This window comes from Schistocerca nitens, chromosome 4 (genome assembly GCF_023898315.1).
Source record: "Schistocerca nitens isolate TAMUIC-IGC-003100 chromosome 4, iqSchNite1.1, whole genome shotgun sequence".
Taxonomy (NCBI): Eukaryota; Metazoa; Arthropoda; class Insecta; order Orthoptera; family Acrididae; genus Schistocerca; species Schistocerca nitens.
Genome location: NC_064617.1, coordinates 864,471,003 through 864,543,091, shown reverse-complemented (window position 1 = coordinate 864,543,091; position 72,089 = coordinate 864,471,003). Strand labels below are relative to the sequence as shown.

Genomic DNA, 72,089 nt, shown 5'->3' with positions numbered 1-72,089 from the left:
GGGTAAGGATTCCAGGCGTTCGAGAAAGTGGTTGGTGTCTTTGATGAAGGATGGGAGACTGCATGTAATGGGTTGAAGGTGTTGATCTACATAGGCAGAGATACGTTCTGTGGGGGCTTGGTAACCAGCTGCAATGGGGCAGCCGGGATGATTGGGTTTGTGAATTTTAGGAAGAAGGTAGAAGGTAGGGGTGCGGGGTGTCGGTGGGGTCAGGAGGATGATGGAGTCAGGTGAAAGGTTTTGTAGGGGGCCTAAGGTTCTGAGGATTCCTTGAAGCTCCGCCTGGACATCAGGAATGGGATTACCTTGGCAAACTTTGTATGTGGTGTTGTATGAAAGCTGACGCAGTCCCTCAGCCACATACTCCCGACGATCAAGTACCACGGTCGTGGAACCCTTGTCCGCCGGAAGAATGACGATGGACCGGTCAGCCTTCGGATCACGGATAGCCTGGGTTTCAGCAGTGGTGATGTTGGGAGTAGGATTAAGGTTTTTTAAGAAGGATTGAGAGGCAAGGCTGGAAGTCAGAAATTCATGGAAGGTTTGGAGAGGGTGATTTTGAGGAAGAGGAGGTGGGTCCCACTGTGACGGAGGACGGAACTGTTCCAGGCAGGGTTCAATTTGGATAGTGTCTTGGGGAGTTGGATCATTACGGGTAGGATTAGGATCATTTTTCTTCATGGCAAAGTGATACTTCCAGCAGAGAGTACGAGTGTAGGACAGTAAATCTTTGACGAGGTCTGTTTGGTTGAATCTGTGACTGGGGCTGAAGGTGAGGCCTTTGGATAGGACAGAGGTTTCAGATTGGGAGAGGGGTTTGGAGGAAAGGTTAACTACTGAATTAGGGTGTTGTGGTACCAGATTGTGTTGATTGGAATTTTGAGGTTTTGGAGGGAGTGGAGCTGGAAGTGGGAGATTGAGTAGATGGGAGAGACTGGTGTGCAATGAGAGGTGGTTGAGGTTTGCTGGAAAGGTTGTGAAGGGTGAGTGAGTTGCCTTTCCGGAGGTGGGAAACCAGGAGATTGGATAGTTTTTTGAGGTGAAGAGTGGCATGCTGTTCTAATTTGCGGTTGGCCTGTAGGAGGATGCTCTGAATAGCCAGTGTGGATGTGGGAGAGGAAAGATTGAGGACTTTTATTAAGGATAGGAGTTGACGGGTGTGTTCATTGGCTGAGTTGATGTGTAGGTGAAGGATTAGGTGGGTGAGGGCAATGGATTTATCCTCCCCACTCCACCAAGAGTGTCTTTCTGCCGTCCACCTAACCTTCGTAACCTCTTAGTTCATCCCTATGAAACCCCAAACCACCTTCCCTACCCTCTGGCTCCTACCCTTGTAACCGCCCCCGGTGTAAAACCTGTCCCATGCACCCTCCCACCACCACCTACTCCAGTCCTGTAACCCGGAAGGTGTACACGATCAAAGGCAGAGCCACGTGTGAAAGCACCCACGTGATCTACCAACTGACCTGCCTACACTGTGACGCATTCTATGTGGGAATGACCAGCAACAAACTGTCCATTCGCATGAATGGACACAGGCAGACAGTGTTTGTTGGTAATGAGGATCACCCTGTGGCTAAACATGCCTTGTTGCATGGCCAGCACATCTTGGCACAGTGTTACACCGTCCAGGTTATCTGGATACTTCCCACTAACACCAACCTATCCGAACTCCGGAGATGGGAACTTGCTCTTCAATATATCCTCTCTTCCCGTTATCCACCAGGCCTCAATCTCCGCTAATTTCAAGTTGCCGCCACTCATACGTCACCTGTCATTCAACATCTTTGCCTCTGCACTTCTGCCTCGACTGACATCTCTGCCCAAACTCTTTGTCTTTAAATATGTCTGCTTGTGTCTGTATATGTGTGGATGGATATGTGTGTGCGAGTGTATACCCGTCCTTTTTTCCCCCTAAGGTAAGTCTTTCCGCTCCCGGGATTGGAATGACTCCTTACCCTCTCCCTTAAAACCCACATCCTTTCGTCTTTCCCTCTCCTTCCCTCTTTCCTGATGAAGCAACAGTTTGTTGCGAAAGCTTGAATTCTGTGTGTATGTTTGTGTTTGTTTGTGTGTCTGTCGACCTGCCAGCACTTTCATTTGGTAAGTCACATCATCTTTGTGTGTGTATATATATATATATATATATATATATATATATATATATATATATATATATATATATATATATATATATATATATACACACATTCCTGGAAACTGAAATAAGAACACCGTGAATTCATTGTCCCAGGAAGGGGAAACTTTATTGACGCATTCCTGGGGTCAGATACATCACATGATCACACTGACAGAACCACAGGCACATAGACACAGGCAACAGAGCATGCACAATGTCGGCACTAGTACAGTGTATATCCACCTTTCGCAGCAATGCAGGCTGTTATTCTCCCATGGAGACGATGTAGTCCTGTGGAACGGCTTGCCATGCCATTTCCACCTGGCGCCTCAGTTGGACCAGCGTTCATGCTGGACGTGCAGACCGCGTGAGACGACGCTTCATCCAGTCCCAAACATGCTCAATGGGGGACAGATCCGGAGATCTTGCTGGCCAGGGTAGTTGACTTACACCTTCTAGAGCACGTTGGGTGGCACGGGATACATGCGGACGTGCATTGTCCTGTTGGAACAGCAAGTTCCCTTGCCGGTCTAGGAATGGTAGAACGATGGGTTCGATGATGGTTTGGATGTACCGTGCACTATTCAGTGTCCCCTCGACGATCACCAGTGGTGTACGGCCAGTGTAGGAGATCGCTCGCCACACCATGATGCCGGGTGTTGGCCCTGTGAGCCTCGGTCGTATGCAGTCCTGATTGTGGCGCTCACCTGCATGGCGCCAAACATGCATACGACCATCATTGGCACCAAGGCAGAAGCGACTCTCATCGCTGAAGACGACACGTCTCCATTCATCTCTCCATTCATGTCTGTCGCGACACCACTGGAGGCGGGCTGCACGATGTTGGGGCGTGAGCGGAAGACGGCCTAACGGTGTGCGGGACCGTAGCCCAGCTTCATGGAGATGGTTGCGAATGGTCCTCGCCGATACCCCAGGAGCAACAGTGTCCCTAATTTGCTGGGAAGTGGTGGTGCGGTCCCCTGCGGCACTGCGTAGGATCCTACGGTCTATGGGTGCATCCGTGCGTCGCTGCGGTCCGGTCCCAGGTCGACGGGCACGTGCACCTTCCGCCGACCACTGGCGACAACATCGATGTACTGTGGAGACCTCACGCCCCACGTGTTGAGCAATTCGGCGGTACGTCCACCCGGCCTCCCGCATGCCCACTATACACCCTCGCTCAAAGTCCGTCAACTGCACATACGGTTCACGTCCACGCTGTCGCGGCATGCTACTAGTGTTAAAGACTGTGATGGAGCTCCGTATGCCATGGCAAACTGGCTGACACTGACGGCGGCGGTGCACAAATGCTGCGCAGCTAGCGCCATTCGACGGCCAACACCGTGGTTCCTGGTGTGTCCGCTGTGCCGTGCGTGTGATCATTGCTTGTACAGCCCTCTCGCAGTGTCCGGAGCAAGTATGGTGGGTCTGACACACCGGTGTCAATGTGTTCTTTTTTCCATTTCCAGGAGTATATATATAAAGATGATGTGAGTTACCAAATGAAAGTGCTGGCAGGTCGACAGACACACAAACAAACACAAACATACACACAGAATTCAAGTTTTCGCAACAAACTGTTGCCTCATCAGGAAAGAGGGAAGGAGAGGGAAAGACGAAAGGATGTGGGTTTTAAGGGAGAGGGTAAGGAGTCATTCCAATCCCGGGAGCGGAAAGACTTACCTTAGGGGGAAAAAAGGACGGGTATATATATATATATATATATATATATATATATATATATATATATATATATATATATATAGAGGGAAACATTCCACGTGGGAAAAAATATATCTAAAAACAAAGATGATGTGACTTACCAAACGAAAGCGCTGGCACGTCGATAGACACACAAACAAACACAAACATACACACAAAATTCTAGCTTTCGCAACCAATGGTTGCCTCGTCAGGAAAGAGGGAAGGAGAGGGAAAGACGAAAGGATTTGGGTTTTAAGGGAGAGGGTAAGGAGTCATTCCAATCCCGGGAGAGGAAAGACTTACCTTAGGGGGAAGAAGTACGGGTATACACTCGCGCACACACACACATATCCATCCACACATATACAGACACAAGCAGACATATACAGAATAAGAATAAGAATCTTTATTAGCCGTTCAGTATTTTCTTATACAATGGGCTTCGTCAGTAAGTTCAATTACAGTATAAAGATGGTTATATTCTCTTAACAATGTATATATAAATCATGTGAAATTTAGTGTAGTACAATAGCACACATTTGGAATTTTATATATTATTAATTTTACAATAAAAAGGAAAACATTATACAGATTTATATTAAGCAGGGGGAATTCATGTTGATGACATTATGTCATTATCATATACATGTTGATAACACTATGTCATTATCCTAAGCTATTGATACAAATTTAGGTCCTACTACAGGCAGAGGTACCTTTCTCTATGTTAAAACAGCAAATCTGCCATATTACAATCTTTGAATTCATCAACTGAGTAAAATGCTTTACCTTTGGGCCATTGACCCAATGTTGTCTTAAATTTACTTTTAGATACTGTTTGTACAATTTTAGGCAGCATATTAAGCAGTTCGAGGCCTACATATTTATAACTATTATGTATATATCTAAAAAGAAAGATGATGAGACTTACCAAACAAAAGCGCTGGCAGGTCGATAGACACACAAACAAATGTCTATCGACCTGCCAGCGCTTTTGTTTGGTAAGTCTCATCATCTTTCTTTTTAGATATATTTTTTCCACGTGGAATGTTTCCCTCTGTTATATTCATAACTATTATGTATCTTAGACAGTCTAGAGTATGGCAGATCAATTGTGTGGTTTCGTCTTGTATTGTGGGTGTGGACAGATGACCTAAGGGGATATTGAGCTATGTTTTCTTTTACGTGTAGTAAGCAATAATAGATGTACAAACAAGGAACTGTCATGATGTTAAGTTTTTTGAAATGTTCCCTGCATGTATCCCTAGGAGATAAACCCACTACACGTCGAAGAGCTTTTTTTTGCCATCTGAAAATTGATATTGAACTGGGAGAATTTCCCCAGAGCAGAATACCGTAAGAAAGATGGGGGTGGATATAAGCAAAATATGAATGCAGCAGTAAGTTTTGGCTGACATTACTCCTAAGCTTATAAAGTAGGAACATAGCATGTGCAAGTTTAGAACAGACGTATGTGATATGTTTATCCCAGCTAAGTTTCTGGTCAATCATCATTCCTAGCAGTTAAACGGACTTATTTTCTTTGTTTGATACCTTCAAATTAAAGAATATTTCCTCAGTTTTTGTTTCATTTATGAATAGGGAGTTTGCACTAAACCAATGGACTGATTTTTCAAATACTATATTATTTTTTCCTCGTACAGATTCAAGAGTCTGTCCTGAATTGATAAAAGTTGTATCGTCTGCATAGAGGACTGTTTTACAGGGTAAATACTGTGGCACATTATTAACATACACTACAAACAGGAAGGGCCCAAGTATGGAGCCTTGTGGCACACCTCTTTTTATTGTTTGTGGGTTTGACAGCTGCCCATTTACACTAACAAATTGTACTCTGTTGCTTAAGTAGGATTCTAATAATTTCAGGGTGTCCTCTTCCATGCCGTAGTGTCTTAATTTCATGATCAAAGTACTATGAGATACAGTGTCAAATGCTTTACTCAGGTCTAGGAGAGTAGCACATGAGATTAATTTATTTTAAAAGTATCCAGATAACCTGGATGCACCAAGGCATGTTTAGCCACAGGGTGGTCCTCATTACCAACAAACACTGTCTGCCTGTGTCCATTCATGCGAATGGACAGTTTGTTGCTGGTCATTCCCACATAGAATGCGTCACAGTGTAGGCAGGTTAGTTGGTAGATCACGTGGGTGCTTTCACACGTGGCTCTGCCTTTGATCGTGTACACCTTCCGGGTTACAGGACTGGAGTAGGTGGTGGTGGGAGGGTGCATGGGACAGGTTTTACACCGGGGGCGGTTACAAGGGTAGGAGCCAGAGGGTAGGGAAGGTGGTTTGGGGATTTCATAGGGATGAACTAACAGGTTACGAAGGTTAGGAGGACGGCGGAAAGACCTGCCAGCGCTTTCGTATGGTAAGTCACATCATCTTTGTTTTTAGATATTTTTTTCCCACGTGGAATGTTTCCCTATATATATAATAGAGGGAAACATTTCATGTGGGAAAAATATATCTAAAAACAAAGATGATGTGACTTACCATACGAAAGCGCTGGCAGCGATAGATATCTATCGACCTGCCAGCGCTTTCGAATGGTAAGTCACATTGTCTGTATATGTGTGGATGGATACATGTGTGTGTGTGTGTGTGTGTGTGTGTGTGTGTGTGTGTGTGTGTGTGTGTGTGCAAGTGTATACCTGTCCTTTTTTCCCCCTAAGGTAAGTCTTTCCACTCCTGGGATTCGAATAACTCCTTACCCTCTCCCTTAAAACCCACATCCTTTCATCTTTCCCTCTCCTTCCCTCTTTACTGATGAAGCAACCTTGGGTTGCCAAAGCTTGAAATTTGTGTGTCAGTTTGTGTGTTTATTGTCTCTATCAACATACCAACGCTTTTGTTTGGTAAGTTACAGCATCTTTGTTATGTGACTTACCAAACGAGAAAGCCCTGGTAGATAGACACAATAAAAAACACACAAACACACACACAAATGTCAAGCTTTCGCAACCCAAGGTTGCTTCATCAGGAAAGAGGGAAGGAGAGGGAAAGACGAAAGGATGTGGGTTTTAAGGGAGAGGGTAAGGAGTCATTTCAATCCCGGGAGCAGAAAGACTTACCTTAAGGGTGAAAAAAAAGGCAGGTATACACTCGCGCACACACTCACATATCCATCCGCACATATACAGACACAGGCAGACATATGTAAATTCAAAGAGGTTGGGCAGAGATGTCAGTCGAGGTGGAAGTACACATGTAAAGATGTTGTTCAATGACAGGTGGTGTACAAGGGGCAGCAACTTGAAATTAGCAGAAGTTGAGGCCTGGTACTTCCCCCATGAACCATGGACCTTGCTGTTGGTGGGGAGGCTTGCGTGCCTCAGCGATACAGATGGCCGTACCATAGGTGCAACCACAACGGAGGGGTATCTGTTGAGAGGCCAGACAAACATGTGGTTCCTGAAGAGGGGCAGCAGCCTTTTCAGTAGTTGCAGGGGGCAACAGTCTGGATGATTGACTGATCTGGCCTTGTAACATTAACCAAAACGGCCTTGCTGTGCTGGTACTGCGAACGGCTGAAAGCAAGGGGAAACTACAGCTGTAACTTTTCCTGAGGACATGCAGCTTTACTGTATGATTAAATGATGATGGTGTCCTCTTGGGTAAAATATTCCAGAGGTAAAATAGTCCCCCATTCGGATCTCCGGGCGGGGACTACTCAAGAGGACGTCGTTATCAGGAGAAAGAAAACTGGCATTCTATGGATCGGAGCGTGGAATGTCAGATCCCTTAATCGGGCAGGTAGGTTAGAAAATTTAAAAAGGGAAATGGATAGGTTAAAGTTAAATATAGTGGGAATTAGTGAAGTTCGGTGGCAGGAGGAACAAGACTTTTGGTCTGGTGATTACAGTGTTATAAATACAAAATCAAATAGGGGTAATGCAGGAGTAGGTTTAATAATGAATAAAAAAATAGGAGTGCAGGTTAGCTACTACAAACAGCATAGTGAACGCATTATTGTGGCCAAGATAGACACAAAGCCCATGCCTACTACAGTAGTACAAGTTTATATGCCAACTAGCTCTGCAGATGATGAAGAAATTTATGAAATGTATGACGAGATAAAAGAAATTATTCAGGTAGTGAAGGGAGATGAAAATTTAATAGTCATGGGTGACTGGAATTCATCAGTAGGAAAAGGGAGAGAAGGAAACATAGTAGGTGAATATGGATTGGGGGGAAGAAATGAAAGAGGAAGCCGCCTTGTAGAATTTTGCATAGAGCATAACTTAATCATAGCTAACACTTGGTTCAAGAATCATAAAAGAAGGTTGTATACCTAGAAGAATCCTGGAGATACTAATAGGTATCAGATAGATTATATAATGGTAAGACAGAGATTTAGGAACCAGGTTTTAAATTGTAAGACATTTCCAGGGGCAGATGTGGATTCTGACCACAATCTATTGGTTATGAACTGCAGATTGAAACTGAAGAAACTGCAAAAAGGTGGGAATTTAAGGAAATGGGACGTGGATAAACTGAAAGAACCAGAGGTTGTACAGAGTTTCAGGGAGAGCATAAGGGAACAATTGACAGGAATTGGGGAAAGAAATACAGTAGAAGAAGATTGGGTAGCTCTGAGGGATGAAGTAGTGAAGGCAGCAGAGGATCAAGTAGGTAAAAAGACGAGGGCTGATAGAAATCCTTGGGTAACAGAAGAAATATTGAATTTAATTGATGAAAGGAGAAAATATAAAAATGCAGTAAATGAAGCAGGCCAAAGGGAATACAAACGTCTCAAAAATGAGATCGACAGAAAGTGCAAAATGGCTAAGCAGGGATGGCTAGAGGACAAATGTAAGGATGCAGAGGCTTGTCTCACTAGGGGTAAGATAGATACTGCCTACAGGAAAATTAAAGAGACCTTTGGAGAGAAGAGAACCACTTGTATGAATATCAAGAGCTCAGATGGCAACCCAGTTCTAAGCAAAGAAGGGAAGGCAGAAAGGTGGAAGGAGTATATAGAGGGTTTATACAAGGGCGATGTACTTGAGGACAATATTATGGAAATGGAAGAGGATGTAGATGAAGATGAAATGGGAGATAAGATACTGCGTGAAGAGTTTGACGGAGCACTGAAAGACCTGAGTCGAAACAAGGCCCCAGGAGTAGACAACATTCCATTAGAACTATTGATGGCCTTGGGAGGGCCAGTCATGACAAAACTCTACCATCTGGTGAGCAAGATGTATGAGACAGGCGAAATACTCTCAGACTTCAAGAAGAATATAATAATTCCAATACCAAAGAAAGCAGGTGTTGACAGATGTGAAACTTACCGAACTATCAGTTTAATAAGTCACAGCTGCAAAATACTAACGCGAATTCTTTACAGATGAATGGAAAAACTGGTAGAAGCGGACCTCAGGGAAGATCAGTTTGGATTCCGTAGAAATGTTGGAACACGTGAGGCAATACTAACCTTACAACTTATCTTAGAAGAAAGATTAAGAAAAGGCAAACCTACGTTTCTAGCATTTGTAGACTTAGAGAAAGCTTTTGACAACGTTAACTGGAATACTCTCTTTCAAATTCTGAAGGTGGCAGGGGTAAAATACAGGGAGCGAAAGGCTATTTACAATTTGTACAGAAACCAGATGGCAGTTATAAGAGTAGAGGGGCATGAAAGGGAAGCAGTGGTTGGGAAAGGAGTGAGACAGGGTTTTAGCCTCTCCCCGATGTTATTCAATCTGTATATTGAGTAAGCAGTAAAGGAAACAAAAGAAAAATTCGGAGTAGGTATTAAAATTCATGGAGAAGAAGTAAAAACTTTGAGGTTCGCCGATGACATTGTAATTCTGTCAGAGACAGCAAAGGACTTGGAAGAGCAGTTGAACGGAATGGACAGTGTCTTGAAAGGAGGATATAAGATGAACATCAACAAAAGCAAAACGAGGATCATGGAATGTAGTCGAATTAAGTCGGGTGATGCTGAGGGGATTAGATTAGGAAATGAGACACTTAAAGTAGTAAAAGAGTTTTGCTATTTGGGGAGTAAAATAACTGATGATGGTTGAAGTAGAGAGGATATAAAATGTAGACTGGCAATGGCAAGGAAATCGTTTCTGAAGAAGAGAAATTTGTTAACATCGAGTATAGATTTAAGTGTCAGGAAGTTGTTTCTGAAAGTATTTGTATGGAGTGTAGCCATGTATGGAAGTGAAACATGGACGATAACCAGTTTGGACAAGAAGAGAATAGAAGCTTTCGAAATGTGGTGCTACAGAAGAATGCTGAAGATAAGGTGGGTAGATCACGTAACTAATGAGGAGGTATTGAATAGGATTGGGGAGAAGAGAAGTTTGTGGCACAACTTGACTAGAAGAAGGGATCGGTTGGTAGGACATGTTTTGAGGCATCAAGGGATCACAAATTTAGCATTGGAGGGCAGCGTGGAGGGTAAAAATCGTAGAGGGAGACCAAGAGATGAATACACTAAGCAGATTCAGAAGGATGTAGGTTGCTGTAGGTACTGGGAGATGAAGAAGCTTGCACAGGATAGAGTTGCATGGAGAGCTGCATCAAACCAGTCTCAGGACTGAAGACCACAACAACAACAACGAGGCCTGGTAGGTAACGGGAGGAGATAATATATTGAGGGGCAAGTTCCCATCTCCGGAGTTCTGATAGGTTGGTGTGAGTGGGAAGTATCCAGATAACCCAGACGGTGTAACACTGTGCCAAGATGTGCCGGCTGTGCACCAAGGCATGTTTGGCCACAGGGTGATCCTCATTACCAACAAACACTGTCTGCCTGTGCCCGTTCATGTGAATGGACAGTTTGTTGCTGGTCATTCCCACATAGAAGACTTCACAGTGTAGGTATGTCAGTTGGTAAATCACATGAGTAACCGGGGGCGGTTACAAGGGTAGGAGCCAGAGGGTAGGTTTCCCTCTATTATATACAGATATACTTTTCCCCCCGTGGAGTGTGTATGTGTGTTTCTTTTCCTGATGAAGGCTGCGGCTGAAAGGTAATGTGTAAGTTTCTTTTAAATGTGTATGTCTGCTACTTAATGTGTCATCTGCATGATAAGTAGCAATCTATCTTTTCCTTACATTGCTGAGTTTCTAAATTTATTCCTTCTGGGTACAATTAATTAGATTTAATAATCCTGTTAATGTTATCTATAAGTGAAAAATTTTGAGCACATGAATTATATAGTTTCTTATTTTGCATAAAACTTTGGTTAAGTAAGTTTCTATCAGAAGAATTGATTTAGTTCAGCTTACTTTAGCAAAATGGTTTGGTTGGTTAAAATTAGTCAGTCTAACATTAAATCTACATGCTTCATCAGAAACAGAAAACACACACACATTCACAAAGTACATCTCTCACACACAAGGTCACAGTTGTCTATTGGTCCCAAAGCCCAACTGTGAGTGAATTGAAGGTGAGCATCAATCTGGCTAGGGTAGGTAGTGGTGGTTTGGAAGAGGTGTGGAGCAGGGCGGATAGCTAGTAAGTTTTCATTCACTTTTGTTTGTGCCTGTCAATGAGTCAACATTCTTCTGTTCAGTAAGTGGTCCCCTTTACTCCTAAATTGTTTTTATCCTGCCAAAATTTTCTGTACTATGTTTAGAGATTGAAAGTAATCATACAGTAGTTACCGTAAATGGTTTGAAATGTACCTCTATTTGTTATTACTTTTTAAAACTAATTTAAAATGCACTCTTTGTATCTCTTCTTTATTTGGAACTAGCCACCATTCAATTTATTTTTCAACTGCATTTCATCAGCTGGGGACATTAATTCTCCCATTCTTGGGAGAAGTCTTCTCTGTATAAAATAACATTTTCACTCATGCTTTTATGCAGGGATAGGCCTATCATTTACCACTGGGTGCTTATTGTAAATCAAGTACCATACACTTCAACAAACTCTTTATTGTTGCTGTCAGGCTCTTCAGTCAGAAGACAAGTTTGATGCAGGTCTCCATGCCACTCTGTTGAGGAAAACGACTCCTGTTCTGTTTAGTAACCCAGAACAATGCTTTTCCAAATGTAAAACGTGCATATGTTAACCATTTAAAATACCCAAAGCACCTGGGTTAGGATGAAGTGAGGTGGACAGTCTTCTCCAAGCACTGACAGCATTTCTGTAAGACACTTATCCAGTGCTAGTCCTGTACAAAAATTGTAACATAAAATAGTTTGTCTATCTTTTCTCTTCAACTCATGATGTTAAACAATCAACAGCTGCATCAAAATTCACAGGAGTGCTATGTCCAAACACAGGTAGAAGTATGCTATGATCTGTCCCTTTATGGCTCCACAATGCATGAAATTGTCTAACACCCTTTATATTTATCAATACAACATTAATGTAATAGATTTTCTAGATTGTTGCATACTCTAGCAAAATATAAATGGAGAGAGATTTTCAACGTCAAATTGAAATTGTCGCCTACTAATTGATATCTGTTCCACGGCTATTAGGCTCTGGTGTAAGGCATATTTCAGTGCCCAGTACTTTGTCTTCTAGTGCTGGAGAGATCATCAGAAGCTATAAAGAAGGGGTTAATTGATTTTCATTCTTAGCTGTAATTATGTCTTTCTAGCATTATGAGACAAAAGATCACACATCAAAGCATGCTTTAGACCAATGCCGCTAAAAGACAAATTATCAAGAATGTAAATACCAGTCATGAAAGCCTTTGTTAGAAAAATGTGCACAAGACATCACATTACTGTTTGTGAAAGCTGGCCAAGAAGTAACATTACTTCATCATGGATTATCAAGAATGTGTCAATGTAGGGCTAAAGGTATCCTTAGTAAAGTACACAACTCCGTTTGCTATGTATTTTCGGATGCTATTTTTTTCCCCAACCATGTCCTCTGTTTGTGGTATTTTTCGATGTGTGTGCTGAACAGTGATAAGCATTTCATACTGGGGTCCAGTGCAAGTGATGCTGCAGCAGTTCATTTTTTTGGAAACCTTAAGTACATATACAATGTGGTGACAGTGATGAACACAGTGCGTAAAAGAATTAGCACACCTCTGCTACGGCCAAGTAGGCTATGCCTCTGTTGTGCGCTTTTCTCAACAAAATTAAGGAAAGAGTTATGGTCATGGTGCTCCCACTCTGGTGTAAACTGTACGTGGTTATCTAAGAAAATAGGCTAAGTATGTAGGTGATTTTATCTGGGCTACCTTGCTCTGCGCGTACATGATTATGGATACAAACCACGAAAGTGGTCAACAATACTGTGACTAAACTGGTGGACAGTTATATATGTCGTGACTAGTACACGCCACAATAAAATTATGTGATTCAGACTAGGCATCTTTTTAGAATCATCACGGATGTTGGATTAACTCCGATTCAGTGTTGTCAAACTATGATTCTGTTATGTTTCGCTTCAACTTTTATTTACGAATTTTGGTTCGGTACGAAGATTATTTCAAAACCGTTTTGATACAGACTGCACGCCACGATATGAGTTACGAATATGAGCGTTTTATTGCGGATTCTTAAAGGTGATATTCAACTCTTCATCGAACGAAAACAAAGATTAGCAACATATAGAAATCTTATTATATCTTCTACACGGAAAAACTCCGTAGCAACCTCGACATATGTCCTTGACCAAAGATAAATTAGAAAATTGGGGCATACGGGAAATTACTGCGAGCGCTGCCCCGCGCCATTTCATCTATGGTCGTCCATATTGACCTGAGAAGAAATAGTAGTCAATTGAAAGACATAAATAAAACGCACTAGCAATATGTGATAAGTTAGAATCAGAATTTGTATTGAATGAAAAAAGTGTTTTCTAGTTGTTACTTACGGTTAATTTATCCGCAAGTATTATGTCATTTAAATATAAAATATATTTCCATTCCACATGGGTACAGCGCTTCAGTGTCGTAGTAAACGTGATAGTCGGATAGAGCGGCATGTGTCACGTTCCGGTTTACATTTATGTTTCTTGTTGAATGTAAGCAGTTTAAACATTTATAATATTCTGTGTGAATAACAGTGATTATATTAGGAAGACGTAACATATGGGTTAGTTTGAATTTGTACTGACTGCTGTTTTTCGCTGTAATACCGTTTGGCGCGGTTGAGTGTGTGTGTGTATAGTTCATAATAACTGAACTTCAAATGGTGTCTGTAAATATAGCGAGTTATTTGTAAACAACTAGTGGAAGTTTTATAAGATCTATACATCGTTTTATGTACGATTCTTGTTTTATGTGTTTACATTAGATTTGTGGTATTGACAAACACTGTGAATTTGTGAAGTTTGTAGTCTTCGGTACATTTCTAAGCCATATCTTCAATGTAATGAATAGTAATGTAAGCCATTCATTATTTCAGTTATGTATTCAAAAATAGTATGCCTGCTTCTGGGGGAGATCCAGTGAGTACAGCACTTCGCTTGTCCTTAACAAGTGAACGCACTGGAGATCTTGAAAAGCGGTTAGTGGCGTCCTCAGCGAATGTCCTCCTGTCTCATATAGAATATGAGTCGTCTGGCACCTTTAAGTCTTCTATGTTGGATACTTTGAAGGGAAAATATACTGTGCTACGCACTGGTGGGCCCATTTCGAATGGCAGTACTTGTCTGAAATCCTGTAACAAAAAATGTGAGTAATGGAAGTGCAAACTAACCTTAGTGTAGTATTTAAATCATTTGTAGTTACTTACTGTTGTTTTGTTCTTACAGTAAGCGACGAAATGAGGCCTGAGCCAGATGCTGTGCTTCCTACTCCAGAGAGAACTCTGTTCCCAGCGGAAAAAGTGCAGCTGGGATGGCGGGGGACTTTTCCAGTTGGAGCAGGGATGATAAATATGGGGAATACCTGCTACCTGAATTCCACATTGCAGGTAAGCTAGTGTAGATTTCCATATGTCTTTCACCGTAGACGATCAGCTCGTTTTCTGAACTATTTTGTAAGGCATGTTGTCAGTATTTAATTTGTGTTTAGTATATTTCCAAAAGGACATGTCACAGATCACTTGACCCCGTAATGTTAAAGATGAACTCAAATCTACTTGCACATTTTAAAAATTTACATTATAATAACACTCCAATGGAAGTGGAGTTTGTGTGTCATGCATTTTGCTGCCAGTGCTAGGAAAGGTGTCAACACAAATTTTATAGGAAAGTAGTAATGATGTTGTTTTTTATTATTACTACTACTATTATTTTCTCTTTTATTAACTGACATTTTGCCTGTATTGAGGGGTTTCGTGTGACTGTACATGATCTTAGAGTAGTAAAGTTACATTGAGAAAACATGCATGATAAGTAAGCTTATTATGTAGGTTATGATGCAGACAGAAGCATTATTCCTACAGAGCTTTCTTTCCCCCCTCTGTCATAAACTACATATTAGTGAAGAGATCATTAGCTTATGCTGTATGATATGGCATTACTGCTTTATTCACTGTCACAAGTTCTCACCCTATGCCAACCTTGCCATACATAGATATAGAGGAATATTTGGTGTGTCAGCTTCGACGAGTGACATAGGAAACGTGTCAAACACAGTAAACAATACAGTGATTATAACATGATATTGGCAGCTTTTTTTCAGATGGGCAAGGCTACAGATCAGTCTCTCACCCCAAAGAGATTTTTTTAAATATCCCATTCATTGGCTTCACAAACTCACAACCAAACTATCACATTCCAACCCGTACCTTAAACTAACCTACAGATCAGACTGCTTTCATATTCGTTGGCTTTCTCAACTAACAGTAGTACTATGAATGCGTGCACCAAAATGTGATATGAAAGGAGCCATTAACACTATGTCATTGGCCAAAGCCAGCAACTCATATTGAACATTCCTCTTGACATGCCTTTTATTATGCTTTCAATCACTGTCAACATGGCTCAGTACTACTTTCAGAAGATGAACTAATGTACATAGGCTAGTTCATTTTTTTAAGTTTCTTATTGGGCTTGTAAATCACTGTAGATTTGCTCAGCTATAACTGTGCCAGTAAGTTGGGAAATTGTCATTTGAAATTACTGTTCCTTTGGTAGGTGGCTTTCTCAATCTCAACATCAGTGATCAATTGTGTAAACACTTTTCCGGATAAGCACTGTTACTGATATAGAATCCAGATTTGTGAAATCCTGATCATTGGCACTTGTTAGGAATACGTTTGGTTTTGTTAGAGCACGAAATAGATCTTTCTCTCCCATCCACCCTCCCTATCTGCATAGTTTTACAACTGACAGTAAAGAGAAGAGACAGGTGTCACTTCAATGACAACAAATGAACTAGTGAGAAATGAGTGGAACACCATGAATAGGGGCAGTGCGTGTTTAGTTTTCAGATTCACCAATTTCTTTTTTCAGAAACTGACATCATTGGAACACGAACATATGATCTTCCTCAGCCACGGAAGAGAGTGTGTGCCTGTTCTATGTCAGCTTTTGAAAGCAAGTTGGTGAGTTTGAAACTGTTCAGTTTGTATTGCTAATAAAGTGAGTGGTGATTTCTCTGTTTTAGATTTCTCTGTTAAACATAGTAACAACTGCGTTAACTCTACATAAAGTTTTCATTATTTTTTTTTGTTATTGTAATAATGAAGTAGTATACTTTTGGCCAAAACTTCTGTATGTGTTGGGTATTATACTAAAATACTTGTCATTTCAGGCACTATTCCATGTTCCCGCTCTAGTCAACTGGTTGCAAAGTGATTCTGGTCATCTTGAAAAATGTTCCATAAGTAAGTTGTTTAAAGTTAATATTTACATAACCAGTTGGTCTATGTTTAGTAATTTTCTTAATTTCATTCTCATTGTAATAGCTAAGATTGTCTCTAATTTTCTACATTTCTTATTTGTATTAATAAAAATGGCAGTGTATAGTGGAATGTGTGTCATTTATAACCTGTCGGTGTTGCTGCTGTAAGCATGTAGTGAAATGTGCTTAGTGAAATAAGTTTGTATCATAATTTTCTTTTCCTGGTACATGTGATATGTTATATTTCTGACTGTGTAGCTAAGTACATAGTTCATTCTTCTGCATGTTTCATAAAGTTCTATTGCTTGCAGCTAATTAACAAGCTGACTAAGTTAATTTTTGAAGCACTGTGCATAAAATATGACATCATCCTGGCTGGATACACAGAAATATGTGAATATGTTGGATACATATTGCATGAAAACTTTGAGACATCACAGTCATGTTAGGCACTTACCACGAAACCCTTATCTTGACCTATCTATCTCCAGTTAAGAAGGGTTTTTATATATAACATTTAATATCATAATTAGAAACGCAATATGATTCGCAATACCAGTAAAGCTTATGTACTGCACATGACTTGAATGATAACGGGACCTGAAGATGAACATAGGGCATTTCATACCATAAGAGTACATTACCCTTGATCTATCACTTGGGAAGTTGTAGTTTCACACCAACAGTGAATGGCAGACTTCCCTCAATGTGTATAGGAATTTATTATACTCCACATCCAATGATTTTGGAGTATTTCTGAGGAAATAACAAATATTTGTTTCATCTCATTATTGTTTTATTACCACCAGCAATAACATGTCATATACCCACATCAGCATATTTCTAGGAAGTACTGGTCATAATACAAGGATGCCATCATACTCTTAAATCAGGAGAAATTTTGTGGGTATAACTGAAACCACTGTGAAAACATAGGTGTCCTGTTATGGTCTTGAGTCCGGAGACTGGTTTGACACAACTCTCCATGCTACTCTGTACAGTGCAAGCTTTCTCATCTCAAAGTACTTACTGCAACCTACATCCTTCTGAATCTGCATAGTGTATTCATGCCTTGGTATCCCTCAATGATTTTTACTCTCCACACTGCTTTCCTATACTGAATTGGGGAAATACAGAAGCGTCCAATCTTACCCGTCGGCTTTGACCCATGACGTCACAAATATGGCGGAAATGACCATAAATGACAATTCCAATATGGCGGATATAAAAACATCGCATACGTATCATAAACACTGAAATACACAGGTTTCACAAAAATCCTAATGACTCTAACGGGACAAGCGTGGGAAATTGGGGGTTTTTGGGTGGGGAGAAACTAAATATACACAAATGTAGCCACCGACCGCCATACAAAACCACGCAAAACGACGAAAAAAATCAACATCACGAAACTGACCAAATACCAAAAAACACATTCTTATCCAGAATCAGACACTTCCCTTGACCAACATAGATCTACAGTAACTCCCGATCCCATAAATTAGGATCGAACACTTCCCTTGACCTACATAGCTCAACAGAACCTCCCGATCACATCCCCCGATACAAAACTCAAAAAACACTTCCCTTAAACCTACATATATCTACAGCAGCTCACGATCCCATAAATTGAGATCGAACACTTCCCTTGACCTATATAGCTCAACAGAATCTCTCGATCCCATCCCCCAATACAAAACTCAAAAAACACCACTAACCAAAGCAAACAAACACTTCCGTTAACCTACATACAACTACAGCAGCTCCCGATCCCATAAATTGTGATCGAACACTTCCCTTGACCTATATAGCTCAACAGAATCTCCCGATCCCAACACCCAATACAAAAATGAAAAACCACCACAAACCATAACAAACAAACACTTCCCTGAACCTACATACATCTACAGCAGCTCCCGATCCCATAAATTGAGATCGAACACTTCCCTTGACCTATATAGCTCAACAGCAACTCCCGATCCCATCTCCAATTACAAAAATCGACATACTCCACCAAACATTGAGATTAACACTTCCCTCCAGCTATATAGCTCAACACCAGTTACCAATCCCATATCGACCACTACCCATGACCTATGATCTCAAACACATCTTCCAATACGAAAACCAATGCCCACCTTCACAGCCACAAATCTCAATGAAACACTTCCCTATACCCAATACACAACACATACACCAAAAACAAAAAAAAAATGGAACTTACCACAAAAAAGTTCAAGCCCCACAACCTAGATTGGCCACCAGAATCACACACACACACACACACACACACACACACACACACACACACACACACGGCAAAGAGAGCACTTTACAACTTCGGCAATTAATCCGAATAGCTGTAGAAACTTGATCAGGTCTAACGGTATCTCGCCCATCATCGCCCTCAACCGAACACTATTCATGCGATCTTTCATATCCATTCCTGAACAAAAAACCACAACCGAATACACTCAATAACAAACTCACACAACGTACAGCAATTACCATTACATTAACCATCACACAAAACCGTTAACTCACTAATACAAATTCCGCTTGAAAACCACGAACACAGCACTCACCACTGAGCAACAGCAAACTGGCCCCAACAAACCAAACAAACGTAAACCATGAACACACCACCAGAGGGCACGACAAACATCCCCACGACATCTACAAGCACGCCACAATCACAAACAAAACTCCGCGCCGTAATGACGTCACACACCACAACACGCTTACGTCACGGGTCAAAGCCGACGAGTAAGATCGGAGGTTTGTGTTAACCCTGAATTGGCGATCCCTTGATGTCTCAGAACATGTCCTACCAACTGATTTCTTCTAGTCAAGTTGTGCCACAAATTCCTCTTCTCCCCAATTCTGTTCAGTACCTTCTCATTAGTTACGTGATCTGCCCCTCTAATCTTCAGCATTGTTTTGTAGCACCACATTACGAAAGCTTCTATTCTCTTCTTGTCTAAAATATTTATCGTCCATGTTTCATTTTCATACACGGCTACATTCCATACAAATACTTTCAGAAAAGACTTCCTGACTCTTATATCTATACTCAATATACTTATATCTATACTCAATATTAACAAATTTCTCTTCTTCAGAAATGCTTTCCTTGCCATAGCCAGTCTATATTTTATATCCTTTCTACTTCGACCATCATCAGTTATTTCGCTCCCCAAATAGTAAAAATCATCTACTACGTTAATTGTCACATTTCCTAATCTAATTCCCTCAGCATCACCTGATTTAATTCGACTACATTCCAGTATCCTCGTTTTGCTTTTGTTGATGATCATCTCATATCCTCCTTTCAAGACATTGTCCATTTCATTCAACTGCTCTTCGAGGTCTTTTGTTGTCGCCAACAGAATTACAATATCATCGGCGAACCTCAAAGTTTTTATTTCTTTTCTATGGATTTTAATTCCTTCTCAAATTTTTTCTTTTGTTTCCTTTACTGCTTGCTAAATATATAGATTGAATAAAATAGGGGATAGGCTACAACGCTGTCCCATTCCCTTCCCAACCACTGCTTCCCTTTCATGCCCCTCGACTCATATAACTGCCATCTGGTTTTTGTACAAACAGTAAATAGCCTTTCGCTCTCTGTATTTGACCCTGCCACCTTCAGAATTTGAAAGAGAGTATTCCAATGAACATTATCAAAAGCTTTCTGTAAGTCTACAAATGCCAGAAATGTAGGTTTGCCTTCCCTTAATCTATCTTCTATGATAAGTAATAGGGTCAATATTGCCTCACTTGTTACAACATTTCTATGGAATCCAAACTGATCTTCCCCGAGGTCGGCTTCTACCTGTTTTACCATTCGTCTGTAAAGGACTTTGGAGTCATGACTTATTAAACTGATAGTTCAGTAATTTTCACACCTGTCAATGTCTGCTTTCCTTGGGATTGGAATTATTACAGTCCTCTTGAAGTTTGAGGGTATTTCACACGTCTCATAGATCTTGCTCACCAGGTGGTAGAGTTTTGTCAGGACTGGCTCTCCCAAGGCTATCAGTAGTTCTAATGGAATGTTGGCTAGTCTTGTGGCCTCACGCAGTATCATATCTCCCAGTTCATCTTCGTCTACGTCCTCTTCCATCTCCTTAATGTTTCCCTTAAGTACATCGCCCTTGTGTTGACCCTCTATATACTTTTTCCACCTTTGTGCTTCTTTGATTAGCACTGGTTTTCAGTCTGTGCTCTTGATATTCAAACAAGTGGTTCTCTTTTGTCCAAAGGTTTCTTTAATTTTCATGTAGGCAGTATCTATCTTACCTCTAGTGATATATGCCTCTACATCCTTACATTTATCCTCTAGCCATCCCTGCTTAGCCATTTTGCAATTCCTGTCAACCACATTTTTGAGACTTTTGTTTTCCTTTTTGTCTGCTTCAATTGCTTCATTTGTATATTTTCTCCTTTCATCAATTAAATTCAATATCTCTTCTGTTACCCAAGGATTTCTGCTAGTCCTCGTCTTTTTACCCACTTGATCCTCTGCTGCCTTCACTATTTCATCTGTCAAAGCTACCCATCCTTCATCTACTGAATTTCTTTCCCCGTTCTTGTCAAATGTTCCCTGATGCTCTGTCTGAAACTCTCTACAATTTTTTTTTTTTCAAATCCAGGTCCCACCTTCTTAAATTGCTGCCTTTTTTGCAGTTTCTTCAGTTTTGATCAACAGTTCATAACCAGTTGCTTGTGGTCAGAATCCACATCTGCCCCTGGAAATGTCTTACAATTTAAAATGTAGTTCCTAAATCTCTGTCTTACCATTACATAATCTATCTGAAACCTTCCAGTGTCTCCAGGCCTCTCCCATGTATACAACCTTCTTTCATGATTCTTAAACCCAGTGTTAGCTGTGATTAAGTTATGCTCTGTTCAAAATTCTACCAGGTGTCTTTAAGTATCGAAAATGTATTTTCTGGAACATGAGAAACAAAAGTCAACTGTAACTTTCCACACCATATGGCTCATTCAGTATGTTATTGATGACTAGCTGATTCCTTTACCTCTGCATTTTTCTCATCAGTCTCTTTCTCGCTGTCAAGTCCTTCGCAGTGGCTTCAGCAGGTCTTCCTGCTCCAACCATTTGTGAACAATCATGATCAAAGCTATTATCATATTTGTTCCTGGCTGAATGTCTAAATTATTAATTATTCTTACTCCTACTTTCACACCATCATGAGAATATATTATTTCATCCAGTATTTTCAGAAGTTTCCAACTAACAAAGACAAGTTCTTGGTATTCAGTTCCATAGACACCTGTTGAAGCTTTTGTTAGAGTTGTGCATGCAGCCATGTAGACACTTACCAAGTAATTTGAAACATGCAAAATGGTTGTATAGTGGCTTCATTGCTTCCATGATGATGGAAGGGAAGAAATGTGGGTATATTCTGTGCGTGTGACAGCACCATTTGCTTGCTTCATAAAGCGTTCCCTTTTCGGCACATTGTATGCTGCATGTTTTGGTTTGTAGGTATTTTAGGGTCTTACACTGACTGTTTTGCTCTGTTCTACACACACTCCAGCATTTATTATTGTTGCTAACACATAATAGTAGTTAAATTGTTTATTCCACACTACATAAGACAGCCAGGTCATCTTACGCGTTTATCACACATAGCTTTCTTCTTACGAAAGTCTTTACTTAGCTTACTTAACCCGGCTGCCATTTGCTTCTGTTTGTGTCCTAAACACTCCAGCACTTGTTTTTGTAACATTGCCATATGATCAGTTATTAACTACATTTGTGTGGCCCATACAGTCTGCTAACATAGAAAGCTTGCAGTACCAGATAAATCTTCATGGTATCCTTGGTAATTGCTGCAGCTGTCAATTTATTGCTATATTACTCTGATTTGTTATTACATTTCTTCACTGTTGCTATTGTGAACATCACAAGCAGAGAAATAAAAACTGAAGTCACACTCTGCAGATGTACACAATTATATCTTTATTCATGACAATAGAGATTAAAATTGCATACAGATAAGCTCTGTTACTGGTGATCCCCTTCTTGAAAACCTACGGAAACATTTTGGCTATTTGACTATCCAAACTTGAGAAAAATACATTTTTTCTCTTGTCATACATTGTCGTTAAAGTAAAATAGATGTGGCCTGTTTTTAATCTTTTATTCGATATGCTTTCAATAAGAAACAGTGCAAATGTTATCAAGTGCAATATATTTTTAAAACTGAAAAAATTTCTTATTCTCATATAATGGAGAAGAAAAGTTAATTTTTTTGCCCTGTTGATACCCAGATCCCTCTAAAGATAAAAACAAGAAGAGGGAGTGATATTGTAACTGTGAAATTAAATATTTTGTTTTACTGTTAGTCATGTGCTAAATTATATTATTTTGTTTAATTTTAGATGGAGGCATTCAAAGCGAATGCATTATTTGTGCCCTCAACAAAACAATGAAAGCATCTCATAATAAAGGTGCCGGTATCATCAAACCACTTTTGATATACAGTAAACTGAAAAGTAAGTAAAACAGATGTTCAGCACTTGCTTCATTTTGTATTAGTGTGTGCAAAAATGTTGATGAGTTGATCACGTCTTTCAAAACAAGACTCTGTGTGTGTGTGTGTGTGTGTGTGTGTGTGTGTGTGTGTGTGTGTGTTTACTCTGTGGCTAATAAAATTATTGTGTTCTGCAGCAATATGCAAGCATATGAATCAAGGTCAGCAAGAAGATGCTCATGAGTTTATGCGTTACCTCATTGAAAGTATGGAGAAGGCATACTTGCTTCGATATAAGGTTTACAAGTAAGTATCTACATCCATTTAGCATCTGTGTTAGTTTAATGATGAGTTAAGAGCAGTATACAATATCATATACATGAGAGTATGGAAGATGCGCACCTCAATTTTCAGCAGATGTATAAACAAGAATCTGCACAAAAATGAAAAAGAAAAGAATATAAATTTGAGATTAATGCAGATCTCTGGAGAAAAACGAGTTATGTGTTGCATTAATGGAATGATTCAGTTTTACAAGTCTAGCACATCTTTCCAGCAAAAAATAGGCAATTTGATGACCATTTATAGTTACTCCCCCTCACCCCAGCAGAATCTCTGCTGTCTGTCTCACACTCCCTGCCCTTTCTCATATTATCCCCACTGCACTTCCATCATGTTTTCCCCTGGCTGCATTGGTTTCACAGCATTCCTCCACTATGAGCTGACAGCCAGGCAGACGCGCGTGTACGAAGCTCTCACTAAGTTAAGCGATTAATATTTAAATAAGAGCTAATTTAGTTAATATTACATTTTAGACTAGTGCATTTACTTCTTATCTAATCTATCTATTGAAGGTTTCGCTTTTCTAAACGTAATTACATTGAAAAGGAAGTATTTCGTAAAGGCCGGCAGTCAAGGGTTTGTTTACATACTTAGGCGTAAATTTTGTATGAGCGTAGATATTTGTTGTTGACTTGACTTAGTGCTTCAGAGTTATAATTTGTGTCTCTCATCATGAATTTGTGTGGTTGATAAAATGTTTCTGAAGCAAGTTTATAAGTTTGTTTACATCAGTGTTTAGTTACGTATTAGTACAGGTTACGAAACTTGTGTTATTGAAGTTATTTTCTGGTTTTAGGTTACGTTTTACTATCAAACCATGTGTGACAAGTGTGGTGGTTGCCGTAGAAATTTGAAAGATGGAGTGTTCTGTATAGACTGTAGGTTGTGGTTTCATTGGGGCGAGTGCAACGGAGATGAAACGAGGGTAGATAATGAGGTTCTTCCATGGCAGTGTAGGTTATGTAGAAAGGACAGAAAAATGAGGAACAGGAGGCAAAGATTTGTGCCCTTAAGGCTGAATTAGAAATCACAAATTTGCAATTATGTAAGCTAAGGGAAGAAAAGGACTCTGGATGCTGGGAAAAGGTAGCAAGCAAAGGGTGAAAAAGGGAAACAATTGATAAAACTTCTGAAATTCACTTAGCAAATCAGTTTGGGTTGCTATCTGAAGTAGTGGAGGAAGGGCCTCATTAAGATGTAGTTGAATGTAGGTTGAAGCAGAATACTAGCTTAAAGAAAAAAGACGGGTCAGGATCAGACCAGAACAGGAAAAGAAAAATGCTACTTACAGGTAGCAGTCATTGGAGGGGTGCGGGCCAACAGCTTCAGGAGAAATTAGGGACAGAGTATCAGGTCACAAGTTTTGTGAAACCAAGTGCTAGCCTTAGCCAGGTGACAGAAAACTTAGGTCAGCTATGCAAGGACTTTCAGAAGGAAGATCAGGTAATTACAGTGGGGGAACAGGAAACAGCCTGGCTATGAATCCAAGATACAGTATTAGGAGTGATCTGGACAAAATAGGAGCAGAAACTGGGCACATGAATGTGGGGTTTGTGGAGGTCTTTCAGTGCCATGATCAGCCCTGGGTAAACACTGCTGTAAGGTGTGTTAACACTGAGCTGAACAGGATGCTCCAGACACCGGCAAAGTCTCACATGAGTGTTGTTCCAGTTGATATGCTGTTGGTAGGTGGGGTTACACTACACATGGCCTGCACCTTAATAGGAAGGGGAAAGATAAGTTAGCTTCTCTATTGGCAGATACTGTAAGGGGGGCCACAGTCACACAAGTTATTTTCTGCTTTTAGGTCATGTTTTACTATCAAACCATGTGTGACAAGTGTGGTGGTTGCCGTAGAAATTTGGAACCAGGCAGACAGGTTTTGTTAGGTTAAAGCCAAATTCCAGACAGACAACAACCAAGGAAAGTAGAAGAAAAGAAATTGCATGCACAGCAAATAGGGATAAAGCTAAGAGTGGTATCAACTTACTTCACCAAAATATCAAGGGAATGAAAAATAAAGTAGAGCTGATAATGTATTTAGATGATCTCAAAAATAAGAATGAGATTGATATACTTTGTCTATCTGAGCACCATGAAACAGTGGGGATGGAAAATACCAGTATAAATGGGTATAATTTAGCATCTTACACTTGTAGATCTAGTATGGATAAAGGAGTTGCCATTTTCATAAAATATGGGTATAAATACAGAACTGTTGAAGTAAGCAAATTTTGTGTTGATCAACACTTTGAGGTTTGTGCATGTGAACTTCAGCTAGATAATGTAGCGTTGATATTAGCAACAGTTATTAATCTGTGGTGATTTCAGTGTTAACTTTCTAAGCAGTTCTGATAGGAAAAGTGAACTAAAAGTGTTGTTAACAACATATAACTTAGAATCAGTGATCAATTTCCCTACACGTACAGCTCAGGACAGTAGTACTCTAATAGATAATGTATTTGTACAGCAGGAGGATGTAGAACAAACACACACTTTCCCTGTGGTAAATGGATTATCTGACCATGATGCACAACTGATTAACTTACAAAACCTAACAGGGTGTACATTTCAGAAACCATCAAGTAAAGTGTGAGGGTGCTCAATCCGGTATCTATAGATAGTTTAGGAAATGTAAACTGGGAAGATGTATATAATGAGCCTAATGCTAATGATAAAGGCAGCATATTTCTTGATAAATTTATATCCCTTTTTGTACATTGTTATCCGAAGAAAATTGCTAAATGTAACACCACAAACTTTTCAAAGAAAGCTTGGATTACTACAGGTATTAAAGTGTCTTTAGAAAGAAAAAGAAAACTATATGAGACAGCAAGAACTAGTAAAGATCCAGAAGTAGTTTTACACTATAAAAATTATTGTAAAATACTGTGAAAAGTTGTAAGGAAATCAAGAAATGTGTATGTTAGAGAAGAAATTAACAACTCAGCAATAAAATAAAATCAATATGGAATGTTGTTAGAAGGGAGACAGGAAAAGTAACCACTGGGGTAGGTAGTATTACTGTTAAAGAGAATGAGACCATCTTAACCAACAGTACACAGGTAGCCAATGTATTTAACAATCACTTCTTAAGTGTAGGAGAAAAAATTGGTGAGAATAGTTCAAGAAAAAGCCAGGCAGTACATGGAAGAGTCAGTTTTGAAAAATTTTAGTCAGATTAAGTTTCATCTAACAACCTCTTGTGAAATAAGGAAAATTATTAAATCTTTGAAAAATAAATGTTCTGTTGGAGTAGATGACATCTCTAACAAGTTATTGAAACAATGTGGAGCAATTACAGCTGATGTTTTGAGTCACATATTTAATGCATCACTGGCTCAGGGTATTTTTCCAGACAGGTTAAGATATGCCATTGTCTGGCCTCTCTACAAAAAGGGGGAAACCACAGATGTCAGTAATTACTGGCCAATATCCTTGCTTACAGCATTTTCAAAAATCTTTGAGAAAGTAATGTACTCAAGAGTAGTTAGCCATCTCAACAGTAATGGGATACTTAGTAAACCACAGTTTGGATTTCAGAAATGCTGTTCCACTGAGACAGCAATATACATTTTCACTGTCCACATAATAGAGTGTTTAAATAGTAAAATGTCACCAGTAGGAATATTCTGTGACTTATCCAAAGCATTTGATTGTGTGAACCATGACATTATGTTAGAGAAGTTACAGTTCTATGGTATAAATGGAACAGCATATGAGTGGTTTAAGTCATATCTACTGAACAGGAAGCAAAAAGTCTCTTTATATGCTTCAAGTGATTCAAAGGAGCTTTCCACTTCATCTAACTGGGGTGAAATTACATTAGGTGTTCCACAAGGTTCGATCATGGGTCCCCTCCTGTTCTTCATATATGTGAATGATCTCCCTTCTTATGTGATACAATATGCTGAACTGACACTGTTTGCTGATGATACAAGCATAATTATTAATCCGGTAAAAGAAAGTCTGATAGAAAATTATACAAATAAGGTCTTTGGAAAAAATTATTAATTGGTTTTCTGCGAATGGGCTCGCTCTGAACTTTGAAAAAACACAGTACATCCAATTTTCTGCTGCAAAAAGTATAATTCCTTCAATAAACATAACACATCAAAAGAAGTCGGTAGCCAGGGTAGAGCATACTAAGTTTTTAGGTGAACATATTTTGGATCTCCTAAAGCGGCTAGGTTCAGCAACTTTTGCAGTCAGAATAATTGCCAATTTTGAGGATTTAGAAATTAGTAAGCTTAACATACTTTGCATACTTCCACTCTTTGATGTCATACGGAATAATATTCTGGGGCAACTCACACTTAGGCAAAAGGTATTCACTGCTCAAATGAAAGTAGTTAGAATAATGTGTGGGGTTCATGGTCGCACATCTTGTAGGCATCTGTTTAAAAGGTTAGGAATTCTTACAACTGCTTCACAGTACATTTACTCAGTAATGAAATTTTTTCTCAACAACTTGGACCAGTTTAAAATCAACAGCGACATTCATGATTACAATACCAGAAAAACGAAAGACCTACACTATCCTTTACTTAACCTATCTTTGGCACAGAAAGGGGTAAAATATGCTGCTATAGAACTTTTTGATAAATTACCAGATGAAATAAAATGTCTGACAGACAGCAGTAATAGTCTCAAAAACAAATTGAAATCATACCTCCATGACAACTCCTTCTATCCCATAGATACAATATATGCATTTTGTGCCATTTAAGGGAATGGGATAGATAATACAAATATTTAGGTATAACACTATATTGTAAACAAGAAAAGAAAAAACTTGTTTCCTGTGTGCATTTCTTGTGCATTTGACACGTTCCACATCATAATGGTTTTTCCGTGCTGTTGATCAATGGAACATGTAACTAACTATGAACCATTACCACTTCCATAGCCTGTGAGACGTGATCTTACCTCCATATGTGCATCAAGATTGAGATTTTGTAGCTCATACTTCATTCTAGATAAATTGCAGAGTAAATTTACTAATAATGATGCACATTCTTTACCAAGAGTAATGTGTTGTATGTACAAAATTTATTAGTATAATAAAATAATTTAATAATGCCTTGTCATTACGTTTGAGACAATCTTAAATATCTCGAGTAATTTTTTCTGCAATCTACTTTGTGCGCATTGCTGATAATACATCCTGTGTGTATAATAATTGCTCCAGTAAGATTGAAGAACTTGCAGTTTATGATATGGTGATTCATATTACCTTTCCTTTCTAAGGAATGTGTGTTGTTTTAGGTTGGACAACTACAGCAAAGAAACAACTCCATTGAATCAAATATTTGGTGGCTACATTCGATCAGAAGGTAAAACTTCTTTATATTATATATCCTGTATTTACATTATTTGTACAAAAATGAAAACATAGGAAACTGATATTATTAGAATGATTGAGTGAGAAGTTATTCTGAGGCAAAGACCAAAGCAGACAGAAAGTAAACTCCTAATCTGTTTAGTTCCAGTTACGTAGTTGAATTTCCATTTTGGGCTAAACACGACAGGAACATTTGAAAACCTTGTGCTTTATTAGTGCTCGTATAAACTTTGTTCTCTGCTGTTTACGTACAGGAAAATAATGCAAGGAAAATTTAAAATAAAATAATAATAATAATAATAATAATTGTGAGTAAGAAAGTAATAACCTTTATGATGCTTTAATTTTGTATGTATGTAAATGTATCATTAAAATGAACCTCAAATGAAACGTAGATAATTTTATGATACTTTACCATTTGCTGTAGAGACAACGTACATTGTCAGATTCTCAGAGACAGTAGCTTTTGGGATGCTGTGGAAATGAGGTTATGACGAGGCGAAGTACTTAGCACCTAACTGATTATAATTCCTTCTCATTCTGAGGATAAACTTCTTATTAAGGTAGCTGTCATATGGATGTTACTACCTCTTTCTCGGTTTACATGATTTTCACCTTTCAAGGATATCAAGAAGGCGTATATTACCAACATAGATATGCTGTAGATCTATTTAAACATCATATGTTCGCATATTAATGAATTTTTTGTAGTTCATAAATCTCCACTGTAGGAATTAAGTTATTCTGCAAAGAGCGATCTGGCGAAAGTAGATAACTGTTTGTCCAGGAGGTATAGGAGAAAGTAGGTAACGGCACATGGGTTGTAGTTGTATTCCTCGACTTAAGTTTATCTGTATATTTCAACAGAAAGCATTCATTACTTCCACACTGTCTTTAAGTGAACGAAGTATGAACTTAAGAAATATCAGACCAGCTTTGTGATTGGATTGAAGACTTACAAGCAAGTAGAGGTTAGCACATCGTTTTTAACTGGATGAAATTATGAGATGGAAATGTTGGTTTTGTTTTAACCCAAGAAACTGTTGTAGGACAGTATTGTTAACAACAGATATTAATGACCTTGCAGGTAACGATGCATTTCTTTGATGCTGTTGTGTATTGGGAATTTGCAGCGCCATATAATTAGTGAAATGCCGGAAGATCTGCGGAGCATCAACACTTGTGAATGAAATTTAATTGCAAAGTCTCTGTAAATCTGTGTAATACATTCCTCATTACTAGCCAGAAAGAGTTCCCAAACCACACACACGAGTTATAAGTATCCAATGCCAGTCAGTAACTGTAAACAGTAACAGTCTCAATCACTAAATAACCAGTGTTTCTTTTTAAATTTTTTTTATTTTAAATATCCACAGCCAAAATTTTGTTGAAGGATATAATCATCTTCCATGTTAACTGTATTTTTTTGTTGTTACATACTTAGGTTTTCACTGTTGGTTGGCTTTAACCCAGACTGAAGTGGACATAAGAAATATGCTAAGCACCATAGTGATGTGCGTTTTTTCCTTGGGCCATGTCAGTGTAAAAATAAAACCCAGTATCATCACAAAATGAGAGCAGAATTTCGTGCTCACCAGTAACTAAACAGAAAAAATATTACTGGTAACACATGGTGGATTATATAAACCAGCTGAATCACTGAATAGCTATTTCATTTCTTGGGATCGCTTGTTTTATGATTAATATTAAATTGCAATAGAAGTTCTATTCGACGTGGACAGCTTAACTGTTGTTTTAATACTATACGGTATTTGTGTTTAGTAGTTCTTATGCATATTACTAGTTTTTGTTGTATTATAAATAAATGACAAACTGAACCTTTTTAATATATATCTGTGTCTTTACAGTGACATGCTTGCAGTGCCGTGCAGTTTCCACAACATTCCAGCACTTTCAGGACCTCCTCCTGGATATACGGAGGGCCAGCACATTGGAGGATGCTCTCTCTGCATATTTTACACACGAGAGGCTGGAGGGTGATGATGCGTATAGATGTGAAAGATGTCATCGGAAGGTACCTGCAAACAAGAAATTTTCTCTTGAGAAACCTCCAATGGTCCTCTGCATACAACTTAAAAGGTAAATACATCTATTATCTGCTGTTTTGTTGTTACTTCAACAAAACTGCAATGAAATGATTGTGTGATATGCATGTGGTCATGGTAAGTTTTACAAATCAGTGACCTCTACTTTTCTGATAATGTTGGAAGTTTTGTTACCCAAAGGTAAACACTAATTTGGGCCTTAAAAGAAAATGTTCAGTATTAAAACTGTTCCGATGTGTTCTTAGATTTTGCCGTTTAGTGGGACTACTTTTTTTGCCTTTTTTCTGAAGTATCGGCATTAGTAATTAGTTAAATATTATAATAAACTATTTGGGGATATAGAAGTGCTTAAATTGTATCACATTGTATCTCATTGTAAGAGAATCTCCGATGTAGGAAAAGATAGATTGCTACTTAACATAAAGATGACATGTTAAGTTGCAGACAGTTTTAGTTAAGACACTTACACACAAGCTTTTGGCTGCAGCCTTTGCTAGAAAAGGAAAGAGAAATGTATACCATTCATTCATAAAAGCATGCATGCCTCACGTACATGTAACTACCATATACGGCAGCTCAGACCAGAATGTTTCTGTCACATGGAATGGGAGCAGCAGTCTGGGTGGGGGAGTACTCTCCGGCGGACAGACAGAGACTAAACTGCCAGCAGGTACTGCTTCGGGAGATTGAGGGGCAGGGTGGTGGTGGTGGTGGTGGGGGGGGGGGGGGGGGACATGGGCGGTTACTTTGACAGAGGGCGAAACACAACGAGGGTGGGAGACAAGACTGAAGGAGGTGATAGGGCAGAAGGAGTAGAAACTGTTGGTTGGAAGGTGTGGGGACAGTATGTTACCTTAGGTTGAGGCTGGGATAATTATGGGAGCAGAGAATGTGTTGTAAGGATAGCTCCCATTTGGGTAGTTCAGAAAAGGTGGTGGCTAAGGAGAGGATGCAAATTACTCATGTAGTGAAGCAGCCATTGAAATAAAATATGATATGTGTAGCTGGATGTTGTGCCGCTAGGTGGTCTGTTTTGGTTTTGGCCAAAGTTTAGCGGTTGCTGTTCTTCCTAGTGGACAGCTGGTTAGTAGATATACCAATATAAAAAATCTGTTCAATGATTGCAGCAGAGCTGATATGTGACCTGACTGATTTCACAGGTGGCCCGGCCTCTGATACGGTAGGTTAAGCATGTGACAAGTGTGGAGTGGATGGATTGGGCAGGTCTTGCACTTTGATCTTCCACAGGGCTCTGATCCTTGTGGCAAGGGGTTGGGACTGGGAGTGGCATGGGGATGGGCTAAAATGTTGTGGAGGTTGGGTAGGCAACAGAACATCACTTTGGGAGGGTTGGGAAGGATCTTGGGTAGGATGTCCATAATTTCAGGGCATGATGATAGATAATCAAAGCCCTGCTGAAGGATGTGGCTCTCCTTTGTGGTTGGCTCTTGGGGGTATTGGTAGGATTGTTTGTGTGATGGGAAGTGGCACGAGAGATCTGTTTGCAGGTTTGTCTGGGGTAGTGCTTGTCTGTGAATGCCTTGGTGAGACCCTCAGCATACTAGGCAAGGCAGTTCTTGTCACAGCAGATATGCTGTTCAGTGTGGCAAAGAACAAAGTAGACCACCCTGTGGCACAACATGTAGCTGAACATTACATGCTTGATTTTAATGGCTGCCTCACTACCCGAGCCATCTTGATGGTCATCTCCACTGCCATTTTTTCCAAACTGTCCAGATGGGAGTTATCCTTAAAACACATTCTCCACCCTTGTAACTATCCTAGCCTCAACCTACAGTAGTGTACTCCCTACACTCTCCACCCAAAACTTTCCACCCCTCTGTCCTATCACTCTCCTCCCCTTTCTTGTCTCCCACCATCTTTGTGTGCCGCCTTCTGCCAATATGGCCTCCCATCTTTCCCTCTTCCTCTCCTTTTTTCCCCATCTTCCTGCCCCACAACTTCCTGATGCTGTGCTTGTTGGCAGTCTAGTCACTGCACACTCCACTAGACAGCATTCCTCTCCCCCTTCCTGTACACTACTGTCCCTTCCTCTTCCCCACACCCTCCATATTGCTGCTCCTATTCCACGTGACAGTCTGGTCCAAGCTGCTTGAGCTGGTGGTCATGTGTGCTTGCTTGTGTGAATGAATGGTGTGTGTTTCTCTTTTTCTGAGGAATCTTATGTGTAAGTGCCTTTTAATTGTGCCTGTCATCTTTATGGTAAGTACAATCTATCTTTTTCCTACATTGCTGATATTCCAACCTGGAATTTCCATAGTAAGATCTCAGTATTAACTAAACATTTTACATATGATTTCTCTCTTGGTAACAGATTTACTATTGTGTTTACATGTAAAATAAAGCAGGCTGTATTCCTTAAAATTAAGCTCACTTTTTATGTATGTAATGTGAATTTTATAATATCGAACATGTGTGTACGAAGTTGAATTATTGTTGCTCTCTTGTAGGTTCAGCATGTTGGGTGCTAAATTGAATAAGCATGTTGAATTTCCTCAGCGGTTGGATCTCACCAGGTACCTCTGTCCACAGTCACAGTACCGTGGAGGACAGCCTTTGACTTACAGATTGACATCACTTGTTCTCCACATGGGCTCATCTGTAAACTGTGGTCACTACACAGCTGTTGCCCAGACATCCACTGGTCACTGGTATCAATTTGATGACAGCTCAGTAAGTGAAACAGTTGCACTGACATTTGTAATGAATAGAATAATCCCCTATCAGTCAGTAACCAACTACATGTAGAACAGACTTAAGTTTACAAGTGGGTAATAGGTAAACACATGTAGACACTAATAAATTGTCCCTGTCTGGTCATCTTTGTCCCTTTACTTTACTAATTCCTTTTATTGTATTTTTCAACCTCAGCTCGCACAAATAGTAGCTGGTAACTGATTCTGATTTCCTGGAAAATTGTCATATCTGTTTAAAGAGAGAGGAAAATACAGTAAAATACTAGGTAACTAAATTAGAAAACCAAACTAACTGCCATACACTACTACTGAACTTTAATGTTACCCATTGTTCCCAAGAAGATGCAGCTGATTGTGATATTATTTGTATTACCTGAGGGTGAAAAATACAATTGAATTTCTTATTGTGGATGGTTACTGTATTCCCCAAAGGCAACATGCGTAGTCTGTGTAAATATTTCTGAGCCGTTTCTCTGAAAATATTTTAGGAGTAAAGGGGACCACTCACCAAATAGCAGAAGTATTGGCAGTTATTTTTCATTGTGCCTGAACTTTCCTACAGATATAGTATGAGTCTGCAAAACTGTGGCCTAGTATTTTAGATATGTACGATGATCCTAAGCTGATTTTGTGTGTATTTTGTGATGATGCACTATGGCAATATTGGGACAGGTTATAAAACATGTATGCCTTGTCATATTTTAAGTGCATGTTTTCACATCCATGAAACTAGTAATTTTTCATTATGACATATTTTATTGTTTTAAGATGTATTCTGTTCTCTCGTTTTATTTAATTTCTTCTGTTTTGCTGCTTATCGGAATATGGTCTTGCTGACCAAAACCGGTAGTCGAAGGACCAAAAGTTTTGCCATCATTGGCGGAAATAAAAGAAATTTGTTCTCCACTTCCTGGATCACTGTTTTAATCTGCAGCCATATATATGAGTGGCTATAATTAAACTTTCCCTATTTAACACATTATAACACGAACCTAATTACCGTATGAGTACCAAACTTGGTAGCATTAATGTCCAGAGTATGGGGTGCATGATTTCCATGCATCACAGCACCACTGTCCAGCTCCCATCGTGGCCACCAGGTGCTGTGATCAGTCATTGTGAGCCATAGGCTCTCACACATGACAGTTGCAGTGGACTTCTTGACGTGTCAACATGAGCTTGGACTAAAGGAGCAGGGCATTATTGGTGAAGCTCTATTATCAAAAACAGTAATGCTGCAGCTGCACTTAGAGAATATTGCCGGCTGAAAGTATTACGGAAGTGTCGTCTTTCTCCACCTGTTGTGCGGATCATGATGAAGAAGAAGAAGAAGTTTGAATCAACTGGAGAACTGGTTGTTGCTCAGGGAAGAGTCTGACAACCAGTTGCACCACAGGCGCACTATTCCTAATCGTCAGGCAGTGCTCATGCTGTGTCACGACAGATATGAACTTGAAATCAAGTGTTATAGTTTACTTAGCAAATAAGTTATAAATTAATGTACGGCATATTCAAAGATTGACAAAAACATTTCTTGTGTGTTCCCGAGACGAGATACGGACGGAAATGATATTATTTATTATGCTATGGGCATATTATTCGATAATTTTAACTTGAAAGTAACGCATCTCAACCTATATTAAATATAGGTTATGATCAGTAGTTCTGTATTTAGGCTGACTGCGTCGGAACTGTAAAAGTCAAAACATCAGGCAAGGAATGACTTTGTGGCTCTTATATGCGTTTCAGAATATATCCAGCATCAGATATCTACAAAAAATATCTGATACAAAAGTAATTAAAAAATCTTAGTGATGGATGGCTATAGCATTCCACTTTGATTGAAACAATGTGGCACAGACTACAACAGACATACCTATTAGCGATTGCTGCAAGTAGGTATGGCGCTTCAGGCTGTATGTGAAACCAAACATTCGCAGATTAGAGACACAGTTCTGGAGAGTGCAGACCAAGAAGACATTTATGCCACCAGATGGCATTACGAAAAATGTAGTGGCGCCAGGGCGCATCACGCGTCTACTGCCATGCATTTATTATCCGTGTGTATGATGACCGTGGACAAGCTTATTATAAAAGAATATTTCCTGTATACAAATGGCAATGATTTTACACTGACAGAAGGTTACACATAATATTTGTTAAATTCGGGATCATTACATGGCGTGACACACCGTTACCGCTACAATCATAATAATTGTGCGATCTGACAAGCGATATAAAGAACATCCCATGGTCCACTGTACAGAAAATGCTTCGTGCCATTCTCAAATGGTATCTGTACAAGATCCGTATCGTACAGCAGCTTGCACCACAGGATGCACAGCGATGTGCTGACTTCACTCGCGAGGATTAAAGTTGATGAGGGCTGGCCCTGGACCATTCAATGGACAGACTGACCTCATTTTTCTCTGACGGGTGAGGTGAACACACAAAATTGCCGAGTTGGGGTATCTTCACTTCCGGTCACTGTGCATGAAGTTCCTCTGTGTGGTGAATGTGTCACTGTATGGTGTGGCTTAGAGGCTACATTCATCATTGATCCATTCTGTTTTGAACAGGCTGGCACTGGAGGACCAAAGACATGCAGTGTGACTGGCCAGCGTTACTGATATATGCTTTGCCAGCAGGTGATGCACATCGCTCATAAAGTTGACTTGCTTCTCCAAAACACATTTGGGAACGATCGAATCATCAGCCGATAGTTTCCAAATGATTGGCTGACACGGTAACCCGATCTCAGGCTTTATGATTTCTGGTTGTGGGGCAACCTGAAGGGCAGAGTTTACCAGGGGAACATTCACACATGCTGATCTGAAGCGTAGCATATCAAGAGAGGTAGCCAAGCATACCTATGGACATGCATCGTTCTGCTGTGCTGCGTTTCAGACTCTTCTGAACATTGATGGGCATCATATGAGCCCCATTTGTAGCAATAACGGTACTGTAGCAGCACATTAAAAGTGTTTCAATTGAATTGATTCCACAGTATTTCTTGACATTAATGCTACCAGTTTTAGGACTCGTACGGTAGTTAGTTTTCATGTTATAACGTGTTAAAAGGGAAAGCTTAATTACAACCACCCTGTATATCAACTGTCATTCATATGAAATTACAAAATGAATCTTGGTCTTAAAATCAGTTTGATGAAGTACGTTACTTCAGAGTGATGGCAGTCAGTGCAACATCGAGAATATGGATACTATGCATACCCAAACTGACATTAGGCCCTATAACTGCATTCCATTTAAAACTGAAAAAGGTATGAACATTCAGTTGAGTTAACAAATAACTTTTACTAGTACGTGCGTCAGATAATTGTACAGCATTATTCGACAATTGCAGAATCTAATTCGTGATTGCCTCTACTTTTGTTTGACAAGCATTAACAGATTCAACACAGCTATTTTATGCACATCCATTTTTGTAAAGAAACTGTGCAATTTATGCACCATGTGCCCCAGACTGCTACTGGAGAGTGCTGAGGAGCATGTTCTGTGCGATGAAGCAGGTTGATGCAGAGCGTGCAGCAACCATGATGCATTTGCTTCATGATGAGAAACATATACCTTGTGAGAATGACTTCAATCTCTAAAGTTAAATGCCAGGGTGATGGTCCCTTTAAAAAGGATCCTAGCAATTTCCCTCCCCATACTTGCCTACCACAGTACATGCTGTGTATTTAACTTGGTGTTGGTTGGATGTTGCACCACAATATTCCTTTCTTAACCCTTTCCCTAATTCTTTCCAAATATTTTTTTGCTTTTATGATATCAATTGAAGCTTTTTGATTCAGTTTGTGTATGTGAGTAAGGTGTGACGATAAACTTGTGTAAGAAATGCCAAAGTCCGCTTTTGGAAGATAGAAGGAAGAGAACCATCTTGATGAATAAAATTCTTCTGGGTTTTGTACTGCGTCATTGTGTAAAGTTCAATAATTATAAACTGTAAAACCAACGTTCCATCCGAATTACAGTGGTCTTGTTCTGTAATTGTATTAAACAGATAATTTTAGCAGTAATGCAGCTTCTGAACTATTTAGATTGGAGCTGGAAAACTGAAATTATTACATATGTTTAACTGCTCCACTTCATATAACAGAAATGGTGCTTAGAAAAGTTATTTTCTTGGTCGGTACATTTAATTGCTGTAGTGTTAAGAATATGTGTAGAGTCCTTAATCTGGCCCTGTCAAAGAAATCAAAAAATGGCTATAAAATACTTAGAAGTTGATTACTAGATGTACACCATTTTTATTATGATTATGATGTTGATTATTAATGACATTATTTTTATTTATTTCAGGTAAGACCTATATCACTAAATTCAGTTCTTGATATGAATGCATACATAATCATCTATGAAATGGATAAATCTGAAGCAAATATACCTCAGACACAGCCTGCAGTGTCTACAAAACCTGCAACAGTTACTTCTGTGACATCACAAAACACTCTTACAAATGGAAGTACAGGTCAGTAGATAAGCTCTGTATTTGTACACTGTGCAATCAATTGCTTTGAGAAGTCACATAATCCGTTCTCATTGCTGCATTAAATTACTAAAACTGTAAAAATGTAAACACAGTTTATAAATTGATAAGTTTGACCTTGAAAGTGCAATGAACAAAATACTACATTTTCATGTAGTAGCAACTTAAACTATTACATGAATCTGGTTTCAATAAGGACAAGTTCTATGTAGCCATTTCTGAGTTTGTCACTGATCACATTGAATGTAAGGGATTTCACAGTCAGCTGAACTGTTCTTATAAATACGAGGGCCGTTCAGAAAGTAACCTCCGGTTGATTTAAAAAAATACACCCAACTTAAATAAAAATATTTTAATATATACATCTTACAGCTACATCTTTGCACTATTTTTCTACATAGTCTCCATAGCGATTGAGGCACTTATCGTAGTATCTCTTCACAAGCTTTGAAATTCCTTCTGCATAAAAATCACCTGCTTGTGCCTGGAGCCAGCCTGTGACCGCATCTTTGAGCTCTTCGTCGTCATCAAACCGCTGTGACCCGAGCCATTTCTTCAAATGCATGAAGAGGTGATAATCACTTGGCGCCAGGTCTGGGCTGTAAGGTGGATGGCTGATAACGTCCCACTTGAAGGACTCAAGAAGGGCCGTTGTTCTGCGAGCAGAGTGAGGACGGGCGTTATCGTGCAAAAAAACGATACCGGAAGTCAGCATACCACGGCGTTTGTTCTGTATAGCCCGTCGTAACTTTTTTATTGTTTCACAGTACACGTCTTGATTAATGGTCGTACCACGTTCCATGAATTCAACCAACAACACCCCTTTGGCATCCCAAAACACCGTTGCCATCAGTTTTCTGGCAGAAAAATCTTGCGAGGCTTTTCTTGGTTTGGTAGGCGAATTTGAATGTGCCCACATCTTTGATTGTTCTTTTGTCTCAGGGTTCACGTACTTAATCCAGGTTTCGTCACCGGTCACGATTCTGTTTAACAATGGTTCTCCTTCGTCCTCATAACGTGACAGAAAGTCTAATGCAGAGGCCATTCTTTGAGTTTTGTGGTGGTCGGTAAGAATTTTAGGCACCCATCGTGCACAGAACTTACGGTAACCCAATCTTGCTGTCACTATCTCGTACAAGAGAGCCTTAGAAATCTGTGGAAAACCAGTAGACAACTCCGACATTGAGAAACGTCGATTTTCACGAACTTTTGCATCAACTGTCTGAACGAGTTCGTCAGTCACCAATGATGGTCTACCACTCCTCTCTTCATCATGAACGTTTTCTCGTCCACTTTTAAATAAACGTACCCATTCACGGACAACTCCTTCACTCATAACTCTTGGTCCGTACACGGCACAAAGCTCACGATGAATAGCTGCTGCAGAATATCCTTTGGCTGTAAAAAACCTTATGACAGCATGCACTTCACATTTGGCGGGGTTTTCTATTGCAGCACACATTTCAAACTGCCACAAAAACTAAACTAGCGCAGGTACGACGTTCACTCGACCACGGCTTGATGCCAACTGACCTGTTGAGTGCGTGAACGCACAGATGGCGTCGCTACTCCCCCCACAACCCGCACTGTGACCAATCGGAGGTTACTTTCTGAACCGCCCTCGTATTACACACATTTTTTAACTAAGAAGCTTATATTTCTTTTACAGTTTGAGAAATTATAAATTTTAAGCATTTGGCTGTCCATACAGTTTGTCAGCAATCTAAGTGGTCAGATAACATTGCACATATTAATTCAATTTTTTAAAAAGTGGCTGCTTTATAAATGTGGCAATAAAACTTCTCCCCTTGAGGAATGTTAATGTGTGACACCATCGAAAATTAATCTATAGTAACTTCCACCAGGGATAAGTGCAGATTTTTTGACTCTGCACCTTTTCTTGCTTAACAGATTATTGGCTGTGTATTTTTCATTATACTATGTCATAAATTATGAAACCTGATCAAATTACACTTTGCCAGTGTGAAACAACAAAAGCTAAAATGGCATAAGAAAATAGTATACATTTCATTATACGGGGTGTTCAAAAAGTTTCTCCGCACTGCCGTATGATTGTTTGCCGCATGTGCCATATGCCGCAGTGAATATACCGAAATGAAACACTCTGCAGTATCATTGTGCGTTTATTGTTTCATTGAAAAATATGGGACCCACAATCCAACATCTAGAAATTGCAATCCAAACTCCTATTTTCACAGAATGAAGTTGTTCCTCATGAATACAAAATGGATGTGCAGTACTCCACATACGTGAATTTTGCGAGTTCATGTACCCAGATAAATGAAACCATGCCTCATCAGTGAAAAACGTTTCATTAAGAATATCCCTTCCATTTTGTTGAACGAAATTTTTGAACGATTGACAATAATGCAGTTTCTTGCCATGATCAGTATTTTTCAGTTCGTGCACAACTGTCACTTTGTATGGGAAAAGTTCTAATTTTTTCCTTACAGCTGTGTGACACTAACATCTATTTCCTGGGCAAGTTTTCTTACTGACTTGGTTGGACTCGTGGGCATTTTATCAGAAATATCGCATAGTTTATCCTCAGACAAAACTCTAGGATGACCACTGCTCGGTGCATATGTCACTGAACCTGTACTTCGAAATTTGTTAATCAAATCTTGCACTGTATCACAATGTGGGAATGTTGTCTTCAGCAAAACTGAATTAAATGTTTGACGAACTGAAACTGTGTATTTACTGCCAGCTTTGAACACTTGTTCGACTAAAAACTCATGTTCTTCAATGGTTAGCATTTTAACACAGACAAAAACAAAACAAACAAATAAAAGAACTGAACTTAAACATTCATGTCAACACGTAACGACACCCACCAATGATACTACTGATGCTGGCTGAGATAAATGAAACAATGGAATGTTGGGAGAGCCCACTTGAAGGAAAGTAACCCAGGCAGGTGAACAGTCATATGGCACACACGGCTAACAATCATACGGCACTGTGGAGAGACTTTTTGAACACCCCGTATATCTTACTTTTGTTGTTTGTACTGATTAGGCAAAACATATACCAAGTACTCTTTCCATTTTTTAGGCTACAAGACAAACTTACAACGGCTCGTTAGCCCTGCAATGATTCCTACAAGTGTAAAGGCAGCATCTCAGACTAATGGCCTGTTAAATAACCACAAGCCAGCGGCCCCTGTTACAAGCAAACTGTCCCCTGTTAAAAGCCCTGTGAAAGTCACAAAAACGGAAGCCCCCATTGCCATAAATAATGTATCTAGTCCAGCTCCATCATCCTTGAAAGAAAGGTATGTATCCAGAAATAATCACTCAATTGGCAATACATTTTGTTTCATTTGTAAACAAGTATTCATTACTTGTGTGTCGTTTTTAGTAAATGTGGAAATTAACTGCGTAAATAGATGTAGTTTTCATTTCACAACAGAGTTTTGTCAAGAGAACAAAACTTATATAGTGTATGCTTACAACATCAACTACTTTTAGCTTTCCTTTCTATTGTGTATTGTTCATGCTGGAGTCTATTTGATTTTTTCTTTTTAATAGTTATTTAATGTTCATCATAGTTATATTTAGGTAGAGTGGTTTGCATATGCCGCTTATCATCATGGAAGTCTTTGAAACAAGATCACTAAATCTTTTTTCCTTAATGTCATTGTCTGTATTCTGCATTTGAATCAAGCGTTACAATTTATGTTCCTTTTTCGTTTTTTGTAATGCATAAAAGAAATAATTAGTAGGCAACACACAGCTTTGTGAAATACAATGGCCCCTCTTTTTGGAGTATATACATACTCTGACTCAAACCTCACCAAGCACTTCAGTCCCTCTGTAACCGAACACTGCCACATCTGGGGAAAATAGTTAATGAGGCTGTAGCAGCCATCTGATAAGTCAGTGCAGAAGTCTTTGCCTGTACTGAAAATCAATTTGGAGGAGACAAGACAAGTGCAATTGAGAGGACTGCTGTTTCTCAGCAATTATAGTGAAAACTTTTGGGAAGGCATTCACCATGTCTTTTAGAACATACTGTTCCATTAATTTGGGCACTTTCTGACACTAGATTGATAGCCACATCTGTTTAGTGTGTTCGTAGACATGTACCACACTTAACAACTGCTTAGTCAATGACAGGTGGTGATAATTTATTAAAAATAAACATTCACGGTATCCTTTTTGTACAGGGTACACTCGTCACCACTGCCACAGAGCTTGGTTCCATACGATCCCGGTGACTCCACCGGTACAGATTCCGAGCCGGAGGGAGATGGAGCAGCCAGAGACTCCAGCTCCGGTGGTCCTGGTGATGACAGTTCGGTCCCCAGCCCCCCCTCCAACAGCCCGACACCACCCCCGCCCCCTGTCACAATCGCGACTTCCACCCCTACACCCGCTCCCAGCCCCAGACGTACGTTACAAATCCCCCGCGCAGGTTGGCAAGTGACGGAGCAGGGCATCTGCACGAAGCCCCCTCCACCCCCTGCCACATCTGCTCCCATAGCAGCTGCAACCACAACGTGGTGCGTGTCATCTCTTTCCTCTGCCAAGGACTCGACTCCGGGGCCACCGCAGCAGCCCCAGCGGCCTGTATCTGTGCCTACTCAGTAAGTACTTCAAATATTCTATCTTCAATGATTTTCCATTGATAGTATTGAATTATGGAAGTTATTGGAGTGCAGTTCTATTGTTGGATTGGTATTGTATCAAAAGAAAAAATAACTGAGGAAACTGTAAATTGTTAGGAGACAGAATGACTGGTCAGTGCTTACTTAAGGAGGTGAAAGAGTACCTATACCTAGCCTTTAGAACATCTAGCTCCTATCTGTGGAAGGAAAGGATCCTAGGTTGAGGAAGGTTGGAAAGGGGGAACAAGTAATTCAGACCTCAGATTGACAGGAAGTCACCTGTTGTGAGGATGTGGGGAGATAAAGAAGAAGGAGAAAGTGTCAGGAGTATATTATTGGATGTCTGTCATGCAATACAAAACATGTCAGTAGTCAGACCCCATTTTCGAAAAGCTTTTGTCTTGAACTTCTACCTATGGTCCTTGTTACTCTGAGGCAAGAGAGGTATGGCCATGCATTGTAGTTCACCTACCCCATACAATACACAGCATATGTACGAAGCCGAGAAGTCGGTCCATAAGAGACTCTTCACTCACCAAAAGCAAGGTTTAAATGGACCCGATTCTGCTTTGCACTGGATCCACAGCAACAGGATATCTGATGCAGCCCTCAATCACCATATGTTTGTGAAAAATGTGCTGTGATTCATTGTATCAACACCTCAAGTTAGTGTTACTGCTCTGGAGAACAGTAGTAAAGAAAAGTTGCTGGATGCGTGAAAGACTGAGCTTTGGTAGATGAAACAGACAATTTGATTGATTGTACCCCCTTCTCTCCTCTGAGACAAATTAACCTAATTTTAGTTCACCTCTTGTTTTGAGGGCTGTGTATTCAGCTGTGCCTTGCACTAAGAAAGGGCAGCTAGTGTCTACAGGATTTTCACGGTGATAAAAAATGCAACACATTTTGAGAGAGTTTCTATTTTTGTTTTGGGAGAATAAATATCTTGGGTCGAGGGAATGGAGGTGTTTAACTTTGGCTTGAGATTTGTAGTGTATTTTAGATACAGACTCTGCCACACTCATATATCTGTCAAATTTCTTAAAAGGCTTTGTATTGTTCTTAATTTTTTTGGAATGTGAATATGATATCTTTCCAAGATGCTACGACATATCCCAGCATTTAAGCTTGTTGGATGTGTGAAGTATCCGTAGTATTTTTATATTTTACTTAATAATGATTAATATTTTATTCTTATAATTTACTTTTTGTTTGTTTTCTGTTCTTTGACTACAGTTCTAACTGATAGAAATAGAAGAGGGGGGGGGGAGATAGGGGACTTTGTCAGTGTCAGTACTGTTTATCTTAATGTGTGAAACAATGTGAATAAAATGGTTATATGTGATATGAAATTTTTACGTTTTCAGAGAGACATATTTATTGAATGCAAGTTAAAATCTTGCATAGTAATTGTAATTCTACTTTAAGGAACGCAATAATTTAGTGTCAGATGTCAAATAATTTGTGTAAGCCACAGCCACACACATCAAATAGATTATCTGTAAACACCATCCTGAAGTTATTGCACACGCCACTTATGAAGGATGAATCAGTTGGCATTGTAAACTCTTTGTTAGACTCAGGTGTACCTCCATTTTATGTTCTAACTCATTGACGTTCATACTGGAATTTACGCAACCACGCTCCAAATTGCGTTTGTGTTGCTGCATTCCCCGGCCTCCCTGTGGCCCCCTCCTGGTTGGTGATTAGATCTGTGGTGATGTCCTCAGACTTTGTCTACTCATTTTAGCATGTTTCTGTTAATCATGGTTATACATTTACTTCTTAGACGTACAGGTCTTCTGAAAGACAGGTTACGAAATATTACAAATATTTCCTTCATTGATTTTTGGAGCAGCTAATGACAGACTGTCTGAAAGTGAGGAATTTTAAGTAATTTTCGAAAATATACTCTTAAGTTTATGTATAATAGGTCACTCATAAAGATTTATTGAGTAGTGCATTAGCTACTGCAATCTCCTCTAGTGGAGCAATGAAAATGAAAATAAAAATGTTTTCTAACTTGGTAATTTTGACTAAGCTGTAATCTCCGAACTGGTTTACAGCTGGTTGTACATGGCTCATTATTTTTTAGATATAAAACTTTTCAATTACTTGTAAGTTTCTTTTTGTCTATTCAACCAGAGTGTTTCACAGTGTGACACCGAAGCAGGATGTTCCCTGCCGAAATATGCCAATGATCATGCAGTGGGGTGCCTTAAATCCAACTGTAGTAAAAGCGTTAAATGTAACAACAAAAACAATCAATTTTTGATGATGTAAGCTAATTGGATAGATAAAAAATCTGCTCACCAAGCAGCAGCAGCAGAACATGCGTGTAAAAGGAGGTTATAGTTATAACCATATGTTATGTCTTTGTTCTGCCACAGCTTGGTAAGTAGATTTTTATCTATGTAAAAGTGTCAAATGGATTTTCTTAAATCCTACTTATGTAGGACAAGTAGATGTCCGTGCAACTATACCTTGTATACCAGTCCAAATAAGTGGTTGGCTTATGTAGAAAATAATATACGACGACAATCGTTATATTTGGATGAGGTGGCAGGTGTGTGCGTGCGCGCCCACACACACACACACACACACACACACACACACACACACAGGGAGAGAAAGTGTTTACGAAGGAAGTATTAGGTTCATGAAATTTCAGAGACATTTGTTGAACATGTGGGAAACTCTAAATGTATAATTGTTGTAGGTCAGATCGGCATTGTAATGGCAGTCGGAACAACAACGATGACAGCCCGAGACTGCATCGAGACGAAGTCAGATCCATAGTTGGTAAGGAAGTAGCCAATGGAGATGATAGAGCATCCCCTATTCATCGATCACGAATTCCTCACACTGTTGTCGTTCGGATGCCAAGAGATGAACGATCTGATGGTGATAGCAGGCCAAGTAACAGTGGAAAAGGACCAAGTCAGATGTGGGATGGTGCTGCCAGAACAGAAATCACTGGCAAACTGAAGCACTTGTCACACCAAGGCTATGCAGGAGCACAAGGTAAGCTTTTTTTTCCATGTTACGTGTATAAAATTGCATTTAGTTGTATGAAACGTGGCTTGAATGAGCACAAGAGATGGTATGAGCTGAAACAGGTTCTGGCGCCTGATTCAAACTACTGGGATTTGATGAGGGAGGAGGCTGAGCAGATTAGAATATTTTCAACATCTTTCATGGAGGCTATGCACTAAGCAGTGGGTGAAATCAGTCAGTTGGCGCCAAGAGACTGTACAGGAATACAGTAAAACCCTGAATTAATGAACTTTTTTTTAAGGAAATCCCACTTTTAATGAATGTTTCTGTTATTTCTGGTGAAACTCCTATAAAACCAGTGTTTTTCCGGGTGATAATGCTATAAGACTGGTGGTTTTCCTCCTCACTTTTAACAAATCCCACTATAAGTAGTAATCTTTTAAGGAATAAACATGGAACCATTCTGCAAATTAAAATTCATTTCACATTAAAATCCAGTTTTTATGCAATTCCTAACATGTTACTGAGTTTCCAATTTCTTTCACTTTCACACAGATTGTATTCTTTGTCATGTGACACAGTAAATGATAAATGATTCAGTTGATTGAAACGTACCTAGATCATAGTTAATAACTAGACTTCTCTTTTAGTAATCTGGCAGATATGTTAAACAAATCTGAAATAGATTTCTGCCCTGCCTAATGACTTGGGTCACATAATCTGATGTCAATCTTGGAGTCTACAAAGCTGAAAAGTGTAATTGTTTGTTTATTGAAGTGTTAACCCAAACTCTTTGTCTTTAAATATGTCTGCTTGTGTCTGTATATGTGTGGATGGATTATGTGTGTGTGTGCGAGTGTATACCCGTCCTTTTTTCCCCCTAAGGTAAGTCTTTCCACTCCCGGGATTGGAATGACTCCTTACCCTCTCCCTTAAAACCCACATCCTTTCGTCTTTCCCTCTCCTTCCCTCTTTCCTGATGAGGCAACAGTTTGTTGCGAAAGCTGAATTTTGTGTGTATGTTTGTGTTTGTTTGTTTGTCTGTCGACCTGCCAGCACTTTCATTTGGTAAGTCACATCATCTTTGTTTTTAGATATGTTAAACTTATCAGTTTTACTTTTGTCAAGTTATGGCGTGCCAGCATATAGAGATTACAGTTCAGCGAAAGCTGACTATCATCTACGATTTTTGTGATAATTATAATGTAAAACCTTCCAACAAGTCAAAGAAATAAGATCTAGCACCATCTAGGGGTGTGGCACACACAAAAATAAGAAAGTGTTCTTAAATGCCCAAGCCAACAATTTCTGTGGATTTAAGAGGAACAACATTTATATGTCTACATTTGGTAATATGGCAAATATTCCTTTAAAGTGGTTTAAAGGAATAAAAGAAATCAGCATTCCTATCAGCAGAAATATACTGCAAGAGATGGCTTGTGAAATCATCCTGAAGTTCAGTGTTGGAAAATTTAATTGCATTGCTTGGCATGGCTGGTGAGATCATTTTAAATAAGTCATAATCTGTCATTTCAAAAAGTGTAAGTTGAGAAAGTGAGGTGGTCATAGAAAGAATAAACTATATGTAAGAACATTACATTGCCACAACTGATACAGGGCCTCCCGATCAGCCCACTACTGCGGCCTAAAGTGCCACTGCATGCACTGAGTTTGACCCCTCAACTGTGGTTAAGTGGGAAATGGTTCAAAGGTGTGGCAGGCAGCAAAGACTTTTGGGGAGGGATGGGGTCGATAGTAAGGCCTTCCCTGTTCGACTGACAGAGCTTTCAGGTGCTATCTGTGACAGAAAAAGATTGTGGGTCAGATGCATTCGCTTGTCCTGTTTCACAAGAAGCCTCAAACATAGGTGCGTAATGGTGCCCCTTACGAATTTGGCTACCAAAGAGAGGCAGAAGTCCAGTAAGCACTCTGTGTACATACCAGTGAGAGTCATCTCACATGTGAAATGGGTCTTCTTGGATGCCATGAAGAGCACAGGGTGCAGCCACTTGCAGATGGTGTCTCATGTTGATACTAATGATGTGTGCCGCTTTGGATTGGAAGAGATTCTCTCTGGTTTCATGGTTTCAGGCAGCTGTCTGATGTGGTGGTGACTGCCAGTCTTGGTCACAAGCTGAAGACAGAGCTCATGATCTCTAGCATCATTGACAAGATTGTTGATATTTGCAGACCTTTTCTACATAGTGAAGTGGAGAGTCTGAATCAGAGGCTCAGACTGCTCTGCAACCATGTAGGCTAAGATCCTCGACTTGAGCCTGAGGGTGGTGGAATATTGGCTTCCGCTTAATGGGTCGGGGGTCCGTTAACACGCAGAAGGTGTTTGTGGTGGATGCTGCGTGGAGTGGACTGGGCAGTTTTTTTAGGTTAGAAAGTTTCAGTTTCAAAGGGAAGAACCAGAGCAGCAAGCACTAATAGAAAACACTGAATCTCAAATCATTTTTGGTACCGAAAGCTGGCTAAAACAGGAGGAAAAGGCAGTTGAAATTTTACGAAGTATGTAACAGTTTTCAGACTGTATAGATTAGATGCATTTGGTGGCAGCATGTCTGTTGCTGTTAGCAGTAGTTGATCAGGTAGCAGAATTGAAGTAAATAGGTCCTCTGAGTTAGTATGTGCAGAGATTATATTTAACAGATGGAATAAATTGATAATTGATTCCTTTTACCAAGCCCCTTTACTCAAATGATATAGTTGCTGAAAGGTTCATAGAAAACTTGAGTATCGTCTCAGATAGATAGCCCACTGATAGTTATAGTTGGTGGTGACGTCAATCTACCTTCGATATGTTGATCAAAATGTGTGTTCAAAGCCGGTGATAGGTATAAAACATTGTCCAAAATTATACTAAATGCTTAGTTCAAAACTTGTTTGAACAGTTAGTTCAGGAGCCCACATAGTGTGTTGTGTGTGTGTGTGTGTGTGTGTGTGTGTGTGTGTGTGTGTGTGTGTGTGTTGCAGCTTGTGGGCACTCAGTGTTGAGGTCATCAGCACCCTGACACACATTAAAAGAAATGAATGTGTCCAAATTAAGTAAAATGGAAACATACACATAAAGAAAGCAGGAAAAGATGAAAAATGCTGTACAAGAAAATGAAACGTAAGGAAAACTAGAAAGGAGTGTCAAGGATGCCACAAGAAATTGTCACTGGCTGGCCACTTACGTAAAATAAGGGTGAGCCAGCCACCCTGTGAACAAATTAAGACCCTCTCCCTAAAATCTCGGTAAAAACATTGGACAAGTCGCAGAACTTCAAAACTTTATCCACATTCGTTTGAGTATTTCCTAAAAAAGGTGACAGATCCGCCGGCAAGACAGCCACGGCCCACTGGTCAGAAAATAAAACGCGATCCAATAAAACGTGGCGCACAGTGACCTGGACACCACAAGTATCACAGATTGGAGGGTCCTTTCGCCAGTGCAGGAAGCCATGCGTCATAGGACTGTGGCCTGTCCGAAGCCGAGTGAGGAGAACATCGTCACACCTGCGTCGTTGGAAGGAAGTACACCACACACATGTTTTGGGCTTGACTAAACGGAGCTTATTGTCAGTCATTTCCAGCCACTCATCCTCCCACTGATGCATGACTCGTGAGCTCAACAGTGAGTGCGTGCAGGGGGATGGCACACTGAAATACTTGCAGATCGAGCCACGCCTCCTAGGCTGCAAGACCTGCGCTTTCGTTCCCAGCAATGCCGGCGTGCCATGGAACCCAGCAGAAAGCCACCTCCTTCCCCAGTCATTGTAGTTGGAGGAGGGCATCCTGGATGGTCTGAACTATTTTATCTGCTGGACACAAACATTGCAATGAGTGAAGGGCGCTTAGTGAATCGGAACAGGCAAGAAATTTAGTGCAGGAAGAGCATCTCATCTACTCGAGTGCCCGCTTGACTCTGTAGATTTTTAGCTTGTTGGGAACTAGGGGGTTTCCACCAACAGCGTCCCATTACGCAATCACGTAACAGATTTAAAACTGTCAGCAATGCCCTTGAGCCTTTTGTGAATATAAAAAGGGGATACTTTCTTGAAGCTGCCATCTTTCCTTGTAATGACTAAAAACACATTCTGACTGCCAGCAAGTGTTGTGTTACTTGTCATGATACTCTCAGATGTCATTCCTGAGTCAGGAGGACTATCTACACATGCCCTCTTGTTGGATTGGGTGTTGGAACCTACCTGCAGCAAAACCTTTCTGCTGGCAGGAGGCAAAGATGATTTCGAAGGATATGGTTGCAAAAATATACTTCACCTCTTAGCAACAAATAGGGAGCGTCATGATGGATACAAGGGTTAGAGATGACAATATTGTTGCAGCAAACCTCAGCAAAAATAAATGCAAAATATATCTGTTTTAAAAATCGTTTAAAAATTCACTTGGCACCTTCATAAGAGGCAGTCGATATACATTATGAACCAACTTTGGAAGCATACACCAGATACGTCTCAAATTCAGAGGAATAGCATTGACAACAACTGAAAGATTTATACCAAATAAATTAATAAGAGAGAATTATTGCCCCACAGAACACAAAACATTGTCGGAATTATTACCCCACAGAACACAAAACATTGTCGGAATTATTACCCCACAGAACACAAAACAGATCAAAACATTGTTACAGAAAAAAAGGCCATGCAAAATTTAAACGAATGCAAAATCACTAATGAAGTTTAAGGGAAGTTCAAAATTAGTTTAGATTTCAGTGTGATGTGCTTCTGACAGTTTCCCACTTGAAACCCTGTCCCTAAATGTGGCAGAAAATCCAGAGAAATTCTGGCTGTACATGAAGTACACCAGTGGCAAGACATTCAATACCTTCACTGTGTGAAACCAATGGTAGTGTTGCTGATGACAGTGCCACTAAAGCAGAGTTACTAAATAGTTTTTTAAATTGCTTCACTAAAGGAGAAGAAATAAATATTCCAGAATTCCTGTCAAGAACTGCTGCACACACGAGGTAACTTGGAAGTAGATATCTTTGGTGTAGCAAAGCAACTCAAATCAAGTCTTCTGGACCAGATTGTGTGCTAGTTAGATACTTTTCAGGATACACTGATATAATTGTTCCGTATCCAGCAATCATATACAGTCACGTGCTCTATGAAAAATCTATACATAAAGACTGGAAAATTACACAGGTCACACTGATACTGAAGAAAGGAAAGAAGAGTAATCCACTGAATTATAGACCTGTTTCACTGATGTCCATTTCAGTGAGATTTTGGAACATACACTGCAGATAAACATTAAGAACTGCCTTGAAGAAAACGATCTATTAACACACAGGCAGCATGCAGTCAGAGTTGGCAGTCGTGTGTGAGATGTGCTTGCTTGTGTGAATGAATGGTGTGCATTTCTCTTTTCCTGACAAAGGCTGAGGCTGAAAACTTATGTGTAAGTGTCGCTTTAATTGTGTCTGTCTGCAACTTATCTTTGTGGTAAGTAGTAACGTATCTTACATTGTTGATAATCCTACGAGAAGTGATATCTGATATTCCCCAAGGAGGTGTTACAGGCTCTCTGCTGTTCCTAATTTTTATAAATGATTTAGGAGACATTTTGAGCAACCCTCTTAGATTGTTTGCAGATGGTGCTGCCATTTACCATCTAGTAAAGACATCATAACATCAAAATCAATGTTGTTGTTGTTGTTTTCAGTCCTGAGACTGGTTTGATGCAGCTCTCCATGCTACTCTATCCTGTGCAAGCTTCTTCATCTCCCCGTACTTACTGCAACCTACATCCTTCTGAATCTGCTTAGTGTATTCATCTCTTGGTCTCCCTCTACGATTTTTACCCTCCACGCTGCCCTCCAATGCTAAATTTGTGATCCCTTGATCCCTTCTTCTTGTCAAGTTGTGCCACAAACTACTCTTCTCCCCAATTCTATTCAATACCTCCTCATTAGTTATGTGATCTACCCATCTAACCTTCAGCATTCTTCTGTAGCACCACATTTCGAAAGCTTCTATTCTCTTCTTGTCCAAACTATTTATCGTCCATGTTTCACTTCCATACATGGATACACTCCATACAAATACTTTCAGAAACGACTTCCTGACACTTAAATCAATACTCGGTGTTAACAAATTTCTCTTCTTCAGAAACGCTTTCCTTCCCATTGCCAGTCTACATTTTATATCGTCTCTACTTCGACCATCGTCAGTTATTTTGCTCCCCAAATAGCAAAACTCCTTTACTACTTTAAGTGTCTCATTTCCTAATCTAATTCCCTCAGCATCACCCGACTTAATTCTACTACATTCCATTATCCTCGTTTTGCTTTTGTTGATGTTCATCTTATATCCTCCTTTGAAGACACTGCCCATTCCGTTAAACTGCTCTTCCAGGTCCTTTGCTGTCTCTGACAGAATTACAATGTCATCGGCAAACATCAAAGTTTTTATTTCTCCTCCACGAATTTTAATTCCTACTGCAAATTTTTCTTTTGTTTCCTTTACTGCTTCCTCAATATACAGATTGAATAACATTGGGGAGAGGCTACAACCCTGTCTCACTCCCTTCCCAACCACTGCTTCACTTTGATGTCCCTCGACTCTTATAACTGCCATCTGGTTTCTGTACAAATTGTAAATAGCCTTTCGCTCCCTGTATTTTACCCCTGCCACCTTCAGAATTTGAAAGAGAGTATTCCAGTCAACATTGTCAAAAGGTTTCTCTAAGTCTACAAATGCTAGAAACGTAGGTTTGCCTTTCCTTAATCTTTCTTCTAAGATAAGTCTTAGGGTCAGTATTGCCTCACGTGTTCCAACATTTCTACGAAATCCAAACTGATCTTCCCCGATGTCGGCTTCTACTAGTTTTTCCATTCGTCTGTAAAGAATTCGCGTTAGTATTTTGCAGCTGTGACTTATTAAACTGACAGTTGGTAATTTTCACATCTGTCAACAACTGCTTTCTTTGGGTTTGGAATTATTATATTCTTCTTGAAGTCTGAGGGAATTTCGCCTGTTTCATACATCTTGCTCACCAGGTGGTAGGCTTTTGTCAGGACTGGCTCTCCCAAGGCTATCGGTAGTTCTAATGGAATGTTGTCTACTCTGGGGGCCTTGTTTCGACTCAGGTCTTTCAGTGCTCTGTCAAACTCTTCACGCAATATCATATCTCCCATTTCATCTTCATCTACATCCTCTTCCATTTCCATAATATTGTCCTCAAGTACAACGCCCTTGTATAGACCCTCTATATACTCCTTCCACCTTTCTGCTTTCCCTTCTTTGCTTAGAACTGGGTTTCCATCTGAGCTCTTGATATTCATACAAGTGGCTCTCTTTTCTCCAAAGGTCTCTTTAATTTTCCTGTAGGCAGTATCTATCTTACTCCTAGTGAGATAAGCCACTACATACTTACATTTGTCCTCTAGCCATCCCTGCTTAGCCATTTTGCACTTCCTGTCGATCTCATTTTTGAGACGTTTGTATACCTTTTTGCCTGCTTCATTTACTGCGTTTTTATATTTTCTCCTTTCATCAATTAAATTCAATATTTCTTCTGTTACCCAAGGATTTCTACTAGCCGTTGTCTTTTTACCTACTTGATCCTCTGCTGCCTTCACTATTTCATCCCTCAGAGCTACCCATTCCTCTTGTACTGTATTTCTTTCCCCCATTCCTGTCAATTGTTCTCTTATGCTCTCCCTGAAACTCTGTACAACCTCTGGTTCTTTCAGTTTATCCAGGTCCCATTTCCTTAAATTCCCACCTTTTTGCAGTTTCTTCAGTTTTAATCTACAGTTCATAACCAATAGATTGTGGTCAGAGTCCACATCTGCCCCTGGAAATGTCTTACAATTTAAAACCTGGTTCCTAAATCTCTGACTTACCATTATATAATCTATCTGATACCTTTTAGTATCTCCAGGGTTCTTCCATGTATACAACCTTCTATCGTGATTCTTAAACCAAGTGTTAGCTATGATTAAGTTGTGCTCTGTGCAAAATTCTACCAGGCGGCTTCCTCTTTCATTTCTGTCTCCCAATCCATATTCACCTACTATGCTTCCTTCTCTCCCTTTTCCTACTCTCGAATTCCAGTCACCCATGACTATTAAATTTTCATCTCCCTTCACTACCTGAATAATTTCTTTTATCTCATCATACATTTCATCAATTTCTTCATCATCTGCAGAGCTAGTTGGCATATAAACTCGTACTACTGTAGTAGGCATGGGCTTCGTGTCTATCTTGGTCACAATAATGCGTTCACTATGCTGTTGGTAGTAGCTTATCCGCACTCCTATTTTTTTATTCATTATTCTATTTTTTTATTCATTATTAAACCTACTCCTGCATTATCCGTATTTGATTTTGTGTTTATAACCCTGTATTCACCTGACCAAAAGTCTTGTCCTCCTGCCACCGAACTTCACTAATTCCCACTATATCTAACTTCAACCTATCCATTTCCCTTTTTAAATTTTCTAACCTACCTGCCCGATTAAGGGATCCGACATTCCACTCTCCGATCCGTAGAACGCCAGTTTTCTTTCTCCTGATAACTACGTCCTCTTGAGTAGTTCCCGCCCGGAGATCCAAATGGGGGACTATTTTACCTCCGGAATATTTTACCCAAGAGGACGCCATCATCATTTAACCATACAGTAAAGCTGCATGCCCTCGGGAAAAATTACGGCTGTAGTTTCCCCTTGCTTTCAGCCATTCGCAGTACCAGAACAGCTAGGCCATTTTGATTAGTGTTACAAGGCCTGATCAGTCAATCATCCAGACTGTTGCCCCTGCAACTACTGAAAAGGCTGCTGCCCCTCTTCAGGAACCACACGTTTGTCTCGCCTCTCAACAGATACCCCTCCGTTGTTGTTGCACCTACAGTACTGCCATCTATATCGCTGAGGCACGCAAGCCTCCCCACCAACGGCAACGTCCTTGGTTCTTGGGGGGTATCAAAATCAATAGACAAGATATTTGAATGGACAAGATATTTGAATGGTGTATAAAGCAGCATTAACACTAAATAATGGAAGATGTCAGGTCATCCATGTGAGTTGTAAAAGGAATCCATGAATTTCAGTTATAAATAATAAATCAATGGCTGTGAATTTAACTAAATACCCAGTGACTACAGTTACAAATAGCTTAAATTGGAGTGATCACGTACATAATGTTGTGGGGAAGGCAGACCATAGACGGTACTTTATTTGTGGAACACTTAAAAGGTGCAGCAAATCTACTGAAGAAGCTGCCTACAACTACAGTTGTCCATCCACTCCTAGAGTACTGTTGCACAAGGGATCCTTACCAGACAGGGTTGATAGAGAACATCAAAGAACGTTTAGAGAAGGGCTTCTTGTTTTGTGCTATTCCGAAATAGGGGAGATAGTATCACAGATAAGATATGTGAGTTGTGGTGGCACTCATTAAACCAAAGGCATTTCCTCACTGCAACAAGATCTTTTCATGAAATTTCAATCTCTTCCAAATGTGAAAAAATTCTGTCGATGCTCACCTATGTAGAGAAAATCGATCATATGATAGTTGTAATAAAATAACAGAAATTGTAGCTTGCATGGAGAGATTTGAGTGTTCATTTTTCCTGCATGTTGTTTGAGAGTGGCACAGTAGAGAAATAGTGTGAAAGTGTTTCAGTGAACCCTCTGCCAAGCACTTTGGTGTGAGTTGTAGATAAGTTGTGTGGATGTAGATGAGCCCAGAGGTATTTTCAATGCATGAAAGTGGCATCCTTTATTGATTCATACAAATGACAACTTTCGTAATGTACTTGCTGCAAAATCATATTTCATTAAGCGAAAATATGCTGCAGGTAAAAAAAAAGGAAAGGATGGATGATGACACTAGGGTGTGTAAATATGGATGTAAGTGAAAAGTCGGTTTCACTTAAAATAGGAAAATTTAAAGTTTCCAGGTGTTTCAAAAACGTGTAAAGATACTTTGTAACCCTTGAGTTCAAAGGCAGTGCTTCGTTGGTATCAGAAATCTTTATCACAATTTTTCAGGTTTTTAGATGCCAAGATGGGTGCAGAAAATTGTAATTATTGTTGACTGATAGCTTTTCCATAGCAAAGAAATTTTATTTATTTTTCGAGTCCAGGACATAAAATGTTATTTCTGAGGGTTGTAAACATTGTGTTCCCTCCTCCGAACTGTGGATGTCAACTGCAGCTCTGGACCTGGGCATAATATACACTGTTAAAGCCAATAAAAAATAGCAGTTTTGTGGAAGTCAATTTCATTTTTTGACGGGTTAAATTTTTAGCACAGGATATCGATAATTTTGTAATTAAATAGCACCTATGTTACCTAAACTTGCTTGAATTATGATTCTGGGTCATTCCTTGTATGTACTCGGGGCACACCCCCATGCAAGGAAAAATATTTGAGTCTACAGTGATTTCATTAAGAAGGGGTTTTACTGTACATCCTCTATTGTACATTGTGGTGGAAATGAAGAATATGCGGATGATGTATCTTCACTGGCACTAGTGTAACCTCTGGTTGCAGTTGGCATTATTACATCATTTACGTCCATGTGATTCTTTTACTTCTGTGAGTCAGTTGCTCTTTTTTTTTTTTTTTTTTTTGCGAAGACAGTTTTAGGGAATTAACGTTATAGTTGCACAGAGAACATTTAATGTAATTAGTTTTAACTTGATGTGTTACCTGTCGTCTTTCATCTCTGGATTTTTGACTTATATTTACTGAATGATTTTTCTGGTGCTTCACCGGCAATGAGAAATGAATCTTTCACATTTTGAGCCATTGGTTCTAGTGAAATGTCAGAAAAGTCATTAAATAAGTGCCAGATCAAGAACCCAAGCCAAAAACCAACAGACAAAAATGTCAGCAACTGGCTGTGAAAACCTGAACAGTTTTATAGTTTTATTTGGTTTGCTCTTGGCTAGCCTGAGTGGTAGATCCGCCAGTAAATGCTGAAAACTTCCAGTCACTTCCGATTTCAGTGGTTTAACATATTATTGGTATTACATAATTTCAAGACTGTTCCAAACTATATTATCCATGAAAAATAGTCGTGTGGTTGGTTATAAGGGCTTTTAGCGTAGCAGATAGTAAATATGAACAATGATCAAGCAGTTTAAAATCTAGTCATAAAGACCAGTTTGTCCGCAGCTCGTGGTCTAGTGGCTAGTGTTGCTGCCTCTGGATCACAGGCTCCAGGGTCTGATTCCCGGCCAGGTTAGTGATTTTTCTCTGCCCGGAGACTGGGTGTTTGTGTTGTCCCCATCATTTCATCATCATCATTTGTGAATGTGGCTAGAATTGGACTGTGTAAAGATCGGGACATTGTACGGACGCTGATGACCACACAGTTGAGTGCTCCTCAGACCAAACATTATCATCATAAAGATCAGTTTAGTTAATATTCAATGCCCTGAGTAACACTGTAAAATTGCTTAATGAGAGCTACCCTCAGGTTTGCAGGAAAGTGGGGGGAGGTGGGGAGACCAAAGATAATCTTTCTTTTCATGAACAAAGTAATTTACATCTTCGCAAAATTATTTAATTCTTAAAGGAATTACAAATATGTTCAGTGCAAACCAATCACCATATGTTTTCTAATTGTGCTTTCACATTCTGCAGATTAATAGCTGGACCAACACCCCACAAGTTTAGATCTCTTAAACACTTCTTTAGAGGATTGCTTTGAACATGAGACTACACACAGTGTTGGTGTACATCAGTATTTTCCATTCTATATTGTTTAAATCTCTAGGCTTCCTATGTCAGTACAAGGAAAAACCAGTCCAAAGTTGCAAATTTCACTTTTTGTATTCACTTGATAAATATTTTCAGCAATGAAAGATTTAGACTGAAGACATGTTGCTGTTTAATTAGGGGTTGCACATGCCACACTGTCCGATGTTGTGTACAAACGATTCTGTATAATAAGTTTGTTTCTCTAGTCAGTACCCAATTTATATTACACAGATATGCAACATACTGTATTTCTCAAAATTGCATGGCCCTGAAATGCACTCTGGGGACCAGAGAAAGTGGGAAATTGGTCTTAAGTAGCATACAGTCCCTTTTTTTTATGCAGCTTGTTCTTCCAGTTTTTTCACTATGTAAAATAACCCTGGCACTTTACTAAAGATTGTCTACTCCCTCCCCCCAATATTTCATTTTTTAAACAAAAAAATGTCAAATTGAAGCTGTGGGGTGTTGTTTTGTTAAGTGTTGGTTTCACTGTGCCCTTCTTGTCTTAATTTTCTACGTTGTTCATATAGTTTCTTTCTCTTGCAGTGACTAGTTGGGGTGGTGAACGGAGCTACGTGGACATTGAACTGGAGAAGGAGCGTGATAAGGAACGCAAGAGGTCTTTAGAAAATTTGTATGATGAAGAGCTCGACAGAGGAAGGGTAAGTTTGTTTGTTGTTAAATTTCTTGGCTTCCAGTGACAGCCAAGTTTCTGATAATGCTCAGTGTGAGTTGTAATCAGTACATTAATTTAAGACCAGGGTTTATACACATTTAAGGAAGAAATAAATGTATGATTCATACCCGAATAAAAAATGTATGAGGGCATATTTGTTTGTAGAAATGGAAACACTGCAAAGGTCAATAGGGTTACAGAAGAATGGATATGAAATGGCATGAGAGGAGTTTCTCAGTACTGAGGATCATAGGCCTAGGAGGTAACAGTTGAAAGACAGTCAATCATGAGACATGAAATCACTCAACAATTTGCGCAGTGCCAGGGGAAAATGTTTACTAACCTGTCAACTTCACAATTGTTACAACTCTTTCTGTAGTTATTCTTTCATCTGATCAACCAGTAAAAAAAGAAATCCGTTGTGAGTTTAGATCTTTCTCTCATAATCTGTTTCGTGATCCTACAAAGTAAATGCAGCAGCACATTGTGGTTTTGAATTTTCATATTTTCTTTCTTCTGTTTATATTTCGTCCTCATTGTCTGTACTAAGATTTGTAACATGTTTGAAACAGTGAATAAGAAAACATTATCTTTACAGGCAAAGAAGATGAAATTCAACAATAACAGCAGCTCGCAGCACAATTCCCGACCCAAGTACAATTCATTCCAGCAGTATCACAATGAGAAGATTCGTTGGAATAACTCTGGTAACATGTTCAGGCCACAGGTCTATTACCGCCCACACCATTCACATCCTCATCCCCCACCATACCATCACAAGGGATTATATTACAAGAACCGTGGTGGCCATTCCTTTCACAAATTCAATGGTAGTGGGAGATTTGGTGGTTCGAAACAAGGGTCTCGTTGGCAGCGCTGACATCTCTCTTGTAGAGGAGAGATGTACCCTCGAGCAGATATCTCAATGGATGTAAATATTTTTCTTTTTCTTCAGTACCTTTTATTTTTACTCAGTTGTCAGGCAGTCACATTGTAAATTGAAGTGTTTTTTAAGCTGTGACAGTAGATGTTTTAAATGTATTATATGAACTTCAGTGGAATAACAGATTTGATTGTGTATGTAGCTATATATTATTTTCCTTTCGCTTGTGAAAGACTGCGTTATGTGGAGAGGTATCGTTGATACTGTGAGAAGTGCAGAAATTGTATTCAATGTGATTCTTGTGTTTTGCATTTATATGTCGTGAGTGTGTGTGTGTGTGTGTGTGTGTGTGTGTGTGTGTGTGGTGAGAGAGAGATTGAGATTATTGTGAGTTTAAAATGAACTGTACATAGCTCAGAACTCGGTAGTAAGCGTACTTTTGAGTCATAATGGTCTTAAAGACCATATTCTGCCCAGTTTATTTATTTGTAAATGTTATTTCTTGTAGAAGATGTACAAGAAATAGCATGTTTACCCAGTCTTGTGTTGCTAGTGACAAGTGTTCCTGCCGTGGTAAGTGTAGCAGTTACACTGTGTTAAAAAAGAAACCAGAATTATTATTTTCCATTCTTTATGCACTGCATGTATTTAATTCTGTTGCTGTTCATTAACAGCTAGATGGAATCTGTGTAACAAATCTTTATCAATGTGATACGTGATGTAATAAGTGTTTCAAAAAATGAGTGGTTTCCCCAATGCAGATACTTGAATATTTCTCTGTGTTTACATGTTTATACATATTTGTGTGCATAAATGTCTGGATCGTTGCAGTATTATACAGACTTATGATACCTGCAAAAGGTGGCAATAAAATCAAATGACTAAACTGGTTTCATTTCTACTTGATTTTTATTGTGCAGAACATAGGAGATAAATTTGCAGCTGTTAAACAATTGTTACAAGAGGTAAAACTATAATATGTTTCATGGTACATTATCAGTATGCTCCACTTTTCTTCTATTCTTTTAAAGAGCAGTTTTAAAATTGTTGTAATGACGTCTTGTCTGTGATTTTCAGCAGTTAGGTATGTTCCCAAGATAAACATATCTGGTACTATTCACATTTATTTAATCGAAATTGACATTGTTGTTTTATTTTAACGATGCTTTGGGAAAATCTAAGGTTTGTGGCCAACAACGCATATGGTGGAATATTTAATAAAAATTTCCTGCTGCTAGTTTTGCAAGTGAAATCAGTATGTTATTGGTGCGGGCAAACGCTAAGAACTTCTACTAGTTGGTCGCACAGGAAACAATGAGGAGCCTGTGGATCGATTATTAAAAGCTATGAGATCTATGTGGATACTGACCAATATCAAGTACAGTTGTGAAGTAGAACTGTACTAAGTTACCTTTGGATTGTGTCTTTTCAGCTGCAGTAAGCTTCTATTTTACTCTCTCTGGTTTTCTCATGACTTATTAATGATGTGCTTTATGATGTACACATGAAAGCACACCATTAAAATTACTCTTTAGTGATACAAGTTCAGAAAAAGACATGCTGCAGACCAACAGCACTTCTAAATTTTCCGTAGTTGTATGAAATTGTAATACAAAATAGCAACATATCATATGACATTTAACCTGCTAATTTGGCATCAAGAAAGATTTGGAGACCAAAGTTGCAATTTGTGCCAGATACTTGCAGGACTAAATGAGAAGTTGGGAAAAGAGGTTGTTCTTTTTCACTACATTTCTTGATGTACAATGTGGTACATCCTACTTGGGACTTTGAAATATCTATTCAAATAAGCACTGAAATTTTCAATTGAGAGATGTCTGTGAAAGACATTTAAAACTTTCTTAAAGTTCAGATTTAGAATGTTGTGCAGAAAGTGAGTGCTGTTGGTATGCCCTCCACTATTTTTTACACTGAAACTCCATACCAAGTTATCTTATTTTCACATTATTATGTCCTATGGTATAATCTGGGGTAGTTGTTGTGTTCACAAAAAGCATATGCTGAGTCTTGAGAAGGGCCAAAGCGATGGTCTTAATCCGTTGCTTTGGCCCTCTTTGACCAAATTAACTGTCATTTGATGTCTTAGGATGAATGTGATCAACTTGCCCCTTCATTTCCTAAGGTGGTGCCCATTTCCATTCTTCATGTAGGCCAGTTTGTTGTTTCAGTAAAGTGTAACATTTGTAATCAATAATAATAATGGTTTATTTGTCCATAATAACTTTTACAGTCATGGACATTGTCAGTCAGTACATACATGAACAATAATAATAGTTTAGTAGTAGAAATGAAGTACATACAACATTAAAAAATCCTTGATGGAGTACAAACATTTAACAATTAACAGCTGCTTTAATTTTATTTTGAATATGTTTCCTTTTAACATTTTTATGGTATTTGGCAGTCGGTTGTAAAAAATTCTTCCAGCGGAAAATGGATTATGATCGGTTGCTTTTTTATTTCTGAATTTTATGTGCTAATCCTCTTTCTTCCTTGTATTATAACTATGGATATCACTATTTATTATATTGTGCTCCATATTTTCTTTTACCAACTATTGTAGAGTTGTTCAAAATAAGATACCACACTTGTGTAAGACTTCCTTAGTTGTAAAACAGTACATGTGAGAATAAAAGCTTTTGGGATATGTTGCAGAAGAATGCTGAGGATTAGATGGTGGGTTGGATAACATGATGAAGTGTTGAATCAGGTTAGAGGAGGGAGAAATCTATGGATAAACATGAGAAGAATGAGGGATATGACATAATGGAAGGAAGAGTGTGGTGTAGAAGTTTAAGATGGAACCAACATTTGAATACAGTAAACAGCATCAAATGGATGTAGATTGTAGCAGTCTACAGAGATAATGATCCTCGTGCACAGCAAACTGTAGTGAGTTATTTGTATAGACATACATTACTATATGACATTTGCCTGCTTTGTTTCTTCGTTGATAGTCCTTGGACTCAATGTACTGCATTATTATACTGGCTGAAAAATGGGGGGGGGGGGTGGAAGTTCAACAATGACTACTGTAAATAATGTAGATGACAGTTGCACAGTTGTTTCATAGTTCTTTACTTTCACTGTTTACACACCCCACCCCACCCCACCCCTACAACAGTTTGCTGCTGAACGTCTATGAGCAGTAAATACTTAACAATACAGTTCAATTCTTGCAGAATAATACAGTATGTGTTACACTATTTCTCAAATAATTTGGACAGACACTGTCATTGTTTTAACCCACAGCCTATTTGTGTTACACTAAGTCCACTGTTGAGTTGATGCATCGTTGTTACAGGAATCAGGACATAATTTTCCTCTGGAAATCGGCCGTAGACTGACTGCCTTGGGACCAAAAATCCGTCTTTTATATAACCTTACAATAATAGGCACTGAAACTATACATTGTTCACTGTTTAAGTTACAGAAATTACAATTAAAACATAACTTATTCAATTCCTTCTTTTCAACAGTTTCTTCTACCACAAAGGTTAAGCCAAATTATTTGTTTAAATGATGAAATTAACAGATATAGTTATACAAACAATACTTTTGACAGATCAGGTAATTATTTTTGAATTATATAAGGGCTGGCTTTGCTAACATGTTTTTAAATAGAGCCAAATAAATACTTAAAGAATCCTAGTAGTTCTTGTTCCAAATGCTTATAATTAGTACATAATTTACATTTGTTTGTAAGTCAACAATAGGATCTAAGTCACGAAACAATTACTGATTTCACCCTATAACAAAAGATATTAACTAGGAGTAGTCAAAATAAATTAGGAAATTGATTACATGCACAAAACTAAGCAAAAAATTAGACCTGGTGCTACATTCTTTAAGACTGAAGGCATACCTTTCTCTTTCTTTTATGAAAATGCAGATTATACTTAACTATGATAATGTTAATTAGTCAAAAATGAATTTAAAGAGGCAGATGGCAAAATAAGTGGTAAAGAGATCCCAGCTTGCTTCGTCACAACTAGACTGGCAAAGGTACATATTTTAGTGAAGCCTGACATTTAGTGAGGTAAGATAGCACCAGCTGATTATAACCAAACACAACCTTGACCATTACAGCAAAACCCGAAATGTAACATAGTTACGCCTGTTTATCTCCATTTCTCATGACTTCTTTTGTCAGTAAACAAACAGCTGTTTACAAGTCTATTGCGCTTGCCGTCATATTATGATCCTTCAGCGACGTCTTACACGGTATTGCCAGTAGTAATGTGTGTGTCCGGTTACTTGTCAACAACGTGTGACAAATCAGTGGACCAGAAAAATGAATAGGTAAGTTTTTTTGTGCTGATTTTAGTTGTCCTTGGCATCTTTGTAATTGTACCTAGCTGATGAAAACCGGAGCAACCAGATGTGAATTTAAAAGTAACACATTCTCTTTAACAGCAAATTGAGCAGGTTACCAATCCTAGATCTTTGAATAAAATCAGTTGAAGCACTGAATATTTGCAAGAGCCTCAGCAGATATGGTCAGGGAAGCTGGCTGTGAGTCAAAAGTCTGCAAGGAATTTGTTCAAACCCAGCACGGAACCAAGTTCATCATCTATGGCAGAGCAAAGAATTGGAAAATATGAGATACTGTTTATCATGAGAGAATTGCGGTGTCTGGAGTTGCTCACAGGACCAGGCCCACAGCCAGCATGTGTGCTGAAGCTGCTCAGCCACCTCTTACCATTCACTGACAGTTGCGAGGGTTAAAACAGACTTAAAAATTACATGTCTGCATATTTCTGCTGCCATTTTCATTGAGGGTAAAATCTTCTGGGTGATTAGACCACATCATATTACCCTTGAATGTATCCAAACTCGGCCCATTCCTGTGCATGGGGAAGTTTATCCAGTAGCTTCACTTCTTTGCAAAAGCAATGGAAAACACAAGGCCATCGTGAGAACATTTTTCTGCACAAGTGACTTGTCATTTGGCACTTAACCCCCTACCCCCCACCCCATCCCCTCAGTAAATCACTACCATACAATGCTATGCTCCAGTGTATGTTCTCAGAAATTTTGTCCTTGAATTAAACTTATTTTTGATCATAGGAGATTTTGTCAGGTCAAGAATGCCTTCTGTGACCTTGCTAGTCTGCTGTTTGTTTTCTTGCTTCATCCATCATGCGTTGTTTTGATTCTGAGGCAGCAGAATTCCTTAACTGCCTGTACTTTATAATCAGCAGTTTTGGTGTTGAGTTTACCCCTGATCTCATTTCTGCTACTCCTCGTAAATTACACCCTTCTTTGGTTTATGCCCAATCCATATCCTGTATTCATTATACTGTTTATTCCATTCAACAGATATTGTAATTCATCACATTCACTGAGGATACCAGTGTCATCAGTGAATATTACTATTGATGCCCTTTCACCATGAATTTTAATCTCTTGAACCCTTCTGTTATTCCCATCCTTGCAATTGTCAATGTACATTTCAAACTGTAAGGGTAAAAGACTGCATCGCTGTCTTACATGCTTTGATTTTTAATTCGGTCGTTTATTGTTGGTCTTCCATTCTTATTTTCCCCCCTAGGTTCTGGTACATATAGCTTATTTATCTTAGAATTTCAAACATCTTGCACCATTTTTCATTGCCAAACACTTTTTCTACGTTGACAGACTGTATGAAATTTTCTTGATGTTTCTTAAATCTTGTTCGATTATCACTCGCAAAAATCAGACCTAGGTCCTGGTGCATTTACCTTTCTGAAAGCTAAACTGATAAGTATGTAACAAAACCTCAATTTTCTTGTGCAAAGTTCCTCACCCACATCGATTTAGTTAGTACTCTGTGACCCACACTTGTAGAGCTAAGATAAGGAGCTTTTTCTTGGATACGCTGTGGCTGACATACTGGAGTAGAGTAAAATGTCCTATCAAATGGTAGCATGCATACTGGAATAGTGGCCAAATTTATTTTCCCCTACATGCTTTTTTTCCTTGGTATAAATTAAGACAATGTTACCTGGAAAATTATTTTTGAGATGAGAGTAAATTGGCTCAGTATCATCCATTCTCCAGTGAAGAAGCTTTTTGGCTTGTAAAGCTCAATAATAGTCAAGGATAAAGATTGTTTATGAGTGAAAAATCACAGACTGGAAATAAATAAAGTAAGGTGAGTAAAGGCAATGAATGTTGTTCAGCCATTGGAAATCTTTTGATGGCTTCTTACATGGAAAAAATTAGGCTTTGCACATGACACTGATCAACAATGTGGCTTTCTCTTCTAAGAACCCCCAGTAGTTGTGTGTGTGTGTGTGTGTGTGTGTGTGTGTGTGTGTGTGTGTGTGTGTGTGTGCGTGTGTGCTTACAGGACCAGGCCCACAGCCAGCATGTGTGCTGAAGCTGTGTGCAACTTTTTTATTGTGTGTTAAAAGTCTGACTAAAGATATAATACATACACCAAAAACGTTTTGCATCACCCCGGTTCCCAGAACTTCTGAAGATAGATGTTGACTGTGAATATTGTACCACAGACACAGTCCCTTTGATTGTTCAGACATGTCACTAAACCCGCCCAAAAATGTAAACAATCATGCATGAGCAGCGCCTATTAGACGGATGGGTCAGACACCCGATGAGTTCCAGTCATTCCACCAGGGACGAGGTACACGGCTTGTGTTGTCTGTAGTTCAACCATGTCTAGATGGTCAATACTGCATTTCGATTGTGTCCGCATTGTTACTTTGTGCCAGGGAGGACTCTCAACAAGGGAAGTATCCAGACATCTCGGAGTGAACCTATGCGATGTTGTTCGGACATGGAGGAGATACAGAGACATGAACTGTTGATGACATGCCTCAATCAGGCCGCCCAAGGGTTACTACTGCAGTGGATCACTGCTGCCTTGGATTATGGCTCGGAGGAACCTGACAGCAACGCCATCATGTTGAATAATCCTTTTCGTGCAGCCACAGGACTGTGCGCAATAGAGTGCATGATGCGCAACTTCAATCCCGAAGTCCATGGAGAGGTCCATCTTTGTAACCATGACACATGCTGCGTAGTACAGATGGGCCCAACAACATGCCGAATGGACAACTCAGGATTGGCATCACATTCTCTTCACCAATGAGTGTTGCGTATGCCTTCAACCAGACAATCGTCAGAGATGTGTTTGGAGGCAACTCGACAACGCTTGAACGCCTTAGACACACTGTCCAGCGAGTGCAGCAACGTGGCAGTTCCCTGCTGTTTTGGGGTGGCATTATGTGGGGCCGACGTACGCTGCTGGTGGTCGTGGAAGCCTCCGTAATGGCTGTACAGTACCTAAATGCCACCCTCTGACCGATAGTGCAATGATATTAGCGAGGCATTCGTCTTGATGGCTGACAATTCGCACCCCCATCACGCGCATCTTGTGAATGGCTTCCTTCAGGATAACAACATTGCTGAACTAGAGTGGCCAGCATGTTCTCCAGACATGAACTGTATCGAACATGCCTGGGATAGGTTGAAAAGGGCTGTTTATGGGCGACTTGACCCACCAACCACTCTGAGGGATCCATGCCAAATTGCCATTGATGAAGTTGTGGATAGTATGTCACAACGAATACAGGGATGGATCAATACAAGAGGTCATGCTACTGGGTATTAGAGGTACCAGTGTGTACAGCAATCTGGATGACCATCTCTGAAGGTTTCGCTGTATGGTGGTACAACATGCAATGTGTAGTTTTCATGAGCAATAAAACGGCAGAAAAAATGTTTATGTTGAACTCTATTCCAATTTTCTGTTGCTGTGCATTCTATTTTAGTGTGAAAAAGTTTTTTATGTTGTCTGATTGACAAAAATTATGGGGAAAAAGTATTATGAGAAGGAAAGTTGCCACTCACCATGTAGCGGAGATGATGAGTCGCAGATAGGCATAGCAAACAGACTCACAATTATAGCTTTCGGCCGTTAAGGCCTTCATCAACAAAAAAACATACACACACATATATATATATATAACAGAGGGAAACATTCCACGTGGAAAAAATATATCTAAAAAGAAAGATGATGAGACTTACCAAACAAAAGCGCTGGCAGGTCGATAGACACACAAACAAACGCAAATATACACACAAAATTCAAGCTTTCGCAACAAACTGTTGCCTCATCAGGAAAGAGGGAAGGAGAGGGAAAGACGAAAGGATGTGGGTTTTAAGGGAGAGGGTAAGGAGTCATTCCAATCCCGGGAGCGGATATATATGACAATGCAAACTCACACACATGACTGCAGTCTCAGGCAACTGAAACCACACTGCGAGCAGCAGCACCAGTGCATGATGGGGGTGGTGACTGGGTGGAGGTAAGGAGGAGGTTGGAGTGGGAAGGAGGGGGGATAGTATGGTGGGGGTGGCAGACAGCGAAATGCTGCAGGTTAGACTGAGGGCAGGGGAGAGGTCGGGGAGGGGGGGGGGGGACGGAAGCAGTGTAAAAGGAGAGAAACATAAAGACTGGGTGTGGTGGTGGAATGACAGCTGTGTAGTGCTGGAATGGGAACAGGGAAGGGGCCGGGTGGGTGAGGACAGTGACTAACGAAGGTTGAAGACAGGAGGGTTACAAGAACGTATGATGTATTGCAGGGAAAGTTCCCACCTGCGCAATTCCAAAAATCTGGTGTTGGTGGGAAGGATCCATATGGCACAGGCTGAGAAGCAGTCACTGAAATGAAGGATATCATGTTTGGTAGCGTGATCAGCAACAGGGTGGCCAATTGTTTCTTGGCCATAGTTCGTTGATAGCCATTAATGCAGACAGACAGCTTGTTGGCTGTCACGCCTACATAGAATGCAGCGCAATGGTTGCAGCTTAGGTTGTAGACCACATGACTGGTTTCACAGGTAGCCCTGCCTTTGATGGGATAGGTGATGTTAGTGACAGACTGGAGTAGTTGGTGGTGGGAGGATGTATGGGACAGGTCTTGCATCTAGGTCTATTACAGGGGTATGAGCCATGAGGTAAGGGATTGGGGGCAGGGGTTGTGTAGAAACAAGTGTACCACCCTATTGCTGAGTATGATGCCAAACATGATATCCTTCATTTCAATGACTGCGCCATATGGACCCTTCCCACCACCACCAGACTTTTGGTATTGCGCAGGTGGGAACTATCCCTGCAATACATCTTATGTTCTCATAACCCCCCCTGGCCTCAACCTTCATTAGGCAATGTCCTCACCCATCCAGCCACTTTCCTGTTTCCGTTCCAGCACTACACAGCCTTCATTCCAGCGCCACAACCAGTCTTTTTATTTCTCTCCTTTTCTGCTACTTCCCCCCCCCCCTCTCCCCACCACTCCCCTGCCCTCAGTCTAACCTGCAGCACTTCGCTGTTCGCCATCTCCAATATACTATCCCTCTCCCTCCTCCTCTCCAGCTTCCTCCTTACCCCCACCCAGTTGCCACTCCTATCGTGCACTGGTGCTGCTGCTCGCACTGTGGTTTCTGTTGCCTGAGACTGCAGTCTTGTGTGTGTGTGTGTGTGTGTGTGTGTGTGTGTGTGTGTGGCGGGGGGGGCGTGCGTGTGTGTGTGTGTGTGTGTGTGTGTGTGTGTGTGTGTGTGTGTGTGTATTACATGACACATATTATGTAGTAGCCCCCTTCCATTATGTTCTATCTATAGGAGCAGTATTCACAATTATAGGAGGTGTTATTCAATGATATCCACTATTTGCAGAACTATCTATAAACAATACATGATTAAAAATCCAGTTCACAATTATATTTATTGGAGTAAACTTAACAGTCTTCCCTCAACACTTCTTAGGGTTAGCAGGAATACCACGACGATATTCAGACTACCCAGATGCATATACATCATGAAATGTAGTATGAAGAATTGGATCTACAATTTCTATTGTAGGAGTTATTATATTCATTGTAATCATATGAGAAAGAATGATTACAAACCGAGCAATTATATTTACACCTAATATAAGATGATCAACAGAATGACTACAAAATAACCCACCTGCAGATCATAGTTACTTAGAATTAGATTTAAGCTCTACAAATAAAGGTATGACCTTTAATTAGAAAAAAACATTTAATGGCAACATGATCAAATTTATCCCTTCAAGATGGAGCTTCACCATTAATGGAGCAACTATCATTCTTCCATGATCATACTATGGTCGTATTATTACTAATTACAGTAATTGTAGGTTATGCCGTAAGTTATATATTATTTATTGCCTATACAAACCGAAAAATACTTCCAAGGACATTTAATTGAAACCATCTGAACAACATTATCAGCAACTACCCTAATTTTTATTGCTCTACCATCACTATGACTGATTTATATAGTTGATGATTCAGTAGATGTAATAATCACAATCAAAACAATTAGATGACAATGGTACTGAAGATATGAATATTCAGACTTCATAGACGTAGAATTTGACATCTACATAACACCAGAACAAGATTGAGTAAACGACGGCTTTCGACTTCTAGACGTAGATAACCGAACAATTCTTCCAATAAATGCAGAAGTACGAGTATTAACAAGAGCATCAGACATTCTTCACTCATGAGCAGTACCTGCTCTAGGGGTTAAAATTGATGCCACACCAGGTCAACTAAATCATTTACAATAAACCGACCTGGACTATTTTTTGGCCAATGCTCAGAAATTTGTGGAGTAAACCACAGATTTGTACCAATTGTAATTGAAAGAACTTCAGTAAATTTATTTATCAAGTGATTATCCAAGATAATCTAAGGAGCGAGTTAAAATGTATAACATTAGAGTGTCAATCTAAAATAACTAAACAATTAGTACACCTTGAAACATCAGATGACTGGAAGTAAGTAATGGTCTCTTAAACCAAACAATAGTAAATTAACGATTACTTCTGATGGGGAAATCTAAATCCCTCAAATATCTCCTATCATATGATTCTCCCTATTCATTATATTTTCAGCTACGTTAATCCTATTCAATCAAATAAACTTTTTCTCATTTAAACCTAACCTTATTAAAAGAGCAGAAAAAAGAACAATTGAGATAAAGAACTTAAATTGAAAATGATAAATTTATTCTCAACATTTGATCCATCAACTAACATCTTCAACTTGTCATTAAATTGAACTACAACATTCTTAGGACTATTATTAATCCCATGAATGTTCTGACTTGCACCATCATGAATTAATATTATCTAAAATAAACTAAACTTAACTTTACAAAACGAATTTAAAACACTACTAGGACCAAAATCATTTAATGGAACAACGTTCATCTTCATTTCAATCTTTATTTTAATAATTTTATAGGACTATTCCCTTATATTTTTACTAGAACAAGACATTTAGCATCAACATTTGCAATCGCACTGCCTATATGATAAAGATTTATATTATTTGGATGAATTAATCATACTAACCATATATTTACACATCTTGCACCACAAGGAACGCCGCCTGTATTAATTTCATTTATAGTATTAATTGAAACAATTAAAAATGTCATTCAACCAGGTACACTAGCAGTACAACTAGCAGCAAACATAATTACAGGACACCTATTATTAACCTTATTAGGAAACACAGGACCGTCTATAGCAATAAACTTAATTTCACTACTAATTATTGGACAAATATTTCTATTAATCCTAGAATCAGCAGTAGCCATAATTCAAGCTTACGTTTTCTCAGTTTTAAGAACTTTATATTCTAGAGAAGTATATTAAACCTATGTTAACAACTCACTCAAATCACCTATTCCACTTAGTAGACTATAGACCTTGACCACTAACAGGAGCATTTGGAGCAATAGTCCTAGTATCAGGATTAGCAAAATAATTCCATCTATTTAACATTAATTTATTTATAATTGGATTTGGAATTACCTTATTAACTATAATTCAATGGATGAGATGTAGTACGGGAAGGAACCTATCAAGGATTACATACACGATTTGTATCAATTGGATTACGATGAGGAATAATCCTATTTATTGCGTCAGAAGTATTATTCTTTGTATCATTCTTCTGAGCCTTCTTTAGAAGAAGACTTGCACCAACAATTGAGCTAGGAATATTATGACCTCCAATAGGAATTCAACGTTTTAATCCTATACAAATTCCATTACTTAATACAGCTATTCTTTTAGCCTCGGGAGTAACCGTAACATGAGCACATCATAGTTTAATAGAATCTAACCACACTCAAGCATTACAAGGATTATTCTTCACAGTACTATTAGGATTATATTTCACAATACTTCAAGCAAATGAGTATTGAGAAGCACCTTTCACTATTGCAGACGCAGTATATGGATCAACTTTCTTCGTTGCAACAGGGTTTCATGGTCTCCACGTAATTATTGGAACAATCTTCTTAACAACATGTCTACTTCGACACTCAAACCAATTATCACCAAGACACCACTTTGGATTTGAAGCAGCAGCACGATATTGACACTTCGTAGATGTAGTATGATTATTCTTATATATTTCTATTTATTGATGAGGTAGATAATTGTTTTTCTAGTATAAATAGTACATTGACATCCAATCAGAAAGCTTGATATAAATCAAGAAAAACAATCTTAATCCTACCTACAAAAGTTTTTATTAGATTTATTATTCCAGTAATTGTTATAATCCTTGCAACAACATTATCAAAAAAAAATTAATCAATGACCAGGAAAAAAGATCACCATTCACGTGTGGCTTTGATCCGAAAAGATCAGCACGAATACCGTGCTCCCTTCGATTCTTCTTAATCGCAGTAATTTTTCTAATCTGTGATGTAGAAATTGCATTAATTCTACCAATTGTAATTATTTTCAAAACTTCAGACATTATAATTTCAACAGTATCAACAATATTTTTTATTCTAATCCTATTACGTGAACTGTACCACAAATGAAATCAAGGAGCCTTACAATGAGCAGAATAAAGGGTTGTAGTTAACTATAACATTTGGGTTGCATTAAAAAAGGATTGATATAATCACTCAACTTTAAATAGAATAAGAAGCAAAATATTGCAGTCAGTATTGATCTGAAAGATTGGTAAATATTATACCCTTATCCTTATTAATTGA

At 39.3% G+C, this 72,089-nt stretch overlaps 1 protein-coding gene across 3 annotated transcripts; it reads left to right on the top strand.

Annotated features, from left to right (window-relative positions):
- The first annotated feature begins 13,669 nt into the window (after positions 1-13,669).
- Positions 13,670-59,878, top strand: LOC126253327 (ubiquitin carboxyl-terminal hydrolase 36). 3 transcript variants are annotated; one of them, XM_049954591.1, is made up of 15 exons: positions 13,670-13,829; positions 14,213-14,481; positions 14,562-14,722; positions 16,510-16,582; positions 23,011-23,124; positions 23,300-23,408; positions 28,713-28,780; positions 30,657-30,888; positions 33,326-33,548; positions 37,895-38,063; positions 41,160-41,379; positions 42,274-42,693; positions 45,434-45,738; positions 57,990-58,105; positions 58,718-59,878. In XM_049954591.1, exons 2-15 carry the CDS (start codon positions 14,232-14,234, stop codon positions 58,997-58,999), a joined length of 2,742 nt encoding a protein of 913 aa, XP_049810548.1. In that variant the 5' UTR covers positions 13,670-13,829; positions 14,213-14,231; the 3' UTR covers positions 59,000-59,878. The 3 variants fall into 3 exon arrangements, with proteins under 3 accessions (XP_049810548.1, XP_049810549.1, XP_049810550.1); XM_049954592.1 differs by having other exon boundaries at positions 13,670-13,900; XM_049954593.1 differs by lacking the exon at positions 42,274-42,693.
- Positions 59,879-72,089: the final 12,211 nt, after the last annotated feature.

Excerpts from the sequence above, each read along its gene's own strand:
- LOC126253327 (XM_049954591.1), top strand. The coding sequence starts at position 14,232 with ATGCCTGCTTCTGGGGGAGATCCAGTGAGTACAGCACTTCGCTTGTCC. Across the intron at positions 45,739-57,989 it reads AGGCTATGCAGGAGCACAAG|TGACTAGTTGGGGTGGTGAA; the intron begins GTAAGCTTTTTT and ends TTTCTCTTGCAG. Across the intron at positions 58,106-58,717 it reads AAGAGCTCGACAGAGGAAGG|GCAAAGAAGATGAAATTCAA; the intron begins GTAAGTTTGTTT and ends TTATCTTTACAG.